We start from the raw sequence: 72,089 nt of genomic DNA on the forward strand, positions 1-72,089 counted from the left end.
CGATTATGATTGAAATCCCAATGACTCCCACACACACAAAAAAACACGGCATGCTTGTCACACGAATGCAGGAATGTATAAAAGGTTATTTCCCTCTCGTTGAACATAACGGGAGGATTGTGTAGCTGGTTAGCTTGTTCGCTCATCAAACTTGAGGTCTCGGGTTCGATAACTACACTTGAGCATAATTTGTGCCAGGAGGATTCTTTGACTGGTCAAAATGTTTTCTAGGGTTTGCACGCTTCACACTCTCTCTCCAGTATATATACACGCTGGAGCCTCGGCGCTTGTAGTTGCTCTCTTCACACACTCTCGCCCTCTCCCACTGGAGCCTCAGTGCTTGTAGTTGCTCTCTTCACACTCTCTCGCCCTCTCTAGATCTAAACAAGACTTCGTTGGCCTCTCTCTCTCCCCTCACTGCTGCTCAAAGAGCCGGCAGGATCCGTCCGCCGGGAAGGGAAGGAGACTTAACGCTGTCGCCGTCGGCAAGGGACTACCCGCGCAGCTGTTCACTTTCCACCCAGCGGCGGCGCGGGAGGGCCTCCGACCCCTTCTTCTTTGTCGCCGTCCCATCGCCCACCAAACCACGCCCCAAGAACCTTAAGGTATAATTTACTTACTCCACATTCATTGCTCTAGCTGCATGTATACCATGAATCTAGGACGTGGTTCAAAGGGGAAAGGAGTGGGGGAAAGTAGTGGGAAAAGTTGTATATAACATGAATATAGGACGTGGTTCAAAGAGGAAATGAAGGGGGAAAGTTGTATAGCATTAATCTAGGACGTGGTTCAAAGAGGAAAGGAATGGGGGAAAGTAGTGGGGAAAGTTGTATCGCATAAATCTAGGACGTGGTTCAAAGAGGAAAGGAAGGGGCGAAAGTACTAGTTCAAAAAGGAAAGGAAGGGACAAGGCTGTAGAGTTTGAGCAGGACTAGATTTGCTGCGCTCACATAGGGAAAGGCGTCTAAAGATAACAAAACTGGGACCAACACAAATATGCTCCTTGGTTGTTTGTTCTTTGTTGCAACAGACTGTGCATGACCACAGTAATCGGTAGATGCACATGGTGCTGGTGCGTCCACTATCCCGTGCAACTCATTAGCTGTTGTTAATATAAGGCCCTATTTGGTTAAAAACTCCCTAGTCCCTACCTGCTGGGTTCCAGGGACTAAACATGGACTAGACGTTATTAAATGACATACTAAAAGACCCAAAAAGTCCCAAAAAGTGGACTAGACGTTAATATAAGGCCCTAGTAATGAACTAATAGAGACAAGGTGCGATGCGTGGCAGGGGCAACTATTGGAAAAAGTCCCAAAAAGACTCCCTCGGGGTCTTCTTTCTTTGTCCCAAATGCCCACTTTTAGTCCCTAAAAGTCCCTCCTCTTTGGTTTAGATGGGATTGACACGGAGTTTTTTAGTCCCTACACCAAAATGTCCTTGTAAACAAACACCCTCTAATAATGCCGCTAGAAAATTGATGCAATGCCATAGTTAAAAGCAAATTACATGTTTAACGAATTTTATTGTTAATGTAATCTCTATGTTAATATTAATCAATGCCACCGTTTGAGAAATGCTACTGTCTTGCTTTCTTTCCCATTTAGATAAGCTAGATTCTTCTTTTTGTTGGCTTCTGTGTCATCCACCGTTATTGACCACTAATTGTTTCCTTTGCACCTCTGTGTAAACAGGGTTATCTGTTTCACCTTGTTGCCATTGTGACCTTTTGTTGCACTACACAAAACACTTTTGTTTTAAGAGTGTTTTGTGCAGTTCAACCAAAATGTCACACCGACAACGTTGCCTGATTGCTTGATCTTAGTGGAACTGCACAAGAGGAGATATTACTTCCTATCCGTTAAGGTGAATTTGGTTCAGATCTTCTTCTTGTGAGTTATTTGAATTCCGCATCATGAGAGGTCAGTACTAGCCTTCGTTCACATGATTCTGCAGTGTGCATTCATATGTTGCGCTACTTGTATGATAATGTTGCTTGATTTTAGTGAACTGCACAAATGGAGACAAGACTTCCAATTTGTATGTGCACCATAATATCCCATTGAGGTAAGATAAGGATATTTCACAACTGTTGGCCTGTATTTTGCCACTTTCATCAGAAAATTAAGTTTAGTACTATACTTGTGCTCCCTAATTGACATGCCAAATCTTATATTGAAGGCGAAGCTTGTTTGTTATTGAACCAAGTGATGAAGGGGAAGAACAAGGGGAAGAAAAACAAAAATCAACTCCTGGTGTTGTAATGAAGCACTGGAACTGTGATGACACAAGTAATGATATAGTTTTGCATCTTAATTTATTGCTATGGCTGGAATGAGCAATTGTTTTGCCACTGATTTGATGCCACTCTTAATGTAATATGTAATTATCTCTACTTGTGCAAACATGGATCTTCTTTGAAGATACCATATATTTTAGTGGAACTGCACAAGAAGATGTTGGAACCATTAAACTAATCGAGGTGTATATAGTAAGCACGGCCACTACCGTAGACAGCAACAGATGGTTCTGGAGAATTGCTTCATCTGTATGCTCTACACAATAAGCCTCCTAACAAAGGTTGGTACTCGCCCACTGATTTCATCCATATGATTGAGCTTTGTCATCTCTATTGGTGTTGTGCTACTGTTTAGATACTGTCATGAAAAAGTGGTATTGTCCTTGAGAAGTGCTTCATCTGTGCTATTTTAAATATTTCCTTTCCTTTTTTTCGAGAAAACAGTGATGCTAGCATTTAGTAGTCCTCTTGTCTTTGCACAACAGGATCATCTTCCTCTGAAGAAGAATATGGAGTATGTGAAGTGACTAGTTCCGATTATGCCAGGATGAAGAAGCCCTGTCTATCTTATCATCAAAAGGAGCAGTTGAAGGATGGTTAGATTACTCCCCACAAGACCAAACTAACTTCAACTCAGAAGGACCGACAAAATCTCCATTTTTTTGTTGTGATGCGCGAGTACAATGTTGTTCTAGGATTCTTTCTGGTGAGTTCCATTTTTCTAAAAGTGTGCTCTACATGGACCATGTACGTGCCTGTTGAAACTGTCAATTCATAGTACAGTTTGCTCTATACTAATCACTTTATTCTATTTTTGCAAACAGGGGTGCTCAGCTTGATTTCAATGGGAACTGCACAAAATGTTCATGAATACATCGAATCATTCATTTCCACCACAAGAAAGGAGGTGCCAATAAGTTCAAGGCGTTGCAACATATAAGGGCGAAATCATGCAAGCTACGTGCGAATTTGGTTGATTTTGGTGGAACTGCACAAAAAGAACGGCTGGTTTATTTAGCACGAGGTGCCATGTCAATGTCCGAACTGATGGCAAACCCTGCCCATTCCACAATCGTAGGCATTTGATATTTTGGAATGGGACAACCTTGTCAAATTTTGCTCATTGATTTTAGCAAGACATGCGTTTGATATTTTTGAATGGGACGCCCTTTGCTGTCAGCAGCGTCAATTAATTTTTTCTTTGTTCTTTAGTTGTGAAGTAAATATTGCCTCTAACATGTGAGTCGCTGAGATGCATAATCATCGATTGTTTTGAATGTTCTCTATGAATTGCCAGGCCTGTGTGTTTGATTCCAATGTACAGAAATGCTAAAAAGCTGCTCAAACTCTTTGTACTCCTTTTGTTCCTTTTTACTTCGCACGTTGTGAAAGTGCATACTTTTTTGTAGAGATACTTTGACTGCAGACAAAACTTGTATGCAGACTAGAAAGGACCGGAGGGAGTACATGTGAAACTGCTGCAAACGAGGTGATCACCCTGGGAATAATGCTAGTACGTATTGTTTTGCATGTTCATCCAATGCCAGTGATACAGGAATTCGAACTAATCAAAATAAATTCATTCATACACGGTCGGATTTCATATAAACATGCCAGATTTCATTACATTTCATACATTCTTCAACTAAAAAGGGGTGCATTGGAGGTATAATTAATTAACCGAAGCTACCCACCTGTGTCCCGCTGAGCCGAACAGAAGCTTCAGTGACTTAACTGTAGGTGCAGTTGCGTAACTGACATGTGGCATGTTGGGCCCACGTGTCAGTCAGCCAACTGCACCAGCAGTTAAGTAGAAGCAGCGTTATTCTCTAGCAGAACTCCCCGACTCCACGTTGCCGCCAAGAAGCTAACCGGCCGTCAATGGTCAACCCGCCTAGCTTGGCTTCAATAGGAGGGTAGCAGCGGTGGCCTTACTTGGACCCGAGCGGTGGTGACCTACCGTGTTCTACTCTTTCTCGTTTTCTGTGTGGCGCGACCTCGTTGGCAGCGGGGCGGGGCCTCGGCGGAGCCGGCGATGTCCTCTATCTCGTTGTCGGCGGGCGGCACCTCAGCGGAGCGGTGGAAATCCTCCCCCGCGTTGCCGGCAGGGTGGGGCCTCGGCTGAGCCGGTGATGTCCTCTGCCTCGTTGTTGGCGGGGCAGGGCCTCGGCGGAGCCGGCGGTGTCCTCTGCCTCGTTGTTGGCGCCGCGGGGCCTCGACAGAGTAGGGCCTCGTCGACGCCAGTGGAGCGGGGACTCGTCGAAGCCGGCATTGTCCTCTGCCTCGTCCTCGGTCTCGCCAAACAGCGCCTCGCCCGCTTCATCGCCCTCTTTGCCAGCCTCTTTGTAGGCGGCCGCAGGCTCCGCCACTTGCATGCGGTACCGCCAGCGCTCGAGGCGACCCTTGCGGGCGGAGCAGTACGAATCGAGCAGCGCCTCCTGCTCCGCCCGCTCCGCGGCGATCTGCTCCTCCGCCTGTAGGTGCTCCTGGAGGAGATGGTGGTTGTAGGCGGCGTTGGCCTGCGCCTCCCGGAACTGCTCCTGACGCATCTGCCTCACACTGTCCATATATTGGGCACAGGCCTCGCCGATGGTCATGGTGCAATGCACCGGCGATGATGGCGCGGAGGAGGGGGTTGGCGCCGGATCGTCGACTACCATGTTCTCCATTGGGACATCGTCGTCCTCCGGCTGCCTGCCGGCCAGCCGGTCGGCAGCAATGGCTGCCATCTCCTTGTGGTCCGTCGTCCGCCCGTCCCGAGGAGCGCTGGAGCGTAAGGAAGCCATGGTCGGCAGTAGTGGTGTGGACACGAGAAAGGGAACGGATGCGGATGACTGCAGCTATGGCCGGCGCAGCAGTTTATATAGCAATGGTGGGCGGGCGGAGGGACGGACATGTGGCGCCGGAGTAGCCGCCTCGGCAACCGCTTATCATTAATGTGGGTGGCAGATGGACGGACGGACGACACTTGTGTCGTTTGAAGGCGGAGCAATTGCCTGCACCGGGAAGCGGGAGGGGCAGCGCTGACTATTTCGGGCGGAAAGCGCGCGCGGGCGAGGAGATGACTTTACTTGGAGAGGATGACAATGGGGACCCACCAGGTCCATAGCCTCACGTACGCAAGTGCCTCCTTATTATATATATATGTATAAAACTATACTCCCTCCGTCTAGGTGAATAAGTTGTATTAGAAGGTGCATCACGACTTAGGTGCAAGCAGATTGGTGGAAAAGAAGAATATTTATCTCTTCTAATCACAACATTTAATCACACCAGTTAAGAGGATGCCTTATTAGCTACCCATGCAGGCCATCGTAATTCATAGTATGCAAAGCACTTTTATTTCTTGCCTAATAACCGCATGGATGTGCTGCATGCATTGGTCCTTGCCGGAGCAAAAAAAGGGAGGAAAGGGGTTTCCACGGGAGACAACGAGGCAGAGGTGGAAGCGCTCGCTGGAGTAATTTATTTTGCTTCCCCCTGGTTTCCTGACATCACGGTCCCACACCATTGTCAACTTATGTAGTAGTCAATAAACGAGAGAATTGCACAAGAAGCGGCCGACAGCTGGGACCAAGCAGCTCGAGCAGTATTTGTGTTTTTGAGGTGTGAGCACTGCAGAGTTTTTCGATGTTTAGCCCAGATATTATTTTTTCTCCTCTGAACAACAATGAAAACATCATTGCAGGTATTAACTGGGCGGGCTGTGGCCCGTCTAGCCCAGGCCAGATATCCAGCCCAGATATTAATTTTTTTTCAAGCTGAAAATGGCTAGCCCAGCTATACTTTTTTTAGGAATACCCAGGCAAGGTCAAGTTGTTATTCTCCGCCCCGCTGGGCTGCAAATCTTTCCTAGGAGGGATGCATTAGGATTAACAAGAAAATGGGCTTTAAGAAATAATAGATGGGATGTAATTATAAAAACTGGGCAGTAACTATAAAAAAATGCACCAAACACGTGATTACTTTATAAAATATTATTTTTGGATATTGAAAATTTTAATTTCATTAATTGTTGCGAGCGCAATGTTTCGTTGGATTTTTACGTAATATAAATTTATATTGAAATTGTATTTAATCTGACTAGAAATTTCAGGATAAAAATATTTCAGATCCCATCAAAATGTGGGAAATTTTATTGAATTCTGTTTTGAACGGTTGGTTGAAATGGGCTGTACTTTTAACAAACTGTAATGGGCTGTAGTAAATTCCATTAGAATTCAAAAATGGGCTACACATTCATACAAATCTCAAACGGGCTATAAGTTCTCTGCCACACACTTCTGGCCTTACTAAGTTGACGTGTCCCCTAAAAAGAGAGTTGACGCGTATGCAAGGCTTTGTCAACTTATAGTCAACACACGGTTCTAGCAGCAGTGGCCGTTGGATGTCCATCCAATGGATGCCGTGCTTTTTCTTCAATCTCGGATATTCTAGCTTCACCCGCCCAAAAAATGATTCCTCCCCCTGACATCTGGGGCGCACCGTTTCGGAAGCTGACCTGTGGCCCTACTAAGTTGACGTACCAAGGGCTTTGTCAACTTAGTCAATATAAACGATTCTAGCTGTAGTGACCGTACGATGTCCATCCAACGGCCGTAGTGCTTCTTCAACCTCTGGTCTTCTTGCTCCATCCACCCAAAGCAGCATCGGTCGTGCCGCCTGCTCCTGCCTTCCGTGGCCGGCTGTGCTGCCGCGGAGGCCTCACCGCCCCCTACTATTACCACCGCTGGCTAGGCCCTACGGCGACGGCAGCCTCACACCGCAGCCGAACGAGTGAACCCTCATACTCCTCTCCGCGTGGGCATCCACTGCCGCATCTTCACCGGCTCCGCGTCGTCCCCTTCCTAGGCTTCGCCGTCGTCCACCGCCCTGGGGCTCTCAGCGCGGCGTGGTCAACGTGGTCAAGGAACGACCTCCATCGGACGTGGACTGTACGTGGAGAGGAAGTGCCTCCTTATTACGTGGGAAATAATGATTCCTCCACCTGACAGCAGGGACCCACCGGACGGGCCACCAGTATTTTGCGAAAAAATCGTTTCCCCCTGACTGCTGAGACCCATCGGATGGGCCGCCGTATTTCGCGAAAAAAACGTTCCTCCCGCCGTCAGCTCGGACCCATCGGAAGTGCCTCCTTATTACGCACAAATAAATGAATACTCCCTCGGCTAGCTAGGACCCACCTTGCTGGGAGGCTGACTTATGGGCCTACTAAGTTGACGGGGACGAAGGGCTTTGTCAACTTAGTCAATATGAACGATTGTAGCTCCAGTGACCGTACGATGTCCATCCAACAGCCATAGTGCTTCTTCAACCTCTGGTCTTCTTGCTCCAGCCGCCCAAAGCAGCGCCGGTCGTGCTGCATGCTCCTGCCTCCCATGGCCGGCTGTGCTGCCGCAGAGGCCTCACCGCCCCCTACTATTCCCACCGCTAGCCAGGCCTTGCGGCGACGGCAGCCTCACACCGCAGCCGAAGCAGTGAACCCTCGTGGTCCTCTCCGCGCGGGCTTCCACTGCCGCGTTGTCCCCTTCCTAGGCCTCGCCGTCGTCCACCGCCGTGGTGCTCTCCGCGCGGCGTGGTCAACGTGGTCAAGGAACGACTTCCATCGGAAGAGTACTGTACGTGGAGAGGCTGACAGCTGGGTCCACGGCCACATCCCAGTTTTTTTGTGATTTGCCAAGTAAGTCACTTTGTAAGGCCTGTTGGGCTGCAAATCTTTCAAGACGAGGAGAGCTTTCATTCGGCTGGCCGAGAAAATGGCCCATCAGTAATGAGAAATGGGTTGTACATTTTTAAAACACATCAAAATGGCAATTAGTTTCAAATATCTTTTTTTCATTTCAAGATTTTAAATTACATTAATTTTTATGCATGGAGAATTTGTTGGATTCTATATTGATATACATTTATTTTTAAAATCAGTTTGAGTGTGAGTCGAAATTTCGGGATTAAAAACAGTTCGGACCGCACAGAAATATGCAAAATTTTGTATAATTTTTTAACCGTTGCCACAATATGGGCTGTAATGCTAACAAAAAGAATATGGGCTCCAAAAAAACCTTAAGAATTAGCAAATGGGCTGTAAATTATTAGAAATAATGGAAGATGGGTTGTATGCTGTTTTCCATAGATTTGAGGCTTTCCTAAAAAAAGGTTGATGCACAAGCACTGACTATTGGATGTCCATCCAACGGTCGTCGTGCTTCTTCAATCTCTGCTCTTCCTGCTCCAGCCGCTCAAACAAGCGCCGGCGGGACTGCCTGCTCCCTCCTCCTCGCGGCCGGCTGTGCTGCTGCGCAGGCCTCACCGCCCGATCGTACTCCCATCGCTGGCCTAGCCATCCCTCTACTCACCCAGACCTATTGTTATTCTCTGGCGACGGCAGACGAACTAGTAAACCCTTGTACAGTCGTACTCCCCTCCGCGTGGGAAACAACTGCCGAGTCTTCCCTGCATCCGTGTCGTCCCCTTCCTACGCCTCGCCATCGTCCACCGCCCTGATGCTCTCGGCGCGGCGTGGTCAACGTGGTCAAGGAACAGCTTCCATCGGACGTGGACTATATGTGGAGAGGCTGAAAGCTGGGTCCATGGCCGCAGCAAGGAAGTGCCTCCTTATTACGCAGAAAATAATGATTCCTCCACCTGACAGCTGGGACCCACCGGACGGGCCACTGTATTTCGCGAAAAAACGTTTCCCCCTGACTGCTGGGACCCACCAGCTACATCTTCGCACGCAAGGAAGTGCGTCCGGGCAAAAAAAACGATTCGCCCCCTGACTGCTAGGACCCACCAGCTACATCTTCGCAGGCAAGGAAGTGCTTGACAGTCGGGACCCACCTGGTCGAAGCGTACGTAGCGTTGTCATCCTGGTCGCGAACGTGTACGTACATACTGGTCGATGTAGAGGCGTGCACGTGTCGTAGTAGAGGCGCGCATGTGTCGTAGTAGAGGCACGCACATAGCATGTACACGTACGTACAATGGCCAGGGTGCAAGAAAGAAAATACGGCCACGTATGTGTACATACGGAAGGGGTCTCAAATGCCTACTCGCGCATACGTACGGCCAGGGCTCGTGTACATGGCTGGGTCGGAACGGAGAAACAGCATCGTCGTCGTGTTCATGGGGAGGCAACGAAATGCGTCGTGTTCATGGGGAGGCAACGGAATGCGTAGTGTTCATGGGGAGGCAACGGAACGCGTGGGAGCCAACCGGTTGGGTCGGAACGGAATGCGTGGTCGTGTTCATCGGGAGGGCTTGGACGGAACAAGCGATGGAAACGAGGCATGGCGTACCGCAAAACGGAGGAAACGGCCTTGTGTTCGACTGGCCACGTTAGAAACAGGATCCTGTTCATTGGGAGGGGTCTGGCGTACCGCAAAACGGAGGAAACGGACCTCCTACGGTCGAAACGGGGGTCCTGTTGATCGGGAGGGGTGTGGCGTACCGCAAAACGTACGAAACGGACTTGTGTTGGAGCGCTACGGTCGAAATGGGGGTCGTGTTCATCGGGAGGGGTGTGGCGTACCACAAAACGGGACTCCACGGGATACTGTTCATCTCCACCGTCGACCCCCTCCAGCCTCCACGAGCTACTGTTCATCCACCTCGACCTCCTCCAGCCTCCACCTGCGACTGTTCATCCACGGGCTCCTGTTCATCCAGCCTCCACCGCGCGCCACTCCACCGGCTACTGTTCAACCAGCCCTCTCCACGGGCTCATGTTCAACCACCCCTCCACGGGCTACTGTTCATCCTGCCCTCCACCGTCTACTGTTCATCCTACCCTCCACGGGGTGGTCCTGTTCATCCAGCCCTCCACGGGGTCCTGTTCATCCAGCCCCAACTGGCTCGATCGATCGGGGTCCTATTCATCCAGAGGCAACACCACGGGGTCCTGTTCATCCACCCCCACCGGGAACTGTTCATCGACACCCCCCCCCCCCCCCGCAACGCTCACTGTTCATCCAGAGGCAGCATCGATCGGCTTCAGTTAGCAGCAGTAGCGAAGGAATCGCTCGATCGGGTTCAGTTAATAGCCATCGATCGATCGCTCGGGTTCAGTAACGCGCAGCCTGCAGTGCAATCGCTCGGGTTCAGTTAGAGCCCAATGCCTCGCTCGGGTTTAGTTAGAGCCAACGCCTCGCACACATGCGCGTACGTGTACGAGAGAAACGCGCATCGCTCGGCCCCCGACCTCCCACAGTAACCGGGAACTCCCCGAAATTTTCCTCGCCCTCGCTTCTACCATGGTTTTTTCCGTCATGGATGGCCCAAAGAATGTCATGCAGCTGCGTCTCCGGCCCGCCCAGGATGAAAAGCCCACTTTCTGTCATGATTTTTTGTCATAGAAGTAGGAGCCCACCACATCTATGATGATACCGGGTTTTGTCATAGTTATCGTCATAGAAGTGTCATATGTATGATAGAAAAAAATTGCGTTCGGCCCAAAATGTCACGGATGTGTCTTTTTTTGTAGTGTAGATCACTGGACAACGTCAAAATTATCCTTAGAGGATTAAGGAAATATTTCTCGGTTATGGAGGTGATAAAAGAGTTCATCATAAAGAGTTATGTCGATGCAAGCTTTTGACACCGATCTAGATACATATTGAAAGTGGGAGCAATTAGCTAGAGTAGCTCCATGCAGAGTATTGTAGACATAGAAATTTGCAAAACACATACGGATCTGAATGTTGCAGACCGTAGGCTAAACTTCTCTCACAAGCAAAACATGATCACTCTTTGGGTGTTAATCACATAGGGATTAGAACTAGATTATTGACTCTAGTAAACCCTTTGGGTATTAGTCACATGAAGATGTGAACTAATCACATAAAGATGTGAACTATTGGTGTGAAATCACATGATGATGTGAACTAGATTATTGACTCTAGTGCAAGTCGGAGAGTGAAGGAAATATGCCCTAGAGGCAATAATAATGTTGTTATTTATATTTCCTTATATCATGATAAATGTTTATTATTCATGCTAGAATTGTATTAACCAGAAACTTAGTACATGTGTGAATACATAGACAAACAAAGTGTCCCTAGTATGCCTCTACTTGACTAGCTCATTAATCAAAGATGGCTAAGTTTCCTGGCCATAGACATGTGTTGTCATTTGATGAACGGGATCACATCATTAGAGAATGATGTGATGGACAAGACCCATCTATTAGCTTAGCACTATGATCGTTTAGTTTTATTGCTATTGCTTTCTTCATGACTTATACATGTTCCTCAGACTATGAGATTATGCAACTACCGAATACCGAGGAACACCTTGTGTGCTATCAAACGTCACAATGTAACTGGATGATTATAAAGATGCTCTACAGATGTCTCTGATGGTGTTTGTTGAGTTGGCATAGATCGAGATTAGGATTTGTCACTCCATGTATCGGAGAGGTATCTCTGGGCCCTCTCGGTAAAGCACATCACTATGAGCCTTGCAAGCATTGTGACTAATGAGTTAGTCACGGGATGATGCATTACGGAACGAGTAAAGAGACTTGCTGGTAATGAGATTGAACTAGGTATGATGATACCGACGATCGAATCTAGGGCAAGTAACATACCGATGACAAAGGGAACAACGTATGTTGTTATGCGGTTTGACCGATAAAGATCTTCGTAGAATATGTAGGAACCAATATGAGCATCCAGATTTCGCTATTGGTTATTGACCGGAGATGTGTCTCGGTCATGTCTACATAGTTCTCGAACCCGTAGAGTCCGCATGCTTAACGTTCGATGACGATTTGTATTCTGAGTTATGTGATTTGATGTACCGAGGTTTGTTCGGAGTCCCGGATGAGATCGCGGACATGACGAGGAGTCTCGTAATCATTGAGAGCTAAAGATTCATATATTGGAAGGTTGCATTTGGACATCGGAATGGTTCCGAGTGGTTCGGGCATTTTTCCGGAGTACAGGGAGGTTACCGGAACCCCCCGGGAGAAGTTATGGGCCTTATGGGCCATAAGAGGGAAGCACACCTGCCCACAAGGGGCTGGTGCGCCCCCCCCCCTTGGGCAGGAGGCCGATTAGGACTAGGAGAAGGCCCCCCCCCTTTCCTTCTCCTTTCCCCCTTTCCTACTCCACACCTTGGCGCACCCCCCTAGGGACGGCTACCTCCCCCTCTCCCTCCTTTATATATTGAGGCAGGGGCACCCCAATGGCACACCAAAGTTTCTCTTAGCCGTGTGCGGTGCCCCCCTTCATAGTTACACACCTCGGTCATATCGTCGTAGTGCTTACGCGAAGCCCCGTGCCAGTAAACTTCATCATCACTGTTACCACGCCGTCATGCTGATGAAACTCTCCCTCGGCCTCAACCGGATCAAGAGTTCGAGGGATGTCACCGAGCTGAATGTGTGCAGATCGCGAAGGTGTCGTACGTTCGGTACTTGGATCGGTTGGATCGCGAAGATGTTCGACTACATCAACCGCGTTACTAAACGCTTCCGCTTTTGGTCTACGAGGGTACGTAGACACACTTTCCCCCTCTCATTGCTATACATCTCCTAGATAGATCTTGCACGATCGTAAGAATTTTTTTTGAAATACTGCGTTCCCCAACAGATTATTTGTCAGCGTTCTGGGAACGGGGGTCCCCAGACTTGCCTGCCTGCGGCCCGCAACGTGGCTCCCCCAGCGGCCCCGTACGGCCCATCTTCACCAGCAAACAACCAAGACCATCGCGAGGGGCCAAGCCTCGTGAGGCGAGTGATGCAAGACCTCTTTAGGGGCGGCCTCACCAGGCTGGCTCGCGAGGGGTGGAGAGATCAAGGCAAGGCGAACCTCGCGAGGTTCAAATGACGCAAGCCATGATGATCAAGACCAAGAGGGCGCCACCATGCACAGTGTCCTCGTTTCCTCTTTGGTGTTAAGGAGGCAAGCGCGGGCGAGGAGTTCCAAGGCATCAGGCAAAGGTTTCCATATCAGGGCAACAAGACCAAGACCAGCAGGATGGCAGGACAGAGGTCACCGTGGAGCCCAAGACGGTGTCACCACCAGAGACTTTGGCAGGCGAAGATTACTTTTGTCAGGATAGCTTGTACTAGTTGTCCCCCTTCAAATATTTGGGAAGAGGACCAGGGCCTCTATAAATAGGACTAGCCACCACCATAGCTAAGAGATGGGATCAGGGATCGGAGCCATTCCATCCATAGCCTCACACAAGTTCACCAAGCACAAGAACACCTCTCCTCAGGAGGTTGTTCTTCCCCTATAACTATTCATCCTCAGCCCAAGTGGCAATCCACCACACCACACTGGAGTAGGGTATTACACCACAACGGTGGCCCGAACCAGTATAAATCTTGTGTCTCATGTTCTTTGGGTCCGTCAAGCTAGGCCGTGAGATCGTTGAGTGTGCGAGCTAGAGAGGGGGGAGATCTTCGTGAGCACCCCAGTGTTCGAACCTCAAGGGTTTTGCCGGAACCCGAAATCCGAAATTATTGACTCTAGTGCAAGTGGGAGACTATTGGAAATATGCCCTAGAGGCATTAATAAAGTAGTTATTATTATATTCCTTTGGTCATGATAATTGTCTATTGTTCATGCTATAGTTGTATTAACCGGAAACCATAATACATGTGTGAATACATAGATCGTAATATGTCCCTTGTAAGCCTCTGGTTGACTAGCTCGTTGATCAATAGATTGTCATGGTTTCCTGACCATGGACATTGGATGTCGTTGATAACGGGATCACATCCTTAGTTGAATGATGTGATGGACAAGATCCAATCCTAAGAATAGCACAAGATCGTGTAGTTCGTTTGCTAAAAGCTTTTCTAATGTCAAGTATCATTTCCTTAGGCCATGAGATTGTGCAACTCCCGGATACCGTAGGAATGTATTGGGTGTACCAAACGTCACAACGTAACTGGGTGGATATAAAGGTGCACTACGGGTATCTCCGGAAGTTTTTGTTGGGTTGGCATGAATCGGGACTGGGATTTGTCACTCCATATGATGGAGAGGTATCTCTAGGCCCACTCGGTAATGCATCATCATAACAAGCTCAATGTGACTAAGGAGTTGGTCACGAGATCATGCGTTACGGAACGAGTAAAGAGACTTGCCTGTAACGAGATTGAACACGGTATAGAGATACCGACGATCGAATCTCGGGCAAATAACATACCGATAGACAAAGGGAATTGTATACGGGATTGATTGAATCCTCGGCATCGTGGTTCATCCGATGAGATCATCGTGGAACATGTGGGAGCCAACATGGGTATCCAGATCTGGCTGTTGGTTATTTGCCGGAGAGATGTCTTGGTCATGTCTACATGGTTCCCGAACCCGTAGGGTCTACACACTTAAGGTTTGGTGGCACTAGAGTTGTTATGGGAAATAGTATGTGGTTACCGAAGGTTGTTCGGAGTCCCGGATGAGATCCTGGACGTCACGAGGAGTTCCAGAATGGTCTGGAGGTGAAGAATTATATATGGGAAGTCTAGTTTCAGTCGCCAGAAAATTTTTGGGGGTTATCAGTATTGTATCAGGACCACTGAAAGGTGTCCGGGGGTCCATCGGGTGGGGCCACCTGCCCCGGTGGGCCAAGTGGGTTGAACAAGGGTGGGAAACAGCCCCTGGTGGGCTGGTGCCCCCCCCTCCCCCAAGGGCTCAAGGCGCCTAGGGTTTAAAACCCTGGGGGGTGGGGGCGCCTCCCACCAAACTTGGGGGGCAAGTCCCCCCCTTGGCCGCCGCCCCCTCTAGATGGGATCTAAAGGGGCCGGACCCCTCTCCCCTTCACCCTATAAATAGAGGGGGTGGGAGGGCAGCAGCACCCCTTCCCTGGCGCAGCCCTCCCCCTCTCCAACACTTCCTCCTCCTCCGTAGTGCTTGGTGAAGCCCTGCCGGAGAACTCCAAGCTCCACCACCACGCCGTCGTGCTGCCAGAGCTCTCCCTCAACTTATCATATCCCCATGCTGGATCAAGAAGGAGGAGACGTCCCCGGGCTGTACGTGTGTTGAACATGGAGGCGCCATCCGTTCGGCGCTTGATTGGATCTTCCGTGATTTGAATCGCCGTGAGTACGACTCCATCAACCACGTTCTTGTAACGCTTCCGCTTAGCGATCTTCCAGGGTATGAAGATGAACTCCCTCTCTCTTTCGTTTCTAGCATCTCCGAGATTGATCTTGGTGACGCGTAGGAATTTTTTTTGAATTATTGCTATGTTCCCCAACATACCCCCCCCCCAGCCAGTTGGCGCTCGATGAATAGAACCCCGTTGTGGTTGTTGCCAATTGGCTCGTGAAGTCGCGATGCATATGACCTCGTTGTGGCCATTGCATGGTAGCCCAACTCCAAAGCCATTGCCTATCGCTGAACAAGACTCTGTTGCGGCTGTAAACGGTTGCCTCTCGATGCATAGTACCTTGTTTCGGTCATAGCATGCTAACCCCGATGGAGAAAACCAGTGGCAATGGCCGTGAAAGCTATTGCAGCCGCTTCACCACTTGTCTCTTCATCATCATTGAATAAGTACTCTTCTTGTGCTACCAATATCTTGTAAGGCTTCTTATTCGTGAAGTTCTTGTTCTTGCTTGGGTAAGACTTGGTCTTATCCTTGCGAATAGGCTCGCCTCCATTGTGTTCCCTCTTCTCATAAGGACACACAAGGCGGCTAAGTGACACATTCCCACAATTGTGCCAAGTTCTCACTCGCTAACTCTGTGGCTTGAAGCCACTTGAGTTGTTGGAATTGAAGTTCCTCTTGTTTCCCCAAAATTGCCTCGACGCAAGAGCCATGTGCCCGTGATAAGCATATTTGGTGTCCTCGAGCAACTCTCTTTCTCTTCTTCTGTAATTCTTCCTCTTCTCGGGCAACCTTGGCCTTCAAAGCAATGTTGGGCTTCTTCAATCCACGGATGCGAGCAAGAGCATTGTCGGCAGTCTCGTTCAAGATGTTGATAGTAAAAAATTAATCCAATGCATCATTGGAGGACAAAGAGTGAGAGTCTGGTCTTTGGCGGATCACGGAAGACATGCTCTTGTCGTAAGGCATGACCGCCTTAAGAAACTTGCGCTTGACCCAATTGTCATGACGAACTCCTCAACTTCATCAAGAATGACATCGAAGTTGGACCATTGAATGCTCGAGCTTCCCTTGTAGAAAGAGTTGATATGCTCCCATGCATCTTTGGCAAGCACGAAAGGAAAGATGTATTGAAGCTCTTCGGGGGGCAAAGCCTCTTGGAGAATGAATAAAGAGGACGCATTGAGTTGCTTGTCCACTTCTTCTTTTGGTGACAAATTTCTTGGATCATAATGATGATAACCTTCTTCAATTATCCTCCAAAGTGCGTCCAGAAACTGTTGATATGAGACTTAATTAGAAAAAAACCAGTTAGAGTAGTTAGTCAAATCAAGCGAAGGCCATGATGCGACACGTGAGGCGAGGGAACCGGACCACCATAGGTTGGAGGAGGGGTAACCTTGGCATGGGTGCCCGACCCATTTTCCCTTGGGAAGGATTAGGCTCCACGCCACTAATTATAACATCCCAATTTTCAATTTGGATGTTAATTACTAGGTCATCATATGCATCCATGTTCTTTGCATTTTTAATTGAATTTTATTTGGACAATTTGATCCTAGAGACCTTAAGAAACTCAAGGACCCAAGGAGAGAGTTGGAGGTTTCACTAAATTTTCATATTTGAATTTATTTCAAATTTGAAAAGAGGATCAATTTGATTTTAGTAGTTTCTCTCCAATTATTTCCAGCAATAAAAATAATGAGAGAAGATAATATGACTTCTTCAACAGAAGAGAAATATTGGAGAAGAATTTTTTTTTAAAAAATCAAATTATTATTTTATTTGTATTTTATTTGCTATTTCATTTGAATTAGAGAAAACTTGTATTTTTGAAAAAATTGCATTTTAGTCCAGAAAAAATGTTCATCTTGTCCTAAATATTAGGTTTGGACGGTGAAATTTTTTTTCTGGAATTTTTCGATTTTTTTAATTTATTGGGGTTTTCTTCTATGGCAAAATTATTTTTTTTAAAAAACTCCACACTGAATTGGTCCGAAGCCCAGCCGGCCCAACCGAGCCGCCGCCGCCTTCCTCCCGTGCGGACGCCGGACTCCGGCGAGGAGGAGTCTGGGTTGGCCTCCCCGCGCCCCCTCGCGCAAGCCGAGGACCCCCTCGGGGCCTCCTTATAAGTCGCGCCGCCCCGCGCTCTTCTCCTCATCGCCCGCACCACCGCCACCCCGCAGCCGAGCTGCGCCGCCACAGCCGTTCGCCACCGCCACTACTGCCGCCGCACCGCAGTGCCACCCCGCACCGCCGCCCGCCTCACCGTCGCCTCACCGCCGATACCCGTCGCTGGAGCCGCCGGATCCCGCCGCCGACGCCGGTGACCAGTAAGAACCGGTCGGTTCTTTCGATTTTTTCGGTTTTGTCGACTTAGTTTTTAGATTGGTTTTTCATTTTTGTGTTAGTCTAATTAGTAAACGTTCTCTAGTTAGATCGTTTTAATGAATAGTTTTCATTCGTTTGCCTCTGTTAGCGAACGTTCGTTCCGTAGATTTTTCTTTTTCTGTTTATTTTTCCTCCAGGGACCTATGTGTGACTTTTATCACAAATTAGTCCCTGATCTTCAAACCTTTGCTACTTTTGCTCGTATATCCAAATCCAGTGAAACCAGCGCCAAAATCTTCTTCTTGTTCCCCTCTGTCTAGATAATCAACTAGAACATTGTTTTGAAATTTTAAAATTTGGTTTCAAGCAGATTTGATTTCTAACTTCTTTTGATCATAGTTTGAGTTTTGTAGCTCTGATTCGATTGATTGTTTTTGCAAATTGAAGCTCTTCACTTGAACTTTCTATTAAGATCTTTTCTCTTGGTTTTACCATTGTATCTTATGCTTGAGTGCTTATGTATGCTATTGTTTGTTCACGATAGAGTTTCCGGAGTGCGAGGCTTGCTACTATGAATCACTAGGGTTTTTCGATCGTCAGCAAGGCAATTAACACTTTGATCATATCCCTTTATTACCTGGTTTTTATGCATTAGTTTCAACCCTCAAACATTGCATGAGTAGGATTTGTTAACATGTGGGTATTGGGAAGTAGTTGATGAGGTAGAACCTATTGTCTTATATCAAACCATGGGTATTTACTACGTTATGCTTATATTGCTATGCTATGCTCGTAGACGTGGTTTGGTTTGAGAGAATTAATGAAAGATGTGAGAGATCATTGTTAACTAAGGTTTAACTTAAGGAGGCTACTTTAATACACATTTGGGTGGATTGTTTGTGGGCACCTGGGGAATCCAATGTTGTCCAAAGGAGATCCCGGGGTATCCGTGTGATCATCCTATGATTTGCCACCCAGGCTCAAAGAGATCATAATGTTATTCATTCTGGAAACTTCCGTGTGCAACCGCAAGCCATTATGGGCTCTGGCATAGTTGAGTATGTTGTGTGACCTCTTTCAGTGGTAGACTAGCAGATGTAGGGGATGTAGGTGGTACGGTCTACCCATCATAAAGAGTTAATGCTTATGAAAGATTGTGTCTCTGTCATCCATTTCTCAAACCTCATGTAGTGCGAGAAATTCAATGGAGGAGATCAAGTCTTGTGGGGAAAAGTGCGCAAACCTTTGCAGAGTGTACAAACTAATCATGGTTAGTCGTGTCCCCGGTTATGGACATCTTGAGTATCTGGTGCTTGCATTATTATGTTGATCTCATCACTCTACTTAATTAATTTGTCGGGTTATTAAACTTTTAATTTTGGGATTGAGTTGGGGTTACCTTCTCAATGTTTTCAACAGACTTTGTAGTTAAATAAAATATATTCCTTTGTTGTAGGAAAAAGATTAGCTTTATGCAAAATGATAACCATAGAGCCTGCACCAGCCATATATGCATGTAGTGATAGTTGTTATTTGTTCATTTCTCTATAGTGTTATCTTGCGAGTATATTCCATGTGCTGACCTACACAGGCTGCAAGGTTTTATGTTGCAGAGTTTTCAGACGAAGAGTAAGGTGCGCTAGGTCGTTGTCGTGCACTCAGTATTGCCGTGGAGTTGGATGGACTCTTCTACCTTCGAAGCTTCCGTAGTTATCTTATTTAGTTGGCCTTCAGCCATATTATTGTAATAAGTCCTCTTTTGAGACATTCAATGTAATAAATGTGTGATTGAACTCTATTATAAATCCTCGAGTACTGTGTGTGTCAGCAATACCGATCCAGGGATGACACTTAAGCACAAAGGCTTGACCGTCTAAGGTCGGGTCGCTACAAGATGGTATCAGAGCACACGCTGACTGTAGGACGTGACAACTAGGATAAGCCATAGGATACTCTTCTCTACTCATTTCTGACTCTTCTCCATTTTCCACTCTATAGATGGCGGACCCAAGGAACAAGTTCACTCAACCAGATTGCGACACCCCTTTCGGACGACACTTGAAGGAAGTCACTAGGTACCTGAGCATCGGCATACCAAGTTTCACCGGAACCTACACCGCCACTCTACCTGAATAAGAGCGTTGGACGATTCGAGTACATGTTCCAGGAAGGACGTTCGCACCAGTTACTGAGCCCATAGAGTTTTCCTTTGAAGCACCAACCTGGAGCCTAGGAAAGAGCATGGCCGCCCACATCGCCATGGGACGCATCAGTGAGGTATACAACAAGGATCTTAAGGACACCATCTACCAGATATGTGGGCGCTGAGATGAGCAATGGGATATGATTTGCACCAGGAGGGATAAATCCATTGCAGCCTACATCTGGGAGTTAAATCAGCACATTCGTCGTCAGGAGAACCAGATCTGCGCCACCATGATAGACATGAAGAAGGTGATGACCAGGAACCTGGAGCTAGAAGAGGAACTCAAGTCTACACGTGATGGATATGAAGAAGAAATTTCCCTACTACTGGAGAAGAATGAATACCTGAAGAAGAAGCTAGGAATATTCATGGGAGATCCTGAACCTGAGGAGGACAACCATCCTGAAGACTACATCATAATCGACGACACCGACTCCGACCCCGATAGTGATGATGATTATGAAGATGAAGCTGGAGCAGATATCATGGAGTCATCCACCGATCAAAATTTCTAGTCGACCACCATATTATCAGTAGTATTCCCCCTTGTATATAGTAATAGTCCGAGCATTTTGTAACGATAGTTTAGATTGATTGTATGATCTTGTTTGAATTGAGTGGTGTGAAATGAATGTGTTTGTCTCATGTGCATATGGGTAGTGAATTTCTCTTTAAACCTCACTCTATTCTGTTCTCACCCCTCTATAACCTATTAGATGCCTCCGGGACATGACCCCGGATTTGTCTTTCCACCGGAGCTCACTTAGTTGATCCAACAACAGAATGCCTTGATGCAGTTGCTAGTCCAGAACCAAGCCAACAACAACAACCCACCACCACCACCTCCAATTGACAACTTAGCCCATTTTCTGAGGTTGAATCCGCCGGTGTTCTCTAGTAGCACCGAGTTGATTGTTGCTGATGACTGGCTCCGCAAGATTGGAAGGGAGCTGACCACCGTAGGCTGCATAGATGCTGAAAAGGTGCGCTTTGCCGCACATCAACTGGATGGACCCGCAGCCTCATGGTGGGAGAACTACACTGCCACTTTCCATGTGGCCAATGTCACTTGGGATCAGTTTCAGCAAGCTTTCTGCACTGCATATGTCTCAGCTGGAGCTATGAGTATGAAGAAGCATGAGTTTCACAACTTACGCTAGGTAAATCATACTACAACACAGTACGTGGATGAGTTTAGCAAGTTAGCTCGCTACGCCCCAGATGATGTGGCCACATATGCCGCAAAGCAGGAGAAATTTATGGAAGGGCTGAATGACGAGCTAAGTATGCAGTTGGTGGTGGCAACATTCACCAACTACTAGGAGTTGGTAGACATGGCTCTTATGATTGAAGGCAAGTAGCAGCAGATAGAGAGCTGCAAAAGGAAGTAAGGACAGGGGAAGTACAACTCTGGAGCTCAGCAGAGGCCTCATTTTACCCCAAACTCGGGATGTCATACCCATTATAACCATGGAGGTTGTACTCACAATGGAGGAAGTTCAAATAACCACAGTGGACCTAAGAATGGAAATGGGAATGGAGGAAACAACAACCAGAACCGTTCCAACCCAGCAACACCCGCTAAGAAGGATCTAAGTCATGTCACTTGTTACAAGTGCGGGAATACTAGACACTACGCTAATGATTGTTCTGAGTTGAAGAATGGTAACGGAAATGGAAGTTCTGGGAAGAATCCCAACCCTTTCACCAGAGTACAGGTGAACCACATTAACGTGGAGGAAGTTGAAGAGCAGCATGACGCAGTGATTGGTAAGTTTTTTATTAAGTCATTTACCACTCTCGTTCTTTTTTACATCGGTGCATCGCATTTATACATATCAAGAGGATTTGTGGACAAGTTTAAATTGCCAACCTTAGCCCTTAGGTCACCCATGTTAGTAAGCTCGCCAGGAGCGGAGTATATGGCCAGCTGATGGTGTGATCGGTTACCATTAACCATTGGTAGCCATGTTTTTCCCTTGGACCTAATAATTCTGGAGTCACAAGGATTGAATATAATACTAGGTATGGATTGGTTATCGAAGTATGGAGGAAACATCGACTGTGCTACTAAGTCGATACTACTCACCACCTCTGAGGGAAAGAGGATCAAGTATGTATCTAGGCATGCACCAAGGAAGACTCAAGTAAACTCCCTCTTGGGAGTTGTTCGGGAAGAAGTTCCAGTCGTGAAGGATTACCCTGATGTTTTTCTAGAGGAATTACCAGGGATGCCACTAGATCGAGATACAGAATTTTTCATAGAGCTATTTCCATGCACCGGACCAATATCGAAGAGACCATATCGGATGCCCGCAAATGATCTCGAGGAAATTAAGAAACAGATTAAGGAGTTATTGGAGAAAGGTTACATTCGACCAAGTTCATCACCTTAGGGATCCCAGTGCTCGTAGTTGAGAAGAAGGATGGATCTTTGAGAATGGTTGTTGATTATCGTGCACTGAATGAGGTGACGATCAAGAATAAGTACCCACTACCGATGATCAACGATTTGTTTGACCAGCTACAGGGAGCCAAAGTATTCTCCAAGGTCGATCTTTGATCAGGATGCCACCAGCTGAAGATCCGAGAACAGGATATACCCAAGACAGCTTTTACCACAAGGTATGGGCTATATGAGTATACGGTCATGTCATTTGGATTGACTAATGCCCCTGCCTATTTTATGAGTGTGATGAATAAGGTGTTCATGGAGTTCTTGGATAAGTTTGTTGTGGTGTTCATTGATGGTATATTGGTGTACTCGAAGAATGAAGAGGAACACAAGGAACATTTGCGATTAGTTCTCGAGAAGCTCAGAGAACATCAGCTATATGCCAAATTCAGCAAATGCGATTTTTGGTTGAAGGAACTTGAATTTCTTAGACATGTTATACCAGGAGAAGGTATAGCAGTAGCATTGGGGAACATAGTAATTTCAAAAATTTCCTACGCACACACAGGATCATGGTGATGCATAGCAACGAGAGGGGAGAGTATGTCTACGTACCCTCGTAGACCGTTCACGGAAGCGTTATATCAACGCGGTTGATGTAGTCATACGTCTTCACGATCCGACCGATCCAAGTACCGAAAGCACAGCACCTCCAAGTTCTGCACACGTTCGGCTCGGTGACGTCCTCGCCTTCTCGATCCAGCAAGAGGGGCGAAGTAGTAGATGAGTTCCGGCAGCACGACGGCATGGTGACAGTGTTGGTGAAGAACAATCTCCGCAGGGCTTCGCCTAAGCACTACGAAAACTATGACGGAGGATAAACTAGAGGGGACGGGGTTGCCGGCACACGGCTTGGTGTTTCTAGATGTCTCTTTGGTGCTAGCCCTGCCCCTCTATTTATATGTTGAGCCCTGGGGTCGAAACTTGGAGCAAAAGCCTCCTCAAAGTCGGTTTTGCCCGAAAGGCAAGAGTCCCACTCGGACTCCAGGACCAAACGCCAGAATCCTTGGCGTCTGGCCCAGACGCCATGGGCCTCAGCGTCTGGCCCAGGGCCAGACGCCAGGGCCTCCGGCGTTTGGCCCCCTGGCCTCCGCAAAACTCCTTTTGGACTGACTTATAGCCCCGTGGGCCTGACCCCTTGGCCTAACCATATCATCCAATATATGAATATTTACCTCCGGACCATTCCGAAGCTCCTTGTCATCTCCGTGATCTCATCCGGGACTCCTAACAACATTCGGTTACCAACATACATAACTCATAAATACTATATCGTCAACGAACATTAAACGTGCGGACCCTACGGGTTCGAGAACTATGTAGACATGACCGAGACACTTCTCTAGTCAATAACCAATAGCGCAACATGGATGCCCATATTGTCTCCTACATATTCTACGAAGATCTTTATCGGTCAGACCGCATAACAAGATACGTTGTTCCCTTTGTCATCGATATGTTACTTACCCGAGATCCGATCGTCGGTATCTCAATACCTAGTTCAATCTCATTACTGGCAAGTCTCTTTACTCGTTCCGTAATACATCATCCCGCAACTAACTTATTAGTTGCAATTCTTGCAAGGCTTATAGTGATGTGCATTACCGAGTGGGCCAAGAGATACCTCTCCGACAATCGGAGTGACAAATCCTAATCTTGAAATACGCCAACCCAACAAGTACCGTCGGAGACACCTGTAGAGCACCTTTATAATCACCCAGTTACGTTGTGACGTTTGGTAGCACACAAAGTGTTCCTCTGGTAAACGGGAGTTGCATAATCTCATAGTCATAGGAACATGTATAAGTCATGAAGAAAGCAATAGCAACAAACTAAACGATCAAGTGCTAAGCTAACGAAATGGGTCAAGTCAATCACATCATTCTCCTAATGATGTGACCTCGTTAATCAAATGACAACTCTTTGCCTATGGTCAGGAAACATAACCATCTTTGATCAACGAGCTAGTCAAGTAGAGGCATACTAGTGACACTCTGTTTGTCTATGTATTCACACATGTATTATGTTTCCGGTTAATACAATTCTAGCATGAATAATAAACATTTATCATGAAATAAGGAAATAAATAATAACTTTATTATTGCCTCTAGGGCATATTTCCTTCAGTCCCCCACTTGCACTAGAGTCAATAATCTAGTTTGCATCGCCATGTGATTTAACATCAATAGTTCACATCTTTATGTGGTTAACACCCATAGTTCACATCGATATGTGATCAACACCCAAAGGGTTTACTAGAGTCAATAATCTAGTTCACATCACTATGTGATTAACACCCAAAGAGTACTAAGGTGTGATCATGTCTTGCTTGTGAGATAATTTTAGTCAACGGGTCTGTCACATTCAGATCCGTAAGTATTTTGCAAATTTCTATGTCTGCAATGCTCTGCACGGAGCTACTCTAGGTAATAGCTCCCACGTTCAATATGTATCTAGATCGAGACTTAGAGTCATCCAGATCGGTGTCAAAGCTTGCATTGACGTAACTCTTTACGACAAACTCTTTATCACTTCCATAACCGAGAAATATTTCCTTATTCCACTAAGGATAATTTTTTACCGCTGTCCAGTGATCTACTCCTAGATCACTATTGTACCCTCTTGCCAAACTCTTGGTGAAGTATACAATAGGTCTGGTACACAGCATAACATTCTTTATAGAACCTATGACTGAGGCATAGGGAATGACTTTTCATTCTCTTTCTATTTTCTGCCATGGTCGGGCTTTGAGTCTTTACTCAATTTCACACCTTGTAGCACAGGCAAGAACTCTTTCTTTTCCTGTTCCATTTTGAACTACTTCAAAATCTTGTCAAGGTATGTACTCATTGAAAAAACTTATCAAGCATCTTGATCTATCTCTATAGATCTTGATGCTCAATATGTAAGCAGCTTCACCGAGGTCTTTCTTTGAAAAACTCCTTTCAAACACTCTTTTATGCTTTGCAGAATAATTCTACATTATTTCCGATCAACAATATGTCATTCACATATATTATCAGAAATGTTGTAGTGCTCCCACTCACTTTCTTGTAAATACAGGCTTCACCGCAAGTCTGTATAAAACTATACATGCTTTGATCAACTTATCAAAGTGTATATTCCAACTCTGAGATGCTTGCACCAGTCCATAGATGGATCGCTGGAGCTTGCACATTTTGTTAGCACCTTTGGGACTGACAAAACCTTCTAGTTGCATCATATACAACTCTTCTTTAAGAAATCCATTAAGGAATGTAGTTTTGTCATCCTTTTGCCAGATTTCATAAAATATGGCAATTTGTCAATATGATTCGGACAGACTTAAACATCGCTACGAGTGAGAACATCTCATCGTAGTCAAGACCTTGAACTTTGTCAAAACCTTTTTCGACAAGTCTAGCTTTGTAGATAGTAACACTATTATCAGCGTCCGTCTTCCTCTTGAAGATCCATTTATTTTCCATGGCTTGCCGATCATCGGACAAGTCAACCAAAGTCCACACTTTGTTCTCATACATGGATCCCATCTCAGATTTCATGGTCTTAAGCCATTTCGCGGAATCTGGGCTCATTATCGCTTCCTCATAGTTCGTAGGTTCGTCATGGTCAAGTAACATGACCTCCAGAACAGGATTACCGTAACACTCTAGTGCGGATCTCACTCTAGTTTACCTACGAGGTTCGGTAGTAACTTGATCTGAAGTTACATGATCATCATCATTAGCTTCCTCACTAATTGGTGAGTCACAGGAACAGATTTCTATGATGAACTACTTTCCAATAAGGGAGCAGGTACAGTTACCTCATCAAGTTCTACTTTCCTCCCACTCACTTCTTTCGAGAAAAACACCTTCTTTAGAAAGGATCCATTCTCAGCAATGAATATCTTGCCTTCGGATCTGTGATAGAAGGTGTACCCAACATTTTCTTTTGGGTATCCTATGAAGACGCATTTCTCCGATTTGGGTTCGAGCTTATCAGTTGAAACCTTTTCACATAAGCATTGCAACACCAAACTTTAAGAAACGACAACTTTGGTTTCTTGCCAAACCATAGTTCATACGGTGTCGTCTCAACGGATTTAGATGGTGCCCGATTTAACATGAATGCAGCTGTCTCTAATGCATAACCCCAAAACGATAGTGGTAAATCGGTAAGAGACATCATAGTTTGCACCATATCTAATAAAGTACGGTTACGATGTTCGGACACACCATTATGTTGTGGTGTTCCAGGTGGCGTGAGTTGCGAAACTATTCTGCATTGTTTCAAATGAAGACCAAACTCGTAACTCGAATATTCGCCTCTGCGATCAGATCGTAGAAACTTTATTTTCTTGTTACGATGATTTTCCACTTCACTCTGAAATTATATGAACTTTTCAAATGTTTCAGACTTATGTTTCATCAAGTAGATATACCCATATCTGCTCAAATCATCTGTGAAGGTCAAAAATAATGATACTTGCCTTGAGCCTCAACACTCATCGGATCGCATACATCAGTATGTATTATTTCCAAAAAGTCAGTTGCTTGCTCCATTGTTCCGGAGAACTGAGTTTTAGTCATCTTGCCTATAAGGCATGGTTCGCAAGCATCAAGTGTTTCATAATCAAGTGATTCCAAAATCCCATCAGCATGGAGTTTCCTCATGCGCTTTACACCAATATGACCTAAACAGCAGTGCCACAAATAAGTTGCACTATCATTATTAACTTCGCATCTTTTGGCTTCAATATTATGAATATGTGTATCACTACGATCGAGATCCATTGAACCATTTTCATCGGGTGTATGACCATAGAAGGTTTTATTCATGTAAATAGAACAACAATTATTCTCTAACTTAAATGAATAACCGTTTTGCAATAAACATGATCAAATCATATTCGTGCTCAACGCAAACACCAAATAACATTTATTTTGGTTTAACACTGATCCCGAAAGTATAGGGAGTGTGCGATGATGATCATATCAATCTTGGAACCACTTCCAACACACATCGTCACTTCACCCTTAAATAGTCTCTATTCATTCTGCAACTCCCGTTTCGAGTTACTACTCTTAGCAACTGAACTAGTATCAAATACTGAGGGGTTGCTATAAACACTAGTAACGTACACATCAATAACATGTATATCAAATATACCTATGTTCACTTTGCCATCCTTCTTATTCGCCAATTACTTGGGTAGTTCCGCTTCCAGTGACCAATTCCTTTGTAGTAGAAGCACTCAGTTTCAGGCTTAGGTCCAGACTTGGTTTTTTTTCACTTGAGCAGCAACTTGCTTGCCGTTCTTCTTGAAGTTCCCCTTCTTCCCTTTGTTGTTTCTCTTGAAACTAGTGGTCTTGTCAACCATCAACACTTGATGTTTTTCTTGATTTCTACCTTCGCCGATTTAGCATCGCGAAGAGCTTGGGAATTTTTTACGTCATCCCTTGCATATTATAGTTTATCATGAAGTTCTACTAACTTGGTGATGGTGACTAGAGAATTCTGTCAATCACTATTTTATCTGGAAGATTAACTCCCACTTGATTCAAGCGATTGTAGTACCCAGATAATCTGAGCACATGCTCACTGCTTGAGCTATTCTCCTCCATCTCTTAGCTATAGAACTTGTTGGAGACATCATATCTCTCAACTCGGGTATTTGCTTGAAATATTAACTTCAACTCCTGGAACATCTCATATGGTCCATGATGTTCAAAACGTCTTTGAAGTCCCGATTCTAAGCCGTTAAGCATGGTGCACTAAACTATCAAGTAGTTATCATACCGAGCTTTGCCAAACATTCATAACGTCTGCATATGCTCCTGCAATAGGTCCATCACCTAGCGGTGCATCAAGGACATAATTCTTCTGTGCAACAATGAGGATAATCCTCAGATCACGGATCCAATCCGCATCATTGCTACTAACATTTTTCAACTTAGTTTTCTCTAGGAACATGTCAAAAATAAAACAAAGGAGCTAAACGCGAGCTATTGATCTACAACATAGATATGCTAATACTACTAGGACTAAGTTCATGATAAATTAAAGTTCAGTTAATCATATTACTTAAGAACTCCCACTTAGATAGACATCCCTCTAATCTTCTAAGTGATCACGTGATCCATATCAACTAAACCATGTCCGATCATCACGTGAGATGGAGTAGTTTCAATGGTGAACATCACTATGTTGATCATATCTACTATATGATTCACGCTCGACCTTTCGGTCTCCGTGTTCCGAGGCCATATCTGTTATATGCTAGGCTCATCAAGTTTAACCTGAGTATTCTGCGTGTGCAACTGTTTTGCACCCGTGGTATTTGAACATAGAGCCTATCACACCGGATCATCACGTGGTGTCTCAGCACGAAGAACTTTCGCAACGGTGCATACTCAGGGAGAACACTTATATCTTGATAATTTAGTGAGAGATCAACTTATAATGCTACCGTCAATCAAAGCAAGATAAGATGCATAAAAGATAAACATCACATGCAATCAATATAAGTGATATGATATGGCCATCATCTTCTTGTGCTTGTGATCTCCATCTCCGAAGCACCGTCATGATCACCATCGTCACCGGCGCGACACCTTGATCTCCATTGTAGCATCGTTGTTGTCTCGCCAATCTTATGCTTCTACGACTATCGCCACCGCTTAGTGATAAAGTAAAGCATTACAGGGCGTTTGCATTGCATACAATAAAGAGACAACCATATGGCTCCTGCCAGTTGCCAATAACTCGGTTACAAAACATGATCATCTCATACAATAAAATATAGCATCATGCCTTGACCATATCACATCACATCATGCCCTGCAAAAACAAGTTAGACGCCCTCTACTTTGTTGTTGCAAGTTTTACGTGGCTGCTACGGGCTGAGCAAGAACCGTTCTTACCTACACATCAAAACCACAACGATAGTTCGTCAAGTTGGTGTTGTTTTAACCTTCGCAAGGACCGGGCGTAGCCACACTTAGTTCAACTAAAGTTGGAGAAACTGACACCCGCCAGCCACCTGTGTGCAAAGCACGTCGGTAGAACCAGTCTCGCGTAAGCGTACGCGTAATGTCAGTCCGGGCTGCTTCATCCAACAATACTGCCGAACCAAAGTATGACATGCTGGTAAGCAGTATGACTTATATCGCCCACAACTCACTTGTGTTCTACTCGTGCATATGACATCTATGCATAAAACCTGGCTCGGATGCCACTGTTGGGGAACGTAGTAATTTCAAAACTTTCCTACGCACACACAGGATCATGGTGATGCATAGCAACGAGAGGGGAGAGTATGTCTACGTACCCTCGTAGACCGTTCGCAGAAGCGTTATATCAACGTGGTTGATGTAGTCGTATGTCTTCAAGATCCGACCAATCCAAGTACTGACAGCACGACACCTCCGAGTGCACACGTTCGGCTCGGTGACGTCCTCGCCTTCTCGATCCAGCAAGAGGGGCGAAGTAGTAGATGAGTTCCGGCAGCACGACGGCGTGGTGACGGTGTTGGTGAAGAACAATCTCCGCAGGGCTTCGCCTAAGCACTACGAAAACTATGACGGAGGATAAACTAGAGGGGACGGGGTTGCCGGCACATGGCTTGGTGTTCATGGATGTCTCTTTGGTGCTAGCCCTGCCCCTCTATTTATATGTTGAGCCCTGGGGTCGAAACTTGGAGCAAAAGCCTCCTCAAAGTCGGTTTTGCCCGAAAGGCAAGAGTCCCACTCGGACTCCAGGACCAAATGCCAGAATCCTTGGCGTATGGCCCAGACGCCATGGGCCTCGGCGTCTGGCCCAGGGCCAGACGCCAGGGCCTCCGGCGTTTGGCCCCCTGGCCTCCGCAAAACTCCTTTTGGACCGACTTATAGCCCCGTGGGCCTGGCCCCTTGGCCTAACCATATCATCCAATATATGAATCTTTAACTCCGAACCATTCCGGAGCTCCTCGTCATGTCCGTGATCTCATCCGGGACTCCGAACAACATTCGGTTACCAACATACATAACTCATAAATACTATATCGTCAACGAACGTTAAGCGTGCGGACCCTACGGGTTCGAGAACTATGTAGACATGACCGAGACACTTCTCTGGTCAATAACCAATAGCGGAACCTGGATGCCCATATTGGCTCCTACATATTCTATGAAGATCTTTATCGGTCAGATCGCATAACAACATACGTTGTTCCCTTTGTCATCGGTATGTTACTTACCCAAGATTCGATCATCAGTATCTCAATACCTAGTTCAATCTCGTTACCGGCAAGTCTCTTTACTCATTCTGTAATACATCATCCCGCAACTAACTTATTAGTTGCAATGCTTGCAAGGCTTATAGTGATGTGCATTATCGAGTGGGCCCAGAGATACCTCTCCGACAATCGGAGTGACAAATCCTAATCTCGAAATACGCCAACCCAACAAGTACCATCGGAGATACCTGTAGAGCACCTTTATAATCACCCAGTTACGTTGTGATGTTTGGTATCACACAAAGTGTTCCTCTGGTAAATGGGAGTTGCATAATCTCATGGTCATTGGAACATGTATAAGTCATGAAGAAAGCAATAGCAACAAACTAAACGATCAAGTGCTAAGCTAACGAAATGGGTCAAGTCAATCACATCATTCTCCTAATGATGTGACCCCGTTAAACAAATGACAACTCTTTGTATATGGTCAGGAAACATAACCATCTTTGATCAACGAGCTAGTCAAGTAGAGGCATACTAGTGACACTCTGTTTGTCTATGTATTCACACATGTATTATGTTTTCCGGTTAATAGAATTCTAGCATGAATAATAAACATTTATCATGAAATAAGGAAATAAATAATAACTTTATTATTGCCTCTAGGGCATATTTCCTTCAAGTAGACCCTACCAAGGTTCAGTCTGTCACTGAGTGGTTGGCACCCACCTTAGTTGGAGAGATCCACAGTTTTCTTGGACTCGCAGGATACTATAGGAGATTCATTGAGAATTTTTCCAGGATTGCGAAGCCCATGACAGAGTTGTTGAAGAAGGACGCCAAGTTCAAATGGATGGAGGAATGTGAGGCTAGTTTTCTGGACTTGAAGAAACGTTTAGTTACAGCCCCAGTGCTAATTCTTCTGGATATACGTAACGATTTCCAAGTGTATTGTGATGCTTCTCGCCAAGGACTTGGAGGTGTACTTATGCAAGACGAAAGAGTTGTTTCATATGCCTCACGTCAGCTTCGACCTCATGAGTTTAATTATGCCACACATGATTTGGAGTTAGCAGCCGTAGTGCATGCGCTCAAGACCTAGAGACATTTCCTTATTGGAAACCGTTGTGATGTATACACGGATCACAAGAGTTTGAAGTATATCTTCACGCAGAAGGAGTTGAATCTCAGGCAGAGGATATGGTTGGAGCTCATAAAGGATTATGATATGAAAGTGCATTATCATCCCGGGAAGGCCAATGTTGTAGCAGACGCTTTGAGCCGCAAGAGTTATGTCAATAATCTCCTAACCGGAGGACTACCATAGGAGTTAGCCGAAGACCTCAGGGAACTTGGATTGGAGATAGTTCCGAGAGGTTTTGTTGCAGCATTGGAGGTTCAGTCCACACTGTTGAGAAAGATACGAGAAGCCCAGAGGACTGGTAAGGAAATTGCAGAGATAAAGGAGAAGATGAGTAAAGGAAAAGCCAAAGGTTTTTGTGAGGATGAGCACGAAACTTTATGGTTTGAGGATTGTATTTATGTGCCCAATGTTGCGGAGATCAGGAACTTAATACTTCAGGAGGCTCACGACTCGCCATAGTCGATTAACCCCGGAAACACTAAGATGTATTTTGATTTGAAGGAACATTTCTGGTGGACAGGTATGAAGAAGGATATTGCCGAGTATGTAGCAGTATGTGATGTATGTCAGAGAGTTAAGGCAGAACACCAGAAGCTAGCAGGGTTACTACACCCTATGCCGATACCCTAATGGAAGTGGGATAAACTTGGCATGGATTTTATCACCAGATTACCCAGGACCCTATCAGGATATGATTCCATCTGGGTAGTAGTAGATCGCTTGACCAAAGTGGCTCACTTTATCCCCGTGAAAAGCACTTATATGAGCGCGAAGTTGGCCAAGATATATATGACCAAGACTGTATGTCTGCATGGAGTTCCGAGGACCATCGTATCAGATAGAGGAACATAGTTTACCTTGAAGTTTTGGAATCAGTTGCACCAGACTTTGGGTACCAAGCTAGAGTTCACTACAACCTTTCATCCGCAGACAGATGGACAGATCGAGAGAGTCAATCAGATTCTGGAGGACATGTTGAGAGCTTGTGCGCTATACTATATATCTAGTTGGGACGATAATTTGCCTTACGCAGAGTTCTCATACAACAACAATTACCAGGCTAGTTTGAAGATGGCCCCATTTGAGGCCTTGTATGGAAGGAGGTGCAGGACACCATTGATGTGGGATGAAGTTGGAGACCGTCAGTTGTTCGGACCAGATTTAATCAAAGACTCTGAAGAGAAGGTTAAGTTGATTCGTGATAGACTGAAGGTAGCTCAGTCCAGGCAGAAGAGTTATGCCAATACTAAACGCAAGGTGGTAGTCTATGAAGTCGGAGACATAGCATATCTCCGTGTGTCACCACTGCGAGGAGTTAAACGATTTGGAGTCAAAGGAAAGTTAGCCCCTAGATTTTTAGGACCATACCGAGTTTTGGAACGTATGGGAGAAGTGGCCTATAAATTGGAATTACCCAAAAGATTGTCAAGAGTTCATGATGTGTTTCACGTTTCCCAGTTGAAGAAGTGCCATGCAGAGGTGGCCGATATTACTCTGAGAGATACAGTGCCCCTGGAAGCAATTCAATTGGAGAGTGACCTAACCTACGAGGAGAAACCTGTTAAGATTCTCGAGTTTGCCAGCTGAGTTACTCGCAGCAAGGTTATCAATTTTTGCAAAGTTCAGTGGAGCCACCATACCGAGGAAGAAGCCACCTCGGAGCGAGAAGAAGACCTACGGAAAGACCACCCACACCTATTTTCTAGCCAACCCGAATCTCGAGGGTGAGATTCATTTTAAGGGGGTAGGTTTGTAACATCCCAATTTTCAATTTGGATGTTAATCACTAGGTCATCATATGCATCCATGCTCTTTGCATTTTTAATTGAATTTTATTTGGACAATTTGATCCTAGAGACCTTAAGGAACTCAAGGACCCAAGGAGAGAGTTGTAGGTTTCACTAAATGTTCATATTTGAATTTATTTCAAATTTGAAAAGATGATCAATTTGACTTTAATAGGTTCTCTCCAATTATTTCCAACCATAAAAATAAATGAGAGAAGATAATATGACTTCTTCAACAGAAGAGAAATATTGGAGAAGAAATTTTTAAAAATCAAATTATTATTTTATTTGTATTTTATTTGCTATTTTATTTGAATTAGAGAAAACTTGCATCTTTGAAAAAATTGCATTTTAGTCCAGAAAAAAATGTTCATCTTGTCCTAAATATTAGGTTTGGACGGTGAATTTTTTCTGGAATTTTTACATTTTTTTAATTTATTAGGATTTTTTTCTACGGTGAAATTATTTATTTTTTAAAAAAACTCCGGACCGAACTGGGCCGAAGCCCAGCCGGCCCAACTGAGCCGCCACCGCCTTCCTCCCGTGCGGACGCCGGACTCTGGCGAGGAGGAGCCCGGGTTGGCCTCCCCGCACCCCCTTGCGCAAGCCGAGGACCCCCTCGGGGCCTCCTTATAAGCCGCGCCGCCCCGCCCTCTTCTCATCATCGCCCGCACCACCGCCGCCCAGCAGCCGAGCCGCGCCACCGCCGCCGTTCGCCGCCGCTGCCACCAACCCGCGCCGCCAGCCCGCACCGCCGCCTCGCGCCGCCACCCTGCACCGCCGCCCGCCTTGCCGTCGCCTCGCCACCGACGCCCGTCGCCAGAGCCACCGGATCCCGCCGCCGACGCCATTGACCGATAAGAACCGGTCCGTTCTCTTTGTTTTTTCGGTGTAGTTTTTAGATCGGTTTTCCGTCTTTGTTTTAGTCTAATTAGTAAATGTTCTCTGGTTAGATCGTTTTAACAAACGATTTTCGTTTGTTTGCCTCTGTTAGCGCACATTCGTTTCGTAGATATTTCTTTTTCTGTTTATTTTTCATCCAGGGACCTATGCGTAACTTTTATAGCAGATTAGACCCTGATCTTCAAACCTTCGCCACTTTTTGCTCGTTTATCCAAATCGAGTGAAACGAACGCCAAAATCTTCTTCTTATTCCCCTCTGTCCATACAATCAACTTGAACATGGTTTTCATAATTTAAAATTTGGTTTCAAGCAGATTTAATTTCTAACTTCTTTTAATCTAGTTTGAGTTTCGTAGCTCTGATTCGATTGATTCTTTTTGCAAATTGAAGCTCTTCACTTGAACTTTCTGTTCAAATATTTTCTCTTGGTTTCACCTTTGTATCTTATGCTTGAGTGCTTATGCATGTTATTGTTTGTTCACGATAGAGTTTCAGGAGTGCGAGGCTTGCTACTACGAATCACTAGGGATTTCCGATCGTCAGCAAGGCAAGTAACACTTTGATCATATCCCTTTATTACCCAGTTTTTATGCATTAGTTTCAACCCTCAAACATTGCATGAGTAGGATTTGTTAACATGTGGGTATTGGGAAGTAGTTGATGAGGTAGAACCTATTGTCTTATATCAAACGCTGGGTATTTACTACGTTATGCTTATACTGCTATGCTATGCTCGTAGACGTGGTTTGGTTTGAGAGAATTCATGAAAGATGTGAGAGATCATTGTTAACTAAGGTTTAACTTAAGGTGGATACTTTAATACACATCCGGGTGGATTGTTTGTGGGCACCTGGGAATCCAGTGTTGTCCAAAGGAGATCCCAGGGTATCCGTGTGATCATCCTATGGTTTGCCACCCAGGCTCAAAGGGATCATAATGTTATTCATGCTGGAAACTTCCGTGTGCAGCCACAAGCCATTATGGGCTCTCACATAGTTGAGTATGTTGCGTGACCTCTTTCAGTGGTAGACTAGCAGATGTAGAGGATGTAGGTGGTACGGTCTACCCATCGTAAGGAGTTAATGCTTTTGAAAGACTGGGTCTCGGTCATCCATTTCTCAAACCTCATGTAGTGCGAGAAATTCAATGGAGGAGATCGATTCTTGTGGGGAGAAGTGCGCAAACCTCTACAGTGTACAAACTAATCATGGTTAGCCGTGTCCCCGGTTATGGACATCTTGAGTATCTGGTGCTTGAATTATTATGTTGATCTCATCACTCTACTTAATTAATTTGTCGGGTTATTAAACTTTAATTTTGGGATTGACTTGGGGTTACCTTCTCAATGTTTTCAACAGACTTTGTAGTTAAATAAAATATATTCCTTTGTTGTAGGGAAAAACTAGCTTTATGCAAACTAATAACCATAGAGCCTCCACCAGCCATATATGCATGTAGTGATAGTTGATATTTGTTCATTGCTCTATAGTGTTATCTTTGCCAGCATATTCCATGTGCTGACCTACACAGGCTGCAAGGTGTTATGTTGCAGAGTTTTCAGACGAAGATAAGGTGCGCTAGGTCGTTGTCGTGCACTCAGTATTGCCGTGGAGTTGGATGGACTCTTCTACCTTCGAAGCTTCCGTTGTTATCTTATTTAGTTCGCCTTTAGCCATATTATTGTAATAAGTCCTCTTTTGAGACATTCAATGTAATAAGTGTGTGATTGAACTATGTTATAAATCCTCGAGTACTGTGTGTGTCGGCAATACCGATCCAGGTATGACACTTAAGCACAGAGACTTGACCGTCTGAGGTTGGGTCGCTACACTAGTCGTATCCTTGGAGGAATCGACATACAATCCCAAGGAGGAAGCATCAACTGCATCCTCGGGAATGGCGGTGATGGTGGGCAAGCCTGCTAGGAATTCTTTCAACAAGTTTTTCACGTTGTCCAACATAGATGTTTTGAGTGCACGACAATCATGTTTTCCATGATAGGTGCAACCTCTTGAATTACATTTTCATTTTTTCCGACCATACTCTTTAGGCGGTAAAACCCTCATAAAGAGACGAGGCTCTGATACCAATTGAAAAGATCAGTATGGTCGACTAGAAGTAGGGGGTTTGAATATGAGACTAACATTTTTTTTTACTTTCTTCGCAAATATTAGGCTCAACAATAAAATAGGTTGTCCAAGTATGCAACTAGGTGGACAACCTATATGAAAGACACACTACAAGTGCAAGCAATGGAAAACACAAGTTAATAGCTTGCACAAATTAAAGGTCTAAAGGATAGAAATAACCACAAGTGGACACGAGGATGTTTTTTCGAAGTTCCGTCCTTTGGGGAAGGTACATCTTCGTTGCAGAGGTGTGGAGGATCAATGCTCCCCAATTATCCCCTGGATTCGCCTTATTCTCCTCACGCCCTCGCATGATGCAAGGTGTCGTGCACTTGAATCCACTAGCAGATCCCTTGAAGGTGGCAACCGGGACCTTTACATATAAGGTTGGGGCAATATCCATAATTAAATTTGGAGGCTCCCAACACCATCACGAAGCTTCACCAAAATGGAATATGGATCTGCGGTGACCTCTTCCGTCTAGGGCGCTCAAACACCCAAGAGTAACAAGTTGATGAAGATGAAAGAGCCGGGAGAAGGCAAATCGGTTTGGTAGGAATGTAGGTTGGGTGAATCTCCTCCAATCCCCAAAGTATTGAAGAGTTTGGGTGGCTGGGGATGGAAATATCGAGCTTTTTCTGGTTTGGAAATGGTACAAAAAAGCTTGAGGAAGATTAGGGTTGGGAGGTAGAATAAGGGGGGTATTTATACCCCACGCGGGAGAGATGACTGTTGCACAACTGCACCTCCAAGCACCCAGACTACAGGGATCTAGGTACCTAGACAGGTCAGTCACCAGTCAGCAGGGGCACTCGGAGGTCCAAGACCCCGGGCACCCGGATCGTCCAGAGAGAATTCGCGGGATCGCGGGTAACCGGGCCCCGGGGGCTCCGGGCAACCGGACGAGGCCGAGGCCAAGGCAGATTCTCTGGTGCCTCCGGGCACCCGGACCTTTGGAGGGGGTCATTTCTTCGATGATAAATCCCTTCCGAAAATCATGAAATATGTGGAGAAACATTTCATATGGAATTTTATTGAGTTCCCTAACTCCCTAATCTCTGCAACCCCTCTTAATGGTACGGATGTTCCTACGACTCAAAAAGTAACCGAAAAAACTTTCCGAGCCACGAAGAACACCGTCTTTTGCCCTTTTTGAATAGATGGGATTGTGAAGTCTATAGACCAAAAGGAGAAGCCAATGTCTCGAGATAAACTTGAAAACCGACATTAGTTCACACAAATTGTATTGTGATCAACACCAAAATCATAATTGGGTGACATTTGCACTTTCACCTAGTTACTTGTGTCCTTTATTGTTCTTTGATCTAGATGCACCTCTTGTATCGTCTTGTAATTTTGTTCATTATTTGGTGGTGAGACTTATCCCTTGTATTCCCTCTTGTGTTTTCCCTGAATTCCCCATGTGTTCTCCGTGTTCTTCCTCAATTCCACCTCCAATCATGAAAATCAGTCCACCCCTATGGCTTGCTCCATATCACTAGGTAAAATGTGCCTCTACTTCGCTAGGACAATGCTCACAAACTTGGTGAGGGACTCCCTGGCATCGTGCGTCGCCCTAAAACGAGTATAGTGACCTTGTTTGTTCCCTGTAAGCTTGTTGTCTTAAGATATTGCTAGCTTTCATAATAAATTTCTCAACTAACTCCTCGTAACAAAGAACATCGGGCGCTTATGGAATGTACCTCAACCTCTCCAACCTTTGTGAAACCAACATATGGCTCAAGTAACATAGCCCAGAACCTAAAGATCCATGGTGCCTGATTTTATAATCTATCCCAACCGCATAAGCAGAAAACTTGTGCCACAAATAGATTCGTTCCAATTGTTCAGAGTCGTACATCTTGCGCTAGATTCTCGGCCATCCGCATCTCCTTGAAGAAAGTTGATTGACTGAAATATTTATTTGTGTTGACCTTTGCTAGCGCGAGCCAACACACATTTTCCTTGATCATCGAATCTTCATCATCTATCTCCACAACGTCGAAGTTTTCCCGTTGGAGGTCCAACAGTTCGAAGGCTACATCAAGTTCCCTAGGAACTCCACTCCGCGACCCGTCACTCGTTGTAGACTACACATCCGACGTCGCCACCATTACCACGTTTTCTCAATCAGCCGCCATGCAAACCCTAGCCTTCGTGTTAGTGCAACCTCAGGAAAGCGAGACGGAGACCTCTGCCCTAGGCCCCCATGATATCACCATTCAAAAGCTGATCCATATCGGATCTGAGGGAAACTCACCACTGATGGAATCGTCGAGAGGATTAAAATAGTAGCTGTTGTATAGGGACTCGGCGTCATGTGGCATGGACTTTTGTTGGGTAGCCACATAAAAGTAGGTGAGACCCCGGGTAAAATTTATTTATTTTTCCTCTACAGAAGAGTGATCGTTTAGACTTCATGTATTGTCTAATGGAGACATCGGTTATAAAAATGTTCTGCATGTGCTGGCTTACCACACTTGATCTAATACGAGTTGTAATGTGAAAAAAAAAACCTTTAAAAAATCGAAGACATGCTCTACTATGAAAATGAAGGATACTTGTAAAAATGAGAACACACTGTACACGTCGACGAGTAGATGTCATGGATCTAAAGGTGCAATAATGACTAGGATTTAGTTGTGCACATCAGGTTGTGAAACATGTTCTGGTTTCAAATTTGGAAAGTTTAAAAATCAAAATTTTTAGTTTCAAAAAATTCTATAAAAATCACTAATACCTAGAGACATAATGTACATGTGTGTAAATTTTCATTTTCAGGTTGAAATACGTTAAAATGAAAGAAAATTGTGGCTTTTTAGCATATGTATTGTTCATCCTCAAAGTCCATGATTTTTATTTATTTTTGTTCAGCTCGCAATTCAAGGTATTTCATCCTGAAATTTTACACACTTACACATTTCATCTTTGTATACATGTGTATTTGTTTTCAGAATTTTTTGAAACTGAGAAGGTTGAATTTTGAAATTTTCAAAATTAAAGACTTCATGGATCTCGATCTCCAAAATGCCGTATTCTTCATAGAGCGGTATTAGAAAAGGAAACTAAATCCTAGAAAAAACATGCAGAAGGCCATTTCTGAGAAGCAATGTTATGCAGGATGTAAACAATGCTACAAATGCCCATGTAATAAATCCATCGTCTCTATCTTAGAGATAAATCCTTCGTGATCCATGTAGTAGTAAGCAACAAAACTACCTTTGTGATAAATAGACTCGCCAAACCATTTACCAGCTTGTGTCAAGCCAGCAGCACCTCGTCGATGAGCCTATCAACGTTGCGCATGGACCTTCCGCCACGCCGTGCGGAGGCCACCGCGCTCCCGCGAAGCTCCAGCACGCGCCGCCGCATCTCTCGGCCTTTCTCCCCCTCCATGGTCTCCCGTATCATGGCCTCCACCTCGGCCCTCCTCACGTCGTCCCCAATCTCCATCCCGATGCCCCACTCCGTGCACTTGTACCGGCAGTTGGTCTGCTGCTCGGCGAAGAACGGCCAGCACACCATCGGCACGCCGCCGCAGATGCTCTCCAACGTCGAGTTCCACCCGGAGTGCGTCAGGAACACCCCAACGGCCTCGTGCTCCAGCACCTTCTCCTGCGGGCACCACGTCGACAGCATGCTCCGCCCCTCCGTCTCCGCGGAGAACTCCGGCGGAAGTGCGGCCCCGTCGCCCTTGACGAGGTCAGGCCGCACGTTCCACAGGAAGGCGTAGCCAGTGTTGGCCAGCCCCCACGCGAATTCCAGCATATGCTCGTTCGACATCACCGTGATGCTCCCGAAGTTGACGTACACCACGGAGCGCGGCGGCCGGTCGTCGAGCCACCGAAGGGGCGCGTCCTCCTCCTTCCACAGGTTGGACCCGATGCCGGCGACGGGGCTTTTCTCCGGCACATTGTTGCGAACCGTGAGATGGAGCGGCCCCACTGTGTAGACGGACGGCAGGAGCTTGGACATGGCATCGAGCAGTGGCGCGTCCAGCTCGTCGAAGGTGTTGATGACCACCCCCGACGCCTGCGACATGCCGGCCGTCTCGTGGATGAAGAAGTTGAACATGATGTCATCGGGGTCGGTGGTGCGGAAGAAGCTCGGGAGGTCACGCAGCCGCAGGTCCTTGGGCGCCGCCGGTATCCAGTCGATGGTCGTGTCCAAGGATCCATCGCTCAACTGAGCCTCTTCTGCACCAGTAACAAACTAATTACTGTGCAAAATATATAAGAGAGTAGACACATAGTATCAAATAAAAATCCAACTTACAAAATATGTATATATGAATATAGACATACTACCTTTGAGAGGGAAGAGCCCGCGGTGGACTAGATCCTTGAAGTGGTAGTAGCCCATGAAACCACAGGCGCTGGCGGTCCAGAGCGTGGCGCAGCCGAGGCCGAGCTCCCGCGCGGCGCGGAGGGCGAAGGTCATGGTGCTATCGGCCACCACGTAGGTGACCGGCGGCAGCGCGCCACCGGAGGTCTCGGCCTCCTCGTTGAGCTTGGCGACGAGCTCCTTGAACCTGGGGAGGCAGGTGGTCATGGTGGAGTAGCACAGCGCAGGGACGTCCTGCGTGCCCTCGCGGTCGGACGGCGGGAGGCCGTCGGCGATGGCAACGAACCGGAACGCGGGCAGGCCATGCAGGGCGTCCGCGCCCTGCGAGCGCAGCAGGCGGCGGTGGTTGAACTCGTTGTTGACGAAGGTGACGTGGAAGCCCCTGGTGTGGAGCAGCTTGGCCAGCTTCAGCATCGGCGTGATGTGACCCTGCGCCGGGTAGGGGATCATCACGGCGTGCGGCCTCTCTCCCGGCGGCAAGGACCCCATGGCTTTGCTAGCTAGCTGCGTCGCCGTGTTGGTTCCGGTAGCGCTCTCGGTCACCACGTTGCGCGCGTGGCCGTGTAGTGGGGCTGTGGCAAATGAGCTCCTGACGCGGTGGTATATAATACGGCGGGCGTGGGCGGAGCCGTAGACGTCTCCGCGTGCTCACATATTGTTGGATCTCCAGTTGAGTGAGTAGTCACTGGCTGGGCGCTGCAACCGTTGGCGCTATGTCGATGAATTATTGTTGCGGATGGGCCACGAGATCCGCGCATCCTTTTGTTTACGTCCGGCGCAGTTTCTCGGGGATTCATTGGCCACTTTATTTGGACTGGTACCAAGAAGATGGGCACGCTGTGTGCACGAGGGTTGTTGCTCTATTATAGTACTCACAAAAATCAGGGCGGCTGCGAATCAACCTGTGGTTGAGTTGGTTAGGTGGACAGTGGTATCCTCAATCCACCAGGGTTCAAATTCTGGTGCTTGCATTATTTCTGGATTTATTTCAGGATTCCGGCGATGCGCTTTCAGTGAGAGGAGACGTTTATAGGGATGAGTGTATGCGCGTATATATGAGCGCTTGTGTCTGTACTGATGCTCAAAAAAAAAATCAAGACGGCTAAGGGGAAATGTGAAGATAACCCCGTCCGTACGTATAAATATGCATCAGATTCAAACGGTACTCCACGAATTTTACAAAACTCTAGGGAGATATCGAAGTATTTGGGGTCTCTTTCGATCGCCCAATCAATATAATCCTAAAAATCCATCTAAAAAACATAATCCTAAAAATAGGTGAAAAACATGGATACTTGAACAGGGAAAAGCATTTGCTTTCGGCATCATTTGATTAGTCACCACGTACGTATGGCACCTGGTTAGGAAAAAAACCATATCGCCTTGTTTTGTCCCGGACAAAACGAGCGGCCAATCCCAGTGTCACAGCTCGACTCCTCCCCATCCCCAATACACTCCCTCGCAACTGGGGCTGGATTTGGAGCAGAGCCAAACATGTTCGGCTTGACTCGTTAGAGTTTGTTAAGATAAAACGTCGGATTTTGCGGGATTCAGTCGATGTTGGTTTCGGTAGTTCTGACCATGGGAAGCCCGGCCTGGCCTGACGCTGCTCCCGGGCCGAGCTCGGGCCTAGATTTTGAGCCCGATGGTCGGGCCAGGCCGGACCCATAGTTTTTGCAATTTTTTAAAGGGGCCCGGCCAGAGGCCCGGCGGGCTTTTATGTGTTCGGGCCGGGCTTGGGCCCGGGCCTAGGTTTTTTGCCTCGGGCTTGGTTAGGCCCGACCCGACCTGAGGTTTGGCCACGTATAGTCTTCGGTGAATCTATTTGGATCCGTTCTTCGTTCGTCTTCGTTTAGTTGTTTACAGGTTTGGTTCTTCTGATCTACGACTTCCTTCATCGGTGATGGTTGCTACTCTGGTGCGCTGGTTCTATGAGGCCTTAACACGACAACTTCCCGACTGTCTACTATAACAAGGTTTGCTTGACTCCGATGAGGGAGGGGCGGTGACGGCGGCGCGCCTTCGGCTCGCTCCAGCGCTTATAGTCGTCGCTAGGTGGTCCACGGACATGGTTGTAATTGTTATTACCTCTGTTGTTCTTTGTACTACCATGATTGAAAATGAATAGATTGGAAGTTTCTCGCAAAAAAAAGATAAAATGTCGGTTTGGTTGGACTCGTTAACATAACTAGAAATGATACCCCGCGTGTTGCTGCGAGAATTGGATGCAGTTATTTCTACAAGATTGACAATATGAAACTTTAGTTTTTGTATTAGCACTACGAGAATAGAAACTAAAGTACGTACAAATACAATATATTATTATACATTTGTAGAATATTTATGAGTAAAATGTATCATAAGTCCTAAAACTATTGGAGGTGTGTCAGTTTAGTCATATAATTGCGAAACCGCAGTTTTGGGTCCCAAAACTATTGAAGATGTGTCAGTTTAGTTCTATAACTTTGAAACTGCGGTTTTGGATTCTAAAACTGGAGATGTGTCACTTTAGTCATATAACCGTGAAACCGCAGTTTTGGGTCCCCAAACTATGTAAGCTTGTTCATCTTAGCTCCTAGGCTTGCATGGCCAGCATTGAACCATCGACATGTCGCTTGGACATGCTTGGATTGTTGCCACATTGACCCAGTGGACCCACTAGATTAACTTATGAAAGGTAAATATGCAAGAAAACCCCTAGAGCGTTGTCTCGCCTCATTCTCACGCCCTTGTCTTCTCCCATGCACAGAATGTTTAGAGGCGATAGTACGGAGGCCATCGGTGGCATGATGGCTTGAGCTCCAGTGAGAAGAGTAGACCGGTCATCTCAGCCTCACCCAACCGTAGCAGAATGACACGTCGCACAACGTCCAATTGCTACCCACATGTGGTTGTTGTTGGGCGTCACCCTCGCCGACCTTTGAGCCAGCTCTACGGTTTCCGCGCACTCCTCCGTGTCGTCCGGCAACAACGACAATTCCCTACTTGTGCCCATGCTCGTGCCCAAACAACAACCTGCACAACTAGCTCTACGGCAAGGGTGTCGGGTCAATGACGATGTCATGAGAGAGAGAGAGAGAGAGGTGAGTGGGATGGCGTCCTCCATCCAGATTGGCTCAGGATATCCCTAGCGGCCGTGCCGAGGGAGAGGGATGTCATCCTCCATGCCGACTTGCTCGTGGTCTCCTGGCGACTACCCAAACCTCTCAGTGAGGCTGCCCTGCAGCTCATGCCCAGGCAGGTTGCAGCACACACTGCCAGATGGAAGCGTATGGGCCATGTTTGGGGAAGTAAAATACATATAAAGAGCTCATTTGAAAAAATGAACCATAGATGCTGGTCATGCAAGCTCGGGATCTGAGATGAACAAACTTATATAGTTTTGGGACCCAAAACTGTAATTTTGAAGTTATAGGACTAAAGAGACACACCTCAAGTAGTTTTAGGACCCAAAACTACGGTTTCAAAGTAACGGGACTAAACTGACACACCTTTGATAGTTTTAGCACCCAAAACTGCAGTTTCGAAGTCATAGGAGTAAACTGACACACCTTCGATAGTTTTAGGACTTGTGATGCATTTTACTCAATATTTATTGGATAGGAGTAGCATGCATGAGGCATGTTAGTGTGAGTTTTCCGTGCATAATGACATGTTGAGTTGGCATAATTGCATGTTGAGATAACTAAATTAGTGGGGCATGCACGGTGGCATGGTGAGTTGGCATAGTTGCGTGTTAAGATAAGTGAGTTAGTGGGGATCACTTATTTGGTGGGCCTACTTGATGATGTGGATAGGTTGCATGCCAAGATAAATAAGATAGTGGAGATGAATCTTTTAGGTATATAGGATAAGCTCAGATTTAAACTTCTCTCAACTCATGTGTCTCATAATTTACCTTATTAAAGTTGTTATAAATGTGTCCCAGTGGTTTATCAGGTTAGGGCCTCCTACAATCCGCCATCTACAAACTACTTCATGGCTCTGAGATTTTGTTTCCCCTGTCAGTATTCGTGTTGTCTATGTTTGTGCTCTCTGTGGGTTTAGTTGTGCTACTAGTGTCTATTGTCTATGTTGGTTCAGTGTGTTGTTAGTGCATGTGGTTTCATTTTGCATTCTTGTGGTTGTTGGATCGGTATGTTCTATTGTATTACTGATGTGAACTTGATGGCAAGATTTGTCTATTGCTGCCACTACCTGTTGTTCAGAGTTGCATCAGATGGTTATGAGTTGAATATTGTTTCCATATGGATTTAGGCCTCCTCAATTTGAAATGTCTGGGATATGAACAACCCAACTTGCCGGCGTGCCATCCAAAATCGGATGAGAAACATAAAGTACAACTTAATTTATCTTCAAAAAAACAAGATAGTTGACTTCTTGATATCCCTTGTGTGTGAAAAGGTCAGCCCAAAATTTTGTGATAACTTCATTTTCAAAGTTGTCGATGGCAAGAGGGGAGCCATTATCATTGCATGCTCTCAGGATTTTTCTGTTGCGACCATGACCACGGTGTCGGGCCGGCATCCCCTTTCGGCAGATATAATAGATAAGTCTGATGGCTCATCCCAGTCAATTATCGTGGTCTATGGGACCCAAGATGATCATGATAAGACCCTGGTGCGCGTCAGTCCTAAACAAACGGTTTTTACCCCTTCCCTCGACAACATTTGGAACCGTCGGCAAGTGAGTGTGGGCGATAGGGGGGTCCTTCCCACACGACCCAGAAACCGTCGGGGATAGGGAGCCTTGATGCATACAGTTGTCGTTTCCGATATCTTGATTGCCATCGCAGTTGGAGTTTTGTGGTGCTGCCTAAAACCAGGCAGATTCTAGGCACGGGAGCTTTCCAGGCAGATTCTAGGCAGATTCCAGGCACGAGAGATTTATGATGCCTGGCACATCACAAACAGTTCATGATTATAAACCGTGTATGATAGGTAGATGCTACCTCTTGAGCACTGCGTTGGTTTTCCCTTGAAGAGGAAAGGGTGATGCAGTAAAGTAGCGTAAGTATTTCCCTCGGTTTTTGATAACCAAGGTATCAATCTGGTAGGAGATCACGCTCGAGTCCCACGCACCTACACAAACAAATAAGAACCTCGCAACCAACGCGATAAAGGGGTTGTCAATCCCTTCACGGTCACTTACGAGAGTGAGATCTGATAGATATGATAAGATAATATTTTCTGTATCTTTATGATAAAGAGAAATAAAGATGCAAAGTAAAATAAACGGCAATAGAAATAACTAAGTGTTGGAAGATTAATATGATGGAAGATAGACCCGGGGGCCATAGGTTTCACTAGTGGCTTCTCTCAAGAGCATAAGTATTACGGTGGGTAAACGAATTACTATCGAGTAATTGATAGAATTGAGCATAGTTATGAGAATATCTAGGTATGATCATGTATATAGGCATCACGTCCGCGACAAGTAGACCGAAACGATTATGCATCTACTACTATTACTCCACACATCGACCGCTATCCAGCATGCATCTAGAGTATTAAGTTCATAAGAACAGAGTAATGCTTTAAGTAAGATGACATGATGTAGAGGGATAAACCATGCAATATGATATAAACCCCATCTTTTTATCCTCGATGGCAACAACACAATACGTGTCGGTTCCCTTTCTGTCACTGGGATCGAGCACCGCAAGATTGAACCCAAAGCTAAGCACTTCTTCCATTGCAAGAAATATCAATCTAGTAGGCCAAACCAAACTTATAATTCGAAGAGACTTGCAAAGATAAACCAATCATACATAAAAGAATTCAGAGGAGATTCAAATATTGTTCATAGATAAACTTGATCATAAACCCACAATTCATTGGATCTCGACAAACACACCGCAAAAGAAGATTACATCGAATAGATCTTCCAAGAAGATCGAGGAGAACTTTGTATTGAGATCCAAAGAGAGAGAAGAAGCCATCTAGCTAATAACTATGGACCCGAAGTTCTGAAGTAAACTACTCACACATGACCGGAGAGGCCCTCCGTGATCAATGCCCCCTTTGGCGGAGCTCCGGAAAAAGCCCCAAGATGGGATCTCTCGGGTACAGAAGGTTGCGGCGGTGGAATTAGGTTTTTGTGGTGCTCCTGGATGTTTGGGGGGTACGTGGATATATATAGAAGGAAGAAGTACGTCGGTGGAGCAACGAGGGCCCACGAGGGTGGAGGGCGCGCCCAGGGGGTAGGCGTGCCCCCTGCCTCCTGCCCTCCTCGATCATTTCTTGACGCCCACTCCAAGTCTCCTGGATCACGTTTGTTGGGAAAATCACGTTCCCGAAGGTTTCATTCCGTTTGGACTCCGTTTGATATTTCTTTTCTGCGAAACCCTAAAATAGGCACAAAAAAACAGCAATTTGGGCTGGGCCTCCGGTTAATAGGTTAGTCCCAAAAATGATATAAAAGTGTAAAATAAATCCCATTAACATCCAAAACAGATAATATAATAGCATGGAGCAATCAAAAATTATAGATACGTTGGAGACGTATCAAGCATCCCCAAGCTTAATTCCTGCTCGTCCTCAAGTAGGTAAATGATAAAAGAAGAATTTTTGATGTGGAATGATTTCTAACATATTTCTCAATGTAATTTTTCTTTATTGTGGCATGAATGTTCAGATCCAAAAGATTCAAGATAAAATTTTAATATTGACATAACAATAATAATACTTCAAGCATACTAACTAAGCAGTCATGTCTTCTCAAAATAACATGGCCAAAGAAAGTTCATCCCTACAAAATCATATAGTTTGGTCATGCTCCATTTTCGTCACACAAGAATGCTCTCACTACAAAAAAATACACTTCCGTGATGATACGTGTTTGTCACAGTAGGTCGCGTTTTTTGTCATGCATGTACATCCATGACAATTTTATGACAGAATCAAGATAGTCATACCTGTGCTGTCGTAGAAGTGTTCCATGACATTACCAAAATTATCATCATGGAAGTGTCCACTTCCATGACGATAAATCACGCGTCACAGAAGTGCTTTCGTCAAGGGTGACCAACACGTGGCATCCACCGTAACAGAACGGCGTTAAGCTACCGGGTCGGATTTTGGATCTGATAACCCGTTAACAGCCCTGACCAATGGGAAATTTCCACGTGTAAAATTCTGATTGGCCGAAGGAAACACGTGTTGCCTCACCGTTGGGACAGATGTCATCCACTCATTGGACAGGAGGCGCCTATGATAGGTCGACACGTGGCACAGCCCAACAGTGGCCCATTCCCGTGAAAAAGGCCGGCCCAGTAAAAATTAGCAGGCCGGCCCATATAAGGCCTACTTGTGTCAGGTCCATTTAAGCCCACGACCCATACGAGATGTGCCAATTCGGCCCGTCAATGGCCCGTTAAAGATTTCACACCATTGCAGCCCATCGTCAGTTCGAGCCCGTTAACAGCCCGCTATATATTTGGGCTCAATATCGGGCCGATGAGATTTCGGCCTGTTAACGGCCCATTTAATGGATGGGCCAATTTTCAGGATGTACATCTTTCAGCCTTTTAGCAACCCATTTAAATGTTGGGCTAATTTCCGGCCCGGTGTGTCTTTCAGCCTGTTGACGGCCCATAAATCTGATGGGCCATTTGTAGTCGGACCTGAGTTTTGGCCTTTTAGCGGCCCATTTAAGTGTTGGGCCAATTTCTGGCCCGGTGTCACTTTCAGCCTGTTGACAGCCCATAAATCAGTTGGGCCATTTGTAGTCGGACATGAGTTTTGGCCTTTTAGCGACCCATTTAAGTGTTGGGCCAATTCCCGGCCCTGTGTGCCTTTCGGCCTGTTAACGGACCATAAATGAGTTGGGCCATTTGTAGTCGGACATTAGTTTTGGCCTTTTAATGGCCCATGCCCTTCATGGTCCAATACCAGCCCGGTTTCTCTTTCGGCCTGCTAAAGGCCCACAACACAGTTGGGCCGTTTATAATACGACCTGACTTTCGGCCTCTTAGCGGCCCATGCTCTTCATGGTCCAGTACAAGCCTGCTGTCTCTTTCGGCCTGCTAAAGGCCTACAGTATAGTTGGGCCATATGTAGCCCAAACTTAGTAATGGTCTGTTAACGACCCGGGAGGTAAGAGGGCCGACCATTAACTTTCGTCCTAGTAACGGCCCATTAACTTAATGGGCCCACTAAAGTTCGTTCATGTCTTTAGGCCAAATTTGATAATTTGAGCCCATTACGACGAGCAATTATGCACAGGACCAAAACCGATCAAGCAAAGGTACTGCATACAGGGAATAACGTTGCACATCCAGCATATATTACAGGAAATTACATCCACTGGGCAATCAAAGGTTGATGCCAGTGCAAATAAATGAGCAGAACCTAACCATCTACAACGTCACAATCTGCAACCTCAGCACAGATGACGCCCATAAGCATGTGGGCAAGTTCTTGCTGCTTTGCTACACTGTCTCTGAAAACATTGATCAGTTGTTGTGTCGCACGACTCTGCACCTCCGATTCATCCACCATTTCCATCATTGCTTCATCCATTAATTGTGTCATGGATTTGTCACGGTAGATGTCCTTGTGAAAGGACTTAGTCGTGGAGCCATCGCAACGGGTTAACTTAAAGGGGTTAAACCGGACAAGGGGACACGGAGAGTTTATACTAGTTCGGCCCCTTCGATGAAGGTAAAAGCGTACGTCTAGTTGTGATTGGTATTGCTTGGGTTTCGAAGGCCAGGGAGCGAATCCTCTTTGTCTGGCTCTCGAGTTGTGATCTCTCCCTTGAACCGCTGCCGGGTCATCCCCTTATATACATGGGTGGCGCCTGTCGGTTTACAGAGTTCCGAAGCCGGATCATAAACGTTTCTGGTTCGGTCTCTACACTTCTTATCTTACGAAGCAACTTACATGATTAAGTCGGTTTATATCTACAGGCCTTAACTCACTTTTGGGCCTTGGGCCTTCGTAAAGCGCCATCATCTTCACATCTTCACAGGCTTCTAATCTTCATAAAGTTAATCCGGCTACTCCTGGCCGGTTTACGCCCAGTAGTAATATCCCCAACATTAGGCCCCAGATTGATTTGAACTGGTTCGTGTCAATCTCCATCACTTAGAAAAATTCCTCTTTTACATTTTCACCTTGATCTTGTAAACCGCCGTGATGTCATGCTCTGGGTCTTTAATAAACCGCCCTGACGTCATCTGTTCATTAAAGCTGAAGATTACCTTCATTAACGCATATCCAGTCATCGAAGCAGCACCATTATTACTTATCCATTTTTTGAGCTCCTCGATTCCCGCACTTGTCGTTGTATCGTTTCTCCTTATAAATAGGGGCAGGGGACCCTTTTTCTTTTCTTTCCTGCTACCCCTTCATCCCTTCTTCTTATTCCTCGCGAGGTATCTGCTCCTGAGCGCCGCCACCGTCGACAAGCCTCGCCTCTGCCTCACCGTCAGCCGCTGCATCACCCTGATCGAACCAGAAAACCGCAGCACATCTCCGCTGTTATTATGACACTGGTAACCCTTTTTTACTTCCACCCCAGATCTTATCTTTTAGGGTTTCACTGTTTGTTGGAGTTCATCGAAAGCTTCAGTGCTATTAATCTTTTTTTCTTATTTGTAGCATTCGAGGCTAGGCTGGACCTGTTACTCTTGCGCGACTGTAGCCATAATCGTATTTTCCTCATTAATCTCCCTCTTTTTATCAAGAACAACTTATCGGGATCTACTGAACTGTTTAAGTACCTGAAGCTTGAACCTGAATATATTCCAATTTCTGTCATACCGTAGATCTGAAATTTTTATAGAAACCTGTGAGATCTGTTTCCCCTCACACCAATATAGGCGGTTTAACTTTGTATAAGTAATCTATACCATTAGCCCTCTGATAAACCGGAGGAACCTTTTACCTTCATAGTTGTACTCTGGTTTAACAGTGTCTGGGTACCCCTGTTCCGGTATTGCCTTTTTATCCATTATTGCATTGGCCTCCGGTTTATGCAATTTCACATATCAGTATATCTTTTACTCCATTGCATCTTGTATATCATCATGAGTGATTTATAAACCGGCCATTCGTTTCCAGCTTGTTTGTTTCGCAATGGCCAAACAATTTACCGCTTGCAACTGGGCTCGTTCCCGGGTCACCGAGGAACAATTGAATGATATGGTCAGCATCGGCTCCTTGCCTAAGAAAACTAAAATTAAATGGCGAGTTCCAGGAGCAGAAAATCCTCCGACCCCACGGCAGGGTGAGGTGGTGGTCTTTGTTGACCACATAAGCCATGGCTTCAAACCGCCAGGGTCAAATTTTTACCGAGATGTGCTTGCCAATTTCCAACTCCATCCTCAAGACATCGGGCCCAACTCAGTAGCCAATCTATGCAACTTCCAGGTCTTGTGTGAAGTGTACTTACAGGAAGAACCAACTGCGAAGCTGTTTCGGGATTTTTTCCACTTAAACCGGCGCACAGAATTTGTAAACGGCCCCAACACTGAACTTGGTGGTGTCTCAATTCAGAAGCGGAAAGAAGTTGAATTCCCTCATGCCAAACTGCACAGCCACCCAAAGGAATGGAATCGGACTTGGTTTTACTGCAGAGACACTTCTCCTGAAGATGAGAATCCCCTCCCAGGTTTTCGTGATCACTGGCTTTCCAATACCCATCCGATGCCGCAACGTTTAAGTTCCTGAGAAAGGGCGAAATATGCCCCTCAACTCGCCAAACTCCGTGCGTTGTTGGATATCTTGGAGCATCTTGCCGCTAAGCCGGCGTCCCGGTTTAATGTGTGAGTACACCGGTGAGGTTGAAGACCCTCAATGCCATTGCAACATTCAAGTGACTGATGAAGAAGTCACTGAAGGTGTAAAGAAGATTTTGAATGAATCGGAACTAGTCTATAGTCAAACCGGCTTGAATCCCTTCTATACCAAGAACAAACCGCCTGCTGTAAGCACTATACCTCCTTTTCATCTTTGACATCTTTAATTTTTGCAACTTGTAATCCTTCTTCTGTGTATGTATGTATAGGGTGATGATCCCTTCTGGAAACGGAAAATCGTAGAAAAAGCAGTAAAGCCAACCAGGGATAAAGCGGTCAAACCATCTCGCCCCAAAACCAAAGCCGTCAAACGGACGTCAAAACGGAAAACAGCTGACCGGATCACCATGGAACTTGATGATGATACTGATGATCCGGAAGTTGAGGTAGAACTTGACTCACTTGGCTCCCTTTTCATGCATCTCATTAACAATGATTTTCCTCAGGAGGACGCAGAAGGCAGTCAAGCTGATGATGTAGAGGTAATTACCTTTTTCTCCGGTTCAGACTCTAAGCCAACACAAAAATCCCGTCAAGCAATCCGGAAAGTAAGCTTTTCTCATCCTCTTGCTCATTTGGATCCAACATTTATTTTGAAGACTCGGCAACATGAAGCTCGCCGAACAACCCGACACAATGGCCAACAGGTTACTTCAACCGGTTTACCTGACACCCCGGTTCGGAAGCGCCGGTCTGAGGTCTCTCCTACTCCTGACAATTCTTACCCCAAAGCATGTTATTTCATACAACCTCTTAATCCGTCCGATTCAAATTATCAGGTGACACCTCCTTCATCCTCTGGTGAATCAACAGCAACTCAACTCCCCCCTCTGAAAACTATGGCTGGGTATGCTTTGTAATCTTTCATCTCAATGTGTTGTAAATCTAGAATAAAATGTTAACCCTCCTTTTAATTTTGTCTGCAGAGCCAAAGCCATACCCAGCAAGAAATCTCGGGTCAACAATCCGCCCGAAGACCCAGCCACTGTTGAAGAAGAACCAAGAGGTGATCCGGACCAGACTCGTGAACCGGAGGGCCTTCATCCTGAAGCCGCCTCTGATGACCCGCCCCTTCATGGCCAAAACACCGATGAACCAACAGACGCTGAGCCTGCCGCGCCTGACACTGAACCGGCCGAGCCAAACCGGGCTAGTCCGGTGAGAGATACTGGGACTCCATTATCACCAGCCAAAAACACTGAAGGCCAAGGAGACGATGTTATTATTACTGGAATGGGCCACAGCTCTCCTGGCCATCCTGTAATCTTGGCTCAACATAGTGCCAAGGAAGAGCAGTTTGCTAGGAAAAAAGGCAAATGGAGTAGTGATTTTTCGAATTATGCTCATCTCAATGTTGAAGAACTTCATTCTGGCTTCTTGAACCGTCTTCATTCAAACCGGGACTATGAAGCCGGTTTGGTGAACTTGATGAAGGAGCGATATGAGGTATTTTCATCTCCCTTTGTTCGTTGATTCAAAGTTGAAATACTAGCCCAAGTAGCCCCCAAGGGCCATTTTTATGATGTTAATCATAAACTGGGTCTTTGTAGCACTTTAAGTTTCTCGTCATTGACCTTCAAAATGTCAGGTCTCTAATAAGAACCAAGACTCCTCTTTTAACAATTAGATAGCTTTCTGCCGTGTAGCCCCCAAAAGGCCGGTTTAACTTGGCAAGTTAATCCGGATTTTAATCCATGCATCCATTTTAGAACAGACGTACATTAGCCCCCAAGTGTCAAGGATAATGCTTGCATTGTTCTGGAGACTTGTATAAAATGTAGTAATTGAGAGCAAGTAGGCATTAGCCCCCAAGTATGAAGTGCATAACTTGTTATACGCTTTGTACTTAGAACATATATATATATCCCGTTGTTTGATATACCTTCAATGTTGCAGGCTGAACTGAGGAATAGAGATGCCTGAAACTTTGACTTGCAAGAGAATGTGAAATCACAACAAGCAGAAGCTGCAAAAATGAAAGAGGAGATGACCCAAGCCCTGGCCGCAATGGAAAAGCTGAAATAATCTTTCAACAAAGATCGTGCTGACTGGGAAACCAAAAAATCTGGGTTTAACCAAAAGAGCTGAAGACACCGAGGCAGCCCTGAAACCAATTGTAGATGAACTAACTAGCTTGAAACGGCAAATCAACGCTATGACTTCTACTATCTTTGGTAGGTATCTCCTTATGTGTTTTGCTCAATTCAATGGACCTTATCATTGACCAGAATGTTGATATAAACCCTTGGCAGGCACGCGGATTGCTCATCTTGGTACAGACATGCAGATGAAGCTCAAAGCGGCGTATACTTTGATTGAATAGTTATACTCTGGGTCTCAGCGGGCTATTTGCACAGTGGCCTACAACAAACCGGCACCAACCCTGATCAAAGAAACACTTGAGAAACTGGCCATGTTACCAGCCCGGATTGTCGAATTGAAGAAGGCAGCTGCAAGAGCAGGAGCTTTAACCACACTTATTCGAGCCAAAGCCTGGATTGCAGACCTTGAAGCGGAGGATATCATAAAAGGATACCCAGGCGTGAAGGAGGACGGTGCAAACTTCGACAATGATGACCTTCGCCGGCTGACCAAAGAGATGCGGCCAATAGCCAGCAAGCTGGCCGAAGACACAGACTTGTCCCATTTTCAACCGGCTTATGACGCTGAAGGGAAAAGACAGCCTGCCGAAATCCATGAAGTTGAAGAACTTGTGCCTCCGATTCGTAAGAACACTTATGCTCCTGATATTAACCCATCCAATCTTATCCATGAAGAGGCAGTATTTCAAGGTTTAACTGGAATCGATTGGTCGACGGTTGATTTCCAGCGTCTGGGGAGGGATGAAGAAGTGCCAACACCAGCTGACCCTCAACCATCAAACCGTCCAGGTGAAGCATCTTAAACCGGTCGCCGGTTTACTGGCTATTGTGTACCGATACTTTGAAAAACAATTATGCAATTGGAGCCGCTTTGAAAGCCTCTTGTAATAGGATAGCCAAAACTCCGTTATCTGCCATGCCATCGAGCATGTTTTGTAATACCTTGTGACAACTTATTCCACCTTTTGGGATATATTTATGCATAGCCCATGGTGAATTGTGTTCCTGGGTACAGCAACTTAAAAGTATCTAGCAGTTTACCGCTAGACGGGTCATGATGCCCAACAAGTATACAATACGTAGATGAATAATCAAAGTGTTTGCATAGAAACACAATATGTACAACATACCTCATTGGTTGACCAACGACGTATACGGCAAAGGTGTCAATACCAATCCGGAACGTTGATAACCCCATCCTTATAATGCCGGATTATTATACTAAACCGTACCGGGATATAATAATTATCGGGTTTTCTTTATAGCACTGGCGATTTAGTCAAACTAGACCGGGTCAACGAACACCGGTTTATAATTGATCATGTGCCGACAACTTGTAGTTGAAAGGAAAGCCGGGTCAAGGATGCCGGTTTAGCAGAAAACACTTATGAACTTTTACAAAGTAAAAAATCTTCAATAAATACGACTCAAAAAAGGAACTATGCAAGGCTTTTTATGAGCTGCCAGGCTCCAAATCGAGGCTTTTCATGGGCTGCCAGGCCTCTGAGTTAAACCATTTAACAAAGCCTTTTAAGATGGGCCTCCAATTAACCAATCGTCATTTTAACTTTAACAAATTCAGGTTCTGTAAAAGATTGACTTATCAAACGTTCAGCGGGTCATGCCAGGATTACCTGGACAGGAGTGGCTTACTTGATGAAGGTAGTTTAACCCGGGGTTTTAGGTGAATACACCAAGCTTCCAAGCCGTGGCTTGATTGCCAATTACAAGGGTCCTTTCAAACTCTTTGTTGCTTTGCAAAAAGAGCCCCTGAGTAACTTTATGAGCTGTGCTCAGTGTGTGCCCATGTTTGAGTTCGTGCTTTGTGCAACACTCTCTTTGGCTCCACATATTTTTCTTTTGTGGCTTAAACACCTATCAAGAGGTGTAGCTATGGTGTGACAACAACCAAGCCCCCTAGTGATATCCCTTCGTGGTTTCAAACCGATCAAGAGGTGTAGCTATGGTTCAGATATGACCAAGCCCCCTAGTGATTTTCTTTATATCCATGCGGCTGCTGAGACCGGATTAACAAAAACTCCACTTTGTCAGTAAACTCTCGTAAGCACACACAGGATGTAAAAAGAACAGATACCCCGCTGTAACGGAGGCTCCGTTTATTATATAATATATACATCGTCATAAATATGTCCATATGAAGAGCCTATGGCTTCAAGTATAGTAAGGCCGAAGAAGAGCTATGTTCCATGGCCGCTTGGTCTCCTCCTCCGATTTACATGAGTCTTTGTGATCTCGAACATCAATGAGGTAGTAAGACCCGTTGTGTAGATTCTTGCTGACCACAAAGGGTCCTTCCCAAGGTGGGGATAACTTGTGCATATTAGTCTGATCCTGGATGAGCCGGAGCACCAAATCGCCTTCTTGAAAGGTTCTGGTCTTAACCCGGCGGCCGTGATAATGGCGGAGATCTTGTTGATAAATCGTCGAGCGTGCTGCTGCAAGATCATGCTCTTCATCCAACAGGTCCAGGGAATCCTGACGTGCATTCTCATTATCAGCTTCAACGTAGGCTGCCACACGGGGCGAGTCGTGACGGATGTCACTAGGAAGAACTGCCTCCGCTCCATAAACCATGAAGAAAGGTGTGTAACCCGTAGACCTATTGGGTGTGGTGTTGATGCTCCATAACACAGAAGGTAGCTCCTCAACCCAACAACCCGGTGTCCGTTTTAAAGGAACCATAAGCCTGGGTTTGATACCTCGTAGAATTTCTTGATTTGCCCTCTCCGCTTGACCATTAGACTGGGGGTGAGCCACTGATGCTAGATCGAGCCAGATGTGCTCACGTTGGCAAAATTCCTCCATCTCCCCTTTTGACAGGTTAGTACCATTATCAGTTATAATACTGTGTGGAAAGCCAAACCGGAATATCACCTTGTTGATGAACTTAACCGCTGTGGCCGCATCACACTTACTGACTGGTTCTGCCTCCACCCATTTGGTAAATTTATCAACTGCTACTAACAGGTGGGTATTTTTGTCCTTGGATCGCTTGAAGGGTCCAACCATATCAAGCCCCCAAGTCGCAAACGGCCAAGTTATTGGAATCATCCTCAACTCTTGAGCCGGAATGTGCGCACGGTGGGCAAATTTTTGACAACCGTCACATCTCTTGACTAAATCCTCCGCATCAGCATGCGCTTTCAACCAGTAAAAACCGTGGCGAAAAGCTTTAGCAACCAAATATTTTGAACCGGCATGGTGACCGCAATCTCCTTCATGGATTTCTCGCAAAATCTCACAACCCTCTTGAGGAGAAACACAATGCTGAATTGCTCCTGAAACGCTATAATGATGTAACTCCCCGTTGAGTATGGTCATGGACTTGGAACGCCGGATTATCTGTCGAGCCAACGTTTCATCGTTTCGTAACTCGCCCTGGTTCATGTAAGCTAGATATGGGATTGTCCAATCCGGTATGGCGTGCAAAGCTGCCACCAATTGAGCCTCAGGATTAGCCAACTCTTCTTCTGTTGGTATCTTTACTGATGGATTATGCAATACGTCAAGAAAGACATTTGGTGGAACCGGTTTACACTGAGAGCCAAGACGACTTAAAGCATCTGCCGCTTCATTCTTTCGCCGGTCTATATGGTCCACCTGATAACCTTTGAAGTGACCAGCCACTCTATCCACCTCTTGCCTGTATGCAGCCATGAGTGGGTCTTTAGAATTCCAAGTGCTAGACACCTATTGAGCCACCAGATCTGAATCTCCGAAGCACTTAACCTGGCTTAAATTCATTTCTTTAGCCATCCTAAGACCGTGGAGCAAAGCCTCATATTCAGCTGCATTGTTAGTACAAGGGAACATTAAGCGAAGGACAAAACAAAACTTGTCACCTTGTGGGGAAGTTAGTATGACTCCAGCCCCCGAGCCCTCCAACTGTGTGGATCCATCAAAATGAATAGTCCAATATGTATTATCTGGTTTCTCTTCAGGTGCCTGTAACTCCGTCCAATCATTGATGAAGTCCACGAGTGCCTGGGATTTGATTGCTGTGCGGGGTATATATTTAAGCCCATGAGGTCCAAGCTCAATAGCCCACTTGGCAATCCGTCCAGTTGCTTCTCTGTTTTGAATGATATCTCCCAGAGGGGCTGAACTGACCACTATGATGGGATGGCCCTGAAAATAGTGTTTAAGCTTCCGGCTTGCCATAAACACTCCATACACCAGCTTTCTGCCAATGTGGATACCTCTGCTTTGACTCAATGAGCACCTCACTGATATAATAAACAGGCCGTTGAACCGGATATTCCTTGCCAGTTTCCTTGCGCTCTACCACAATAGCCACGCTAACATCTCGGGCATTAGCAGCCACATATAGCAATAACGACTCTTTATCGATCGGTGCTGCAAGCACAGTCGGTTTAGCTAACTGCCTCTTCAGATCCTCAAACGCTTTATCAGCTGCCTCGCTCCAGAAAAAATTATCTGTTTTCTTAAGCATCTGATATAAAGGGATGACCTTCTCTCCAAGGCGACTGATAAACCGGCTTAAAGCTGTAATCCGGCCGGCCAGGCGTTGAACGTCATTGATACACGCCAGTTTAGCTAAAGATATAATTGCTGAAATTTTTTCCGGATTAGCTTCAATGCCTCGGTTTGACACCAGAAAACCCAAGAGCTTGCCTGCCGGAACACCAAAGACACACTTCTCCGAATTAAGCATCATCTTGTAAACCTGGAGGTTCGCAAAGGTTTCTCTCAAATCATCTATCAATGTTTCCTCCTTTCTGGACTTGATCACAATATCATCCACATATGCATGAACATTACGCCCAATCTGTGTATGAAGGCAATTCTGAACACAGCGTTGATAAGTTGCCTGGGCGCTTTTCAGTCCAAAGGGCATGGAGACATAACAGAAGGCTCCAAAAGGAGTGATGAAGGATGTCTTCTCCTGGTCCTTAACTGCCATTTTGATATGATGATAACCAGAGTAAGCATCCAGAAAACATAAACGGTCACAACCCGCCGTAGCATCAATGATCTGATCAATACGAGGGAGGGCAAAGGGGTCTGTAGGGCAAGCTTTATTCAAATCTATGTAATCCACACACATCCGCCAAGTGCCGTTTTTCTTAAGAACCAGCACTCGATTAGCCAACCACTCTGGATGAAAGACCTCCATGATAAACCCTGCGGCCAACAACCGAGCTACCTCTTCACTGATAGCCTTACGCCTTTCTTCATTGAAGTGGTGGAGAAACTGCCGGACCGGTTTAAACTTAGGATCAATGTTGAGTGTGTGCTCAGCGAGTTCCCTCGGTACACCTGGCATGTCAGAAGGTTTCCATGCAAAGATGTCCCGGTTCTCACGGATGAACTCGATGAGCGCGCTTTCCTATTTGGGATCCAGGTTAGCGCTGATGCTGAACTGTTTGGATGAATCGTCAGGAAAAAAGTCAACCATCTTAGTATCTGTGGCCGATTTAAACTTCAACACTGGATCGTGTTCCGTAGTTGGCTTTTTCAAAGAAGTCATGTCTGTCGGATCAACTTGCTCCTTATAGAATTTCAACTCCTCCGTCGCACAAACCGATTCAACATAAGCCGCATCACCTTCCTCACATTCCAAAGCAATCTTTCTGCTTCCATGTACTGTGATAGTCCCCTTATGACCTGACATTTTAAGCTGTAGATAAACATAACACGGCCTCGCCATGAACTTAGCATAAGCCGGCCGCCCAAAGAGGGCGTGCTACGGACTTTTGATTTTCACCACCTCAAAAGTCAATGTTTCTGACCTTGAATCATAATCATCCCCAAAGGCCACCTCTAAAGCTATCTTGCCCACTGGGTATGAAGACTTACCAGGCACCACACCATGAAAAACTGTATTTGACGGTTTAAGATTCTTATCTGTCAACCCCATTCGGCGGAATGTATCATAATACAGAATGTTGATACTACTTCCTCCATCCATGAGCACTTTAGTGAACTTATATCCCCCAACCCGAGGGGCCACTACTAGGGCCAAGTGACCCGGATTGTCAAACCGGGGTGGGTGATCCTCTCTACTCCACAAAATGGGTTGCTCAGACCAGCGCAAATACTGAGGCACTGCTGGTTCCACAGAGTTTACTGCCCTCTTGTGAAGCTTCTGATCAAGTTTACACAAACTAGTAGTAAAGACATGATATTGCCCACTATTTAGCTGCTTGGGATTGCTCTGGTAACCCGACTGCTGCTGCTAGTTCCCCTGATGGTTGTAACCTCCCTAGTTGCCTTGGTGCCCTTGATTGATGTGCCCGGTTTGATTGCCTTTAAATCCTGAACCGGAACTGCCACCTCCGTAACCCGGTCCGTGGAAACAACCTCCTGAACCGCCGGGCGGGCCATTATCATACTGGAACATATTGGAGATCTTAAAATCCCGCATGATGTAATAGTCTTTCCAAAGATGCGACGCTGGATTCTCCTTTGATCCATGCTTTGGACAGGGCTGATTTAACAGGCGCTCCAAACTGGAGCCTGAACCTCCACCCCTCTGGGGCTGCTTGCCCTTGCGGCGCTGGCCATTCTCCTGAGCATTGGTGTTAGCTACAAAGTCCAAGCTGTTGTCGGCCTTGCGCTTACCACTATTCCCATGGCTTGCCGGATTATGCTGCTGACCCTTGGCGTTGTCGTTCTTCTTCCCTTTCCCCGGTTTGTCCTCCTCCGAATTCGGGTCCTTGGTATTATCTGAATAAGCGTACTTAACCAAAGCGGCCATGAGCGTTGACATATCATTGCAGTGATGCTTAAGCCTTCCTAACTTCTGTTTGAGCGGCAGAAAACGACAATTGCCCTCCAACGTTAGTACTGCGGTATCTGCATTGATACGATCCGATGAGTGCAAAATTGTTGAGACCCGCTTGACCCAATGGGTCGTGGACTCCCATTCCTCTTGGACACAAGCGGCCAGATCCACGATTGACATCAGCTGCTTACAAGTATCCTTGAAGTTCTGGATAAACCGGTGCTTCAAATCGGCCCATGATCCGACAGAATTAACTGGTAAGTTCTTTAACCAAGTACGAGTTGTTCCCTCTAACATCATGGTGAAGTATTTCGCACATACCGCTTCGTCCACATCCAGCATCTCCATTGCCATCTCGTAACTTTCAACCCACACCTCTGGTTGTAAATCAGCGGTGTAATTGGGCACCTTACGAGGTCCTTTGAAATCCTTGGGCAGTCTCACATTACGCAAAGCGGGGGTGAGACACGGCACCCCTAAGGAAGTGAATACCACCCTTGGTTCTACTGAAGCGGTAGGGTGAACCGGGGTATGTTGACACGCTCCATGTCGGGCTGCTAACTCGGCCTCCCGACGCGCGCGGCCATGATCCACAACATCTTGCGCATTAGCACCTCCCCTGTCGGGTTGTGCCCTCGCGGCGAGTTACGGCGACGTGCACTGCTTGACATAGCCCGTTCATCCTCCACATGTCTGCTATAGCTCCGGCTTGGACGGGGAGTGGTATGAATCCTCTCACGACTGTGTGAGTATGCCTGCTGCTGGTTCAGCGCCGTTTGAAGGAGGTCTCTAGCCCGACGTGCCTCAATCTCAACTGGTGATTCGCCGTCGGTTGGGAGGGCTGCCAGGCGTGAAGCGGCGGCCACGATATTGTCCAACGGGTTGGAATAATGCCCGGGAGGTGTTGGTACATACTGCGGTACAACATTGTTCCGACGAGGCGGGTCCATCATGCGCGTTTGAATCGGCGCTCCCGTTCCTGGTGCCTCCGTCCGGTTCAGTACTGGCTGGTTACTAGCTCCTGCTCCCGGTGTGTTGAAGAGGTTTCGTGGTTCATAACCCGATGGGAGGTGCGATCGGTACCTTCTTCTCATGACTTCTTTGGAAGCGTTCTGATCCAGCCTAATTCGGTAGGCCTATGCTTCCAACTCGGCCCGTTCTGTAGCCATCCTAGCGTTCTCTGCCGCTAAGTCCGCTTTAGCCTGAGCTATTTGATCCTTCACCGTCGCAATCTCCGCGTTGTGCTGATCCCGGGCTGCTGCATCCACCTCTGCAGCCATCAATGTTGCCAAAGCGTCGAACAGGTCAGACAGGACTTGAGCCGGAGGCGGCGCAGAGCTTCCCGCTCCTGCTGACGTAGCCGTTGCTGAACCGGAGAGTATTGCTACAGCAGTTGATGAGTGAGGCGCCGACTGTGTGCCGGCCATGAAGATAGCGGCCTGGTTTGGTAGATCATGGGCGTCCAGAATACTGTTGCCCTCGGATCCTCCATCAATCCAGCCATCCTGCAACTAATAAAGTGATTCAGTCTCTCCAGAAGACTCGTCGTCGGAACAGAAAACGGTTTCTCCATCGGATGCCGGTCCGTCCTCGTAGTCTGCTCCATGGATGACACCTACAAAAACACGCTTCGTCACGGGCCGAACCGGCGAAGAACTTGCACGCTGAGCCATTTCGATGATGTCGGTGCAGGTGTCCGGCTCAGGGGCCGGTTCGCCAATCTTGCCGATGAAGACGTGGATCCCACCAAAGGGGACCCGGTACCCATATTCAATTGAATCGGCCTCAGGACCCCATCCTACGTTGTCGATGTAGAGCTTGCCGCGATGACTCTTCGTCATCCGTCCCACAGCGTATCCCTTGAGTCCATCAAAGCTGCCCTTCAAGAACTCGAAACCATCGTGCGATAGCCCCACGGTGGGCGCCAACTGTCGTGGATTTGTCAAGGCAGATGTCCTTGTGAAAGGACTTAGTCGTGGAGCCATCGCAACGGGTTAACTTAAAGGGGTTGAACCGGACAAGGGGACACAGAGAGTTTATACTAGTTCGGCCCCTTCGATGAAGGTAAAAGCCTACATCTAGTTGTGATTGGTATTGCTTGGGTTTCGAAGGCCAGGGAGCGAATCCGCTTTGTCTGGCTCTCGAGTTGTGATCTCTCCCTTGAACCGTTGCCGGGTCGTCCCCTTATATACATGGGTGGCGCCCGTCGGTTTACAGAGTCCCGAAGCCGGATCATAAACGTTTTCGGTTCAGTCTCTACACTTCTTATCTTACAAAGCAAGTTACATGATTAAGTCGGTTTATATCTATAGGCCTTAACTCACTTCTGGGCCTTGGGCCTTCATAAAGCACCATCATCTTCACATCTTCATAGGCTTCTAATCTTCATAAAGTTAATCCGGCTACTCCTGGCCGGTTTACGCCCAGTAGTAATATCCCCAACATATTGGTTCACAAACATACATTTATTCCGTTGCATTCGAGACAAAGGATACTGAACAGATTCAAATGGCGATTTTGGCAGGCTTGTATTATTGATAGTGGAGATTGTCTCGACCACTGCATCATAACATAAATTAGGACGGTAACCAAATAGATTAATCATGAGTTATTGCCATATTACCTGGCCTAGATTTACTGGAAAGAAACAATGGGGTTGCCTTGCTGTTTTCAGAGTTTGTCTTCTTATCTTCAGCAGCCTGCACAAAATTAACACACTAGCATTGCTATCATTGGCCAAGTCAGATAATAGGAAAGCAACATTGACACAACGAACGTTTGGGCAACTAGCCTACACCAAATTAACACAATATGGCACAGCTATCATCAGCCAGGTAAGGTAATCTGAAAGCAACATTGACACAATGAATGAATGGGCAACCGGAGAAGCACTACAATTCAGTAATGTGAGTGATATGAGATAGTATATTCATGCAGCTCAGTATGCAAAACTACCAGGCAGTTTTCCTTACAAAAATCAACATTGGTGCCTTTAAAATTTTGCTACAACTAATTTTAGATCAGATAAAGGTTAGATTCACGCCGATTAACAAAATACATGCTGATGTAAAAATATAGTGATATACAATAGGTACTTACATCAGCATTGGAGCACAGAGAATTCCCGCAAGATATTTTCCTCGAATACAATCCCAATGGAGGAAGTCTTGTACCATTTAACCTTATTTTCTAAAAGAGAGATGGGTAAGAAACATGTAGAAAATATGACCAGAATGCTATAAAATTTCATGATGCGAGGATACACACACGCTTCTTAGAATGGAGTTGACATTCTTTTGCTGGACTGGAGCGTACTAGTTCTTTGGCCACTGGAATCTGCTTATTATCAGTGGGAGTTGGGTTTCTCTGTGCTGGAGCAGTATCTATGAAAAATGGAGTTGGTTTATTATCTCCTAGCGTTTGGATCTTTTTGCAAAGACCTGGTTTGTAACCCTTCAGATTCTAACATAGCCGTCTTCCCCTTGCATGCCTTATATAGAAGAATGGTGATTCAGTTATAAAACATGCTACAGCAGAGATGGAATAGGTACTGAAGAATAGAAAGGCATGGCATATTGACATGTATTCCCTCCATCCAGAAATAAATGGATGGGTCTAAGCGTATTTCAGTTCTAGATACATCCAGTTTGATCCATTTCTACAACATTTAATCCGGACGGAGGGAGTATGATGTAAGAACTAGGGATACGACAGGACAACACAGTAAAAAACACATTGAAAAACCCACTGCAGAACCAAAGTATCCAAACCCACTGATATGAGATAGTACACTCATGCAGCTCAGGATGCAAAACTACCAGGCAATTTTCCTTGCAAAAATCAACATTGTGGCCTTTAATCATACATTTTGCTCCAACTAAATTTAGATCAGATAAAGGTTGGATTCACGCCGATTAACAAAATACATGCTGATGTAAAAATATAGTGATATACAACAGGTACTTACATCTACATTGGAGCACAGAGAATTCCTGCAAGAATCTTTCCTCATAAACGATACCATTGCAGAAATTTCTTCTATCTGTTAAGCTTATTTTCTAAAAGATAGATGGGTAAGAAACATGTAGAAAATATGATCGGCATGCTATAAATTTCATGATGCAAGGATACACACACGCTTCTTAGAATTGAGTTGACATATTTTTGCTGGACTGGAGCGGACTAGTTCTTTGGCCACTGGAATCTGCTTATTATCAGTAGGAGTTGGGTTTCTCTGTGCTAGAGCAGTATCTATAAAACTGGAGTTGGTTTATTATCTCTTGGCGTTTGGATCTTTTGCAAAGGCCTTGTTTGTAACCCTTCAGAGTCTAACATAGTCGTCTTCCCCTTGCATGCCTTGTATAGAAGAATGGTGCTTTAATTATAAAACATGCGACAACAGAGAGATGGAATAGGTACTGAAGAATAGAAGGGCATGCCATATTGACATGTATTCCCTCCATCCGGAAAAAAATGGATGGGTCTAGGCGTATTTCAGTTCTAGATACATCCTTTTTAATCCATTTCGGCAACATGTAATCCGGACGGAGGGAGTATGGTGTAAGAGCTAGGGATACGATAGGACAACACAGCAAAAAAACACTAGATGAATGTAAAACTGTATGCTAGAGGAATACGTACAGAAATAACTAAGGCAACATACACGTGTATGATTGGGAAAATAAGATGGCATTGCAACAGAGCACTAGAACAACACTTCAATGTAAAAAAACATGGTATGGTAGATAGATGAAATACATACTGATGAATAACAATGCATAAGATATTCAGAAGCATGATGTCCAAATTAAGCAGATGGCATTGCGATAGAGTAGAATGACAGTACTTGAATTTGAAAACATGTTATCATGAATGGAATAGGTACTGAAAAACAGGAAGGCATGACATATTTACATGCATGATCAGCATGCTAAGCACATGGCATTGCAACAAAGTAGATACACTCCAGGACATTATATGCATGTTGTACCCATATCACAGGCCAAGTTAGAGCAAGGACCTTGTGGGGTGAAGAGGATTCATCATCTTTCTACAAGTCTTCTGAAGAACTGCCTTTACATGTTCCATCATATTGGGTATCATTGACATCAAGTTTATTGGCCTTTACATTGCTCCGTGAGGTTCTTGTGGATATATCAGTGTGTGCAATTATATCTGACATGCATGGAAGACAACTAGTAGTTAAATTTATGTAATGAGTGCCTGTAGGAGATGACATAAATAGTAGGACTGAGGTTAACTAGCAGCAACAGGTCTCATAAACTAAAGGGAGAACACAGATGAAAGCTACAGAATATGTATCGTTTGTACTCAAGATTAACTAGATGGCACACAAAAGTATTAAAGAACAACATAGGTAATACTAGAAGTGGTATAATACTATAATCACTAGCCTGTGGGATAGCAATGGCTGATGGATGATAACTATGGAACAACGTTACCTAAAGAACAAGTATCTTAGTTGAACTATGGAACAGTGTTAACTCCTGAACAAGACCCGTAAGAGATCAGCATGAATATACAGTGAAATGTGATGATCTATTTTCCATGCTTAGATGAATAACAAAGCCATAAATGTTGCACACAAGTAATATGAGGGTACAACCTATCTGGCTGCCATCCATAGGAGTGAGCATCATGTGCTGACTTGTCGATGGCCCTGCAGTTGTTGTGGCTGTCCATGTCAGGCACACGCATTCGATGCAGGGAACTGTTGAGTGGGGACTATAGCTCCCTTCTGGTGTATGCTTCCCTTGTTGGAGCAGCTGCGGTGAGTTGGAAGACGGTGTGTTTGAAGATGCAGATAATGCATAATGTTAAGAACGACATATCTCTTTGATCTGAAAAAAATACACTAAGAGATCAACGGCAAGGTACGAGAGTGGTCACACGTCTGTTGGCTGAAGACTAAATTGGGGTCACACGATTTTATTTTATTTTGGTACTGTCCGATCTACGCCGGATGGCTGGCCGTCTTGTGCCTCCCGGCTGACACTGTTCGGAATCTTCCCCGAAGAGCCAGCGACCAACGGCAGAGTAGCCTGCCTCCGCCATCCGTGGCCCCGGCCAAAACCCCGCTCCCCGCCCCACTGCACTGCCGTGGTTGCGCCGCCCCCGGGCCAATCCACAAAGACTCCCCGTCATCCAGATCCGGCAGCGGCAGTACCTTCAACCCACGCAACTCTAAAATATAGCCATCTAAGCGCTGCTTCTGCGGCGAACTTGCGGCCCCGCACCCTTACGTTAGACACTAGCCAACCGGCAGCCTAGGAGCAACGCCGCCTCGAGGGGTGCTGCTTCCCATTGGGAATCGATTGGCCCAGAATAAAAATTTAGATAACTGACGCCTAAATAAAGTGATTTGAGATGAGGGTGTGACCTATCTGGCGGCATGGTGAAGTAGGCAGGTCCAGCGGCCGAGTTGGTGAGGCTGGCGCGGTTGCGGTGGCGACCGGTGGCAGGGAAAGAGCGATGTCGCGACGGTCGACGGCTACGCGGAAGCAGTGCCAGGACTCTAGACGGATCCAAAGTTGGAGCCGCTCCGGTGCCGTGACCAACGGCGGGGGTAAATCGGCTCCGGTACGGTTCACGCGGCCGTCTTTGAGGCAATACCAGCAGCACGGAGTAAGAGGCACATGGCCTAGCGCACGACGGCAAATGGACAGCGTCTCCGGCATTAGGGAGGAGGGCGGCTGTGAAATTGGTGCGGTGGGGGCGCCATGGAGGTGGGGCTGAGGTTTCGCGGCTCGGGAGAAGGGAGCTTCCCGGGGAGAAGGTGATTTGGCGCCCACGAGGTATGAATGGGGGCGGGCGGGCGGGAATTGGGACGGGAGTGGAACCATGTCTTACGGACGCATTTGTCTGAAATGTGAGGGGGAGTTACAGTTCTACCCTTTCCTATAGGCTTCTCGTCTTAGGTCTGTGTACTGAGGGTTGGGGATAGTAGAGTAACTTTGCTTCTCCACAAATAGTGGGCGGGAGCGATTTCATGCGAGGAGGGCGTGTTTTGAACTATAGTGGGCGCGAGCGATTTCAGGCGAGGAGAGCGTGTTTTGAAATAGTGGGCGCGAGCTATTTCGGGCGAGGAGAGCGTGTTTTGCCGACCATGGTTTATGAATTATTTGGCACATGTCATTTCGGCCGAGGAGAAGGTGCGCTTGGATGAAGTTACGAACCTATCCTCGATGTACAACGGGCCAATTGATACGTGTCCCACATAGGACGGTAATTTCGCGTCTCCCATTTATTTGCTCGGGCAAATTCCACCGAGCAGAGAGGATGTTTAACGGTTCGTTCAAATTTTGGGAGAACGAGCATCCACGTCTACCTTACCAAGTTGATTTGGATCAAATTTTGAAATATTAGCTTGCCACTTCTTTTTTAGATGGAGAGATGATGCTCGGGAGTAATGTGTTTTTACATGCTCGTTGCTAGCGATTTACTATATGAAAAATAGTTGACCCACTCAAAAACGCAAATCAAGCCCAAAATGAAATATCTCGATTCAATGAAATAGCTCGTTCAGTAGGTCAAAATAGTGAACTAAATCCAAAATTGAACACCTCAATCGAGTAGCATGTTGTACAGTATTATAGTACTCCATGAACATGTTGAAAGTCAAATTAATGAACTTGTTTGATATACTCATATATCCGTTCATGTGTGGATTGTAGACAACATGTTTTCCAATTTAAATATTTGAATGCAAGTTTTTATCGAAACATGGTTTATATCAGCCTTTGATGCATAAAACGCGACCTCCCCCTCTCCCGGACTCCTGTTCCCTGTCTCTCTCTCTCTCTCTCGCCGACAATCTTCAATTCTGTCGCATGCATCCGACACAAAAACCTTGTTGGTCCCTCTCCCTTTCTCCCCATCTATCTCTCTCTCTTTGTGTGTGTGTGGGGGGGGGGTCTTTCTAGTTCACATGCATATATACACCATCTATAGGTCTCTCTCTCGCACACTATGTATGATACTCTAGCTAGTCCAAGCTAGATATCTTGGGTACACTCATCGTACGCACACAAATTCCTTGGCTCTTTGCCCGTAACTCTCTCACGCACCACTATGTCGTCTCGGAGCTCTTCCCCCCCCCCCTCTATCAAACTCTCCATCCACCTGTTTCACACATACACATGCATATCTCACTCGCACTCGATAGGCCCATCTAAAACTCTATCTCCCCCCCCTCATTCTCTCTCCATCTCACATGCGTGCACACACACAATCTCATGCCCAGCTAGCCAAGTATGATGGTCTCTCACTCAATTGTAGGCACACGTAGTCCCCCCTATATGTATATGACTAGCTAATCTTAGTCTCCATCACAAACATGTGCATGGTCTATCTCGATTTCTCTCGAGGCATCTTTCTATCTCACACACACTCCCTCGATCTTCCACCCATATAGTCCCCTCACGATCTCGACGGGATCTCTCTATCACAAACACACCCTCTCTCCCTCCCCATGCATCCATGCCATCCATGTGTCCCTCTCGACCTTTGTTCCTTGTTGGCCAGACCTCTATTGGACATGTGCTACAGGGGTGTCTCTCTCCGTTGCAAACAATCACACACTAGCTATCTTCGTGTATCTCCTCGCCTCACTTTTCCATCTCGGAGATGCATGTGTGATATGTTCGCATAAGAAACGAAAAACACACTCTCTCTCTAATTTATCGTTTGTTGTCACTTTCTCTTTCACACACATACTCTTTTTGCACACTTACTCATTCTCCTTCACATGCACTTGATCTGTCTTGACTGAGGCACTCTCCTCGGTCCATAGCATATATATTTATTGAAAAGTCAAACATCACAAAGTTTGACCATGTACGTGGAGAAAAAAAATTACATCTAGTACGGCAAACATATACCATTAGATTCACCATGAGATGTAGTTTTGTATGATGTATCTTTGGTATTGTAGATATAAATGACATTTGCGTAAACCTGATCAAAGTTTCCAAAGTTTGACTTCTAAAAAATTTACATGCACTGCATTATCGAGCGGATGGAATATCTCTTCCCCCCTCTCAGCTATCTAGCGCACCACTCAGCCTTATCGGGGATCAATCTCTCTCAAACTTTATTGGTCAGTTTGGTTCGTGACCTGACCCTCATGCCTTGATGGCCGGTACTGCCTGGTGCGGACATGAGATGTAAAATATTTCTGCCTGGCCAGGCTTGTGTGGTGCTGAAGCGTTTGGTTCATGCCTGGGCCAGGCAAAGCATCAACGTCCCATCAATCAATCCATGCATCAATTATTTAATGCTAATATCCATCCACGTTGTTGTTAGCCTCGTGGCCACACGACCAGGCACGGCCATGCGTTCGAAATCGGTCGCCTGGGCCAGGCTACTTGCAGTGTCTGGAGTTCAGCTAGGCTAATTAAAGTGCAAGGGAACCCAGGCCAGGCGGGCTTTCTTTTTCATAGGGTAGCAACCGAACAAGCGTGCATGAAATCCAGCCACAACCCCAGGCCAGGCAAAAGATGCTCAGGACGCAAGCCAAACTGGCCTTATATCTCCCTGGTTCACACATACACATGTCTCGCTCGCGCTATACATATAGACCCATCCAACACTCTCTGCCCTTGTTCTCTCTCCATGTGACACGCACCCCCTAAGTACCATAATCCCTCACTCCATCATAGGTGCAAGCACTCCCCCCTCCTAAGTATGATTATCTCTTACTAGCCATCAGGAACACATGTATTGTCTCCTTCCATCCATATGTCTATCTCGATATCTCTCGGGGCATCTTCTATCACGCACACACCTTGTCACTCGATCTCCCACCCATGTAGTCCCATCACGATCTCCAGGGGATCTCTCTATGACAAACATACACTCTCTCCTCCCCATGTCTGCATTTTCTCCGTACGTCTCTCTCGACCTCTCTCCCTTGTTTGTCAGACCCCTCTTGGCCATGTGCTAGGGGTCTTGCTCTCTCGGTTCCAAACAACCACACACTATCTCCCCACCTTGCCTCCGTTGTCGAAGATGCATGTGTGATATGTTTGCATAAGACACACACGCTTTTTCTGTACTTTTATCGTGTGTTGTCCATGTCTCTTTCACACACGCACACACACTTTTTTCACTCTCTCTCTCTCTAGTTAGGGACTCTGTCACGTCCATAAGCATATGGATGTTTTGAAAAGTCAAACCTCAGAAAAGTTTGACTAGGTATATGTGGAGAAAAACATTTTTTATCTGGAACGATCATTAGATTCATCACAACATGTACTTACTTCATACTATCATTTATCTTTGGTATTGTAGATATAAGTAATTTCTTTATAAACTTGGTCAAAGTTTCAAAAGTTTGACTTAAAAAAATGTTGGAACTACATTATCGAACGGAGGGAGTAGCTCTTTCTCTCTCTCTCCCTCTGCTATCTCTCACGGGCCTCCCCTCTCACTCGAACTCTCTATACCGACGGATTATACGCTCACTGTGTCAGCGTATAGCTTCATATATTGTTTAGTTAACCGGTCAACCCATCCACATGTTGCCTTGTCAGCTCGTGTTCTGTATCTTCGTGTGCTGGCCCATGTGGCAGTGGGTGAAAATAAGTAAACTAGAGGCTCATCTGACACGCGGTGAAGTAAACAAAGTTGAAACCACTCGGGGTAGCACCCCGCACGCTAGTAAATTGAGGGCGCATTGAGGACAAACTTCTTGCGCGCGAAGGACGCACTCGCGCACAATTCACCACTGTGCGGCGGCATGCACAGAAGGACGCACTCGTGCACACCCAGCACACAACACATACTAGCACACGTGTACACCAGCGTCGCCGCCGATTGAGATGGACGGCGAGGCAGCCAACAAGCGGAGGCGGCTCGAGCCAAAACCGCATCCGGCGAGCCTGGACTTCATCAGCAGCCTCCCCGACGACATGCTGCTCGTCATCATCGGCCTCCTCCCCACAAAATCTGTCGTGCGAACCGCCCTGCTCTCCCGGTGGTGGTGCCCCCTCTGGCGCTACGTCCCCTTCAACCTCATCGTCGACAGCTGCCTCTGCGACGGGGATTGCAAACGCATGGCCGCAGTCTCCAAGATCCTTTCATTGCACCCTAGGCCAGCCAGACGCCTTGACATCCGCATGTTCAGTACCAACTGCAAGTTCCAACCCAAGTTCGATGAGTGGTTCTTATCCCCTGCCCTAGATCAGCTCAAGGAGCTCAGCTTTGAAGCTGGACGATGTCGCTCTCTGCCGCCGTCCGCGCTCCGCCTCACACCAACGCTGCGCCGCGCCAGCTTCAGCTCCTGCTATCTTCCCCAGATTAATGCCGCGCCCGCCCTTCTTCTCCCTCAACTCAAGCAGCTCGACCTCTTCGACATTGTCATCTCGAAAAAGGCTATGGAGCACCTGCTCCGCAGCTGTACTGTGCTCGAGTACCTTTGTCTTGAGCAGATCCACGGGTTCATTAGCCTCCACATCGCCTCGACGAATCTCCGATGGATTTATGTGTCTTGCTGGCCCCACAACAAGACACCAATTGGGAAGAGATCACT

At 46.1% G+C, this 72,089-nt stretch overlaps 1 protein-coding gene across 1 annotated transcript; it reads right to left on the reverse strand.

Moving 5' to 3' along the window:
* Window positions 1-39,534: 39,534 nt before the first annotated feature.
* LOC125537848 (7-deoxyloganetin glucosyltransferase-like) lies at window positions 39,535-41,453 on the reverse strand. Its single transcript, XM_087544062.1, has 2 exons — window positions 40,827-41,453; window positions 39,535-40,715 (listed from the first exon to the last, which is right to left on the reverse strand). Exons 1-2 carry the CDS (start codon window positions 41,350-41,352, stop codon window positions 39,781-39,783), a joined length of 1,461 nt encoding a protein of 486 aa, XP_087400188.1. The 5' UTR covers window positions 41,353-41,453; the 3' UTR covers window positions 39,535-39,780.
* Window positions 41,454-72,089: the final 30,636 nt, after the last annotated feature.

This window comes from Triticum urartu, chromosome 2A (assembly GCF_056163025.1).
Source record: "Triticum urartu cultivar PI428250 chromosome 2A, HENAU_Tu73, whole genome shotgun sequence".
NCBI classification, from domain to species: Eukaryota; Viridiplantae; Streptophyta; class Magnoliopsida; order Poales; family Poaceae; genus Triticum; species Triticum urartu.

Coding starts and splice junctions, on each gene's coding strand:
- LOC125537848 (XM_087544062.1), bottom strand. CDS start 41,352: ATGGGGTCCTTGCCGCCGGGAGAGAGGCCGCACGCCGTGATGATCCCC. Junction 40,716..40,826: donor CGGGCTCTTCCCTCTCAAAG/GTAGTATGTCTA, acceptor TTACTGGTGCAG/AAGAGGCTCAGTTGAGCGAT.